We start from the raw sequence: 72,089 nt of genomic DNA on the forward strand, positions 1-72,089 counted from the left end.
TTTGAGTAACTTATTCTCTAACTAAGTATCTTTCCAAAACTTCTTATTTCTCTTTCTAGCTTGAAAGTTAAAGGATTCTCATAAATCCTTGCATGTGCTCGGATTTTCTATAATATGTGCAACCTCTTGACACACAATAGAGCATTCCGTCAAACACCGAAATCGCTCATCGAATTCTACTCGAGAATTCATGACGTTTCTATTGTGGCTTACCAATGAATCATCATGCTCTTATGCATATGATTCACCATTGGACATGTGCATGATTATTCTAATGGCAGAAACATTAGTAACTTTTAATCATGTCATCAACTATATTTAGGTTCAAGGAACGACCATGACTGCTAATGGCAATTCCATTTTCATTTACATGAATAACCTATGTGTATGTTGACACGATGTGTATCTCCCAATACTTATCCAACATCTCATGATGTAGTTGGATTCATCATGGTCCATTTTCATCCAGAATTGAAAACTCAAATGATTCTTTATGAAAGAAGGCATTAGCTCGTCATTCTTCAATGAGTGATGAGTTGTAAACATTCAAAGGATGATAGCTCCCACTAAATTCCATGTCTTCACATGATAATTTCCTAACTCCCACTCAATTCCACATATTTCGAAATTGACTTCTCAATCGAAACTTTTCAAGAATTGAAATATAAATTGCATTGCCAAGTTATTAAGATAAAACCATATATGTTCCCATCATATCCTTTCAAAATTCCTATTTTGCAGTGGTCTCATCTTAATCTTATGGAACGAGATTTTAATCTCTAATTCACACATATTATAATGAAGTGTAGGGATGTCATTGTTGGGAAATGTGTCCTCAACAATAGTGCGATCACATGATTTAAATATCATTATTAAATCTCATTTTAAGAATACATGTGGGATGTAATATTTTACAGTCAACTGGTCCACACATATCGGTAATGATTGGTGACTAGAGTTTGACATTCTTTGTCGTGCGACGGTGGTGATCGATTGATCCCCTTAGGTCATACCTATAGGGAAATACTCTTAATTGATTATTTAATTAATCGTATACCGATACGAGTTAATTAAATTGCTTAAAATTGACGAATGATTTTGTGAGTATAATTTACGTATCTTATTGTAAATATGATTAAATGAGACACGGTCTAAGTAATCGAATTGTTTTATTACTTAGATGAAATTATTGTTTACAAGAAACAATTGAAACGGAATGAATAAATTATTATAAATACAGAATGTTGTAGTTTATAATTCGGGAACATTTTTGGTACGAGTAATTACGAATTACTAGTCGATTTTGTAAATGACATATTTTATGAGTATGTTGATTTTTAATATGTTATAAATACATTACAAATTCACATGTCAAGTAACATATCACATGTGTCACAATTGACAAATGACAAAATAAAATGGACCTTCCATTTTATCTTGTATGTACCGAAAATTAGAAGGAGTATTAGTGGAATAATTATGTTGATTATTTTAATAAGAGAAAACATAATTATTAAAGCCTAATCTCTAGCCATGTAACCCTACAAGTTTTTTAGAAAAGCAAAAACAAAAGGCATTGGGCATACTACCCAATGCTCTTTTTCGGCCATCCCACAACAAAGAGAGAAGAGCTTTTCTCTTTTACATTATTATTCATTCTTTTCACCAATATAATTTTCTAGAGTAAGAAAATGGATAATCTCTACAATATGTGATTTTTCTAGAGAAATAAAATCTCACATATACTCCCTCTTGACCGAGTGATTCAAGAGCCAAAATACAATTTATTTTGTATCTTTTTATAGCAAAACTAATATTATTACTAGATCTAAATAATATTAGTTATTATGAGTATTCCTTGGGTATATGCTTGTGGGAGGGATTCTATACTTGAATCTTGTTCATCCATAAGGAAAGCTCAAGAACTAAGTAAGGTAGGTGACCTTACTAGTGCCCAAAAATCCGAAAATCACATGGTGAGAAATAGATTTTTTCATCTCTTTAATTAATGTTTGCATGCATAAGATCATTAGTTAATTTTATGACAAATTAAATTAAAACATATATGAATATGTTAAGTATATAGATCTACAATTCCTTCAATTGGTATCAGAGCCACGGTTGTTTGCATGCAAATCGGTTAAAAGTTTTTCCGAGTTATAAAGATTAACATATAAAACTTGTAAAATTTGTGTTATTATGAGATATCACGAAATTAATCCATGCATGTTAAAATTTCTGATCCTAAAATGTTTTAGGATATTTTTGGTTAATTTACGGATTTTTATTGTTCATATTATACAATAATGGCATTTAAATATGATTTTATGAGTAAAAATGTCATTTTCGGTCTAAAATTAGCTATACTTCGAATTTTCAAGTGATTTTTGGATATGTTGTCACATATATTATTTTGAGATAAACTGTAAATTTTCATAATTTTTGGACTTGTTATGCTCGAAAAATGGATTTTTCATTATTAAATTCGGTTTTAAGTGAAAAATAGGTTAATATGAGATAAATTTCGAATCTGGTCATAGAAATTTAGTATGATGTCACATGAAATTTTACAAGATGTGTGTAAAATAATGGGCTATAGTGAAGTCTTTTTGCATGATTTATGGATTTTTGAAGAAAAATTGCATGAATAGTGACTTTATTAGTGAAATATTGATAAAACATACTCTATGACTTAGGAAAAACATCATATGTTGCATTTTATTATCTTTTTCAGATCTAAAATTGAAAAGTTGATAAATATAATTTTTCACATGTTTTTATGATTATTTAGTTAAAACCGATAAACCGCAACATTGTTTTTCTCAAAAATTTCGAAATTTTTAACCTAAGTTTTTGAACATTATGAGTGTCATGGTATTTTTCCAGAATGTTCATGAGTTTAAATTTCAAATTTTGAATTTATTTGAAATTTTGTGATTTATTTGAAGTTTATAGCTTATTTTTGGTAATTTTAGTCCATTAATGAACAATTTTATAAATATGAGTTAATTATGGTCAAATTATTAGTGAAGACTAAATTTTGAGTCCTAAGAGGTTAGGGTAATTAACTTATGCATAAATATGAATTTATGTAATTTTTGTGATTATAAAATGTTGAAATCACGCAAATCCGTAAAAACCGAATAATATACGATATTGGCTAATTAAAGGCGATTTAGCATAAAAATTGAGCATGTTCATACATATTTTAATGCTGCATTTTCTTTATGATTGTCATAATTTTAATTTATGTAATTTTGAATTATGTAATTTTACTTAGTATGGCCTTAGTTTTTAATTGGTATTTCCCGAAATGTATGGGAATATCGATTCGGTTGTAATTTTATTGTGATCTCGTATCACCGTTTTGTAATTTAATAGATTTATTTTATTTTAGTTACAAATGTATAATAGGAAATTGTGTAATTTATTGTGTAATTTATTATGTAATTTATTTTATCTCGGAGTTCCCAAAGACGGATTTCTTCAAGATGGCGATACATAAAGACGGTGTTACCTCGAGATACGTGTCACAACCGAAGTTCAAGGGACCAATGGAGTTGGTTTTCGAATATGTAATAGTTAAATAGTTTTTCTATTTTAGGAAAGGCCATACTAGGATTTATTTTATGCTTGCATTTTATTTATATGTCACATGCATCGCTAAATCGCCATAACTAAACATGCATTGTCTTTTTATCGAGTTTATCGACCGTGTCAATTAAAATTATCGTAGTTCACCGCTTTAGTTCACTTAAAACGTGATAGATAATAAATTGACATGACCTCTTGCTAAAACAATCAATTGAGACATAGCCTTACCAAATACTAGAAACCATGAAAACCTATTTCGCGAGGGAGTGCGCTCGGCCCTACCGGGGTACAAACCTTGTTACGTAGGGGAAGTGGGTGATGAATGTTAATCCACCGAATTCATGTTGATAAGGGATGAATCGGCCCTACCGTGCCCAAGTTGATATGGATTTGGATCATGGACACATTTATTCGAAATTTGGATTGAACTCAACAAAAGTTTTTGATAAGGGATGAATCGGCCCTACCGTGCCCTTGTCGAATGTGTTTTGGGCTATAGATAAATATTAGAGTAATTTTATCGACCAAGAGTTCTAAAAGTAGAATCGTTTAAAGAGTTAATCCACCGAGTTATATTGATAAGGGATGAATCGGCCCTACCGTGCCCAAGTTAATATGAATTTGGATCTTGGAATCATTTATCATAGTTGGGTAGAGGTCACTATGTAAATGCTTTACTTGTTATTTACAAGTATTATTAAAACGATAAATGTTAAGTTTTCCAATATTCCGTTATTATATTGTTCTATTTCTTTACCACAATTTATATACGATATCATTTCGATTTTTGATTCAAATCTCCTTAAAACATCGTAACTAAAGACAAATATGAATTTGCTTCTAAAACCTCAAATGAACCATTGATAAGGATCTCTTGTAAAGAGTATAGATTAAAGTTATTCATTATCAAACAGGTTTTTGATTCATGACTAACACTTCTACTTACAATGGATTATGTTTCATATACTTAATTGAATTAAGTACCTTGAAGCGATAAATTGTTTTGGTAATTAGATTTGTAAGAATTCGTAATTGACCAAAATAACGCAACCACTTCAATGAAAGTTTTAAGACTAAAACGAACAAATGAAGAGTAATCTTCATGAATTCAATTTTGCTTCTCAAAGCAAAGACTCATTGAAATGAGTGGGAGCATTCTCTTAAACCGTTAAGATGAAGTCGAGGTTCAAGAAGTAAAGATTATAATGGGATTGATACAAGGTAATGTTAAAAGTAAAGTTGTACTAAACCTATCAATCCCGACCGATAAAGTTTCCATTGTCTTAAATGTTGGACACGAGAAAGGAAACTACCCCAAATTATTGAAGAATCAACAAGTTAGTTGTGGGACATCTAATGGGATCTTCTTCTTTAAATGTTTATATGATTGACATAAATTTTGCTAGTACTACTTCGTCAATATTAGAAACCGGTGGTGGTTCTCATCATTATGTTTGATACATGGGATGATAAGAATATGACGACTAGCAACAATAATGTCGAGAGATAGAGTAATTGTGTACTCAATCTAGTTTTTGGATTTAAAGTTGTACTTAATTATGACTATTAAGTGCATAAACTCTAAATAAGGATATAAACTTGTTAAGATACAAAAGAGGTTTTCACTTTTTGTGACCCTATACACCACGATTTGATGTATGGCTAGCCCATTATCAAGGTGATTATATTCTAAACCAAACTAGAATAATATATCATGTAGATGATGTAAGATTCATATTGGTAACCCAAGATTAAACCTTAAATTTTGGAATGATGAACGCAAAGAGTTATCGAGTACTCTTGAAACCATTAGATTGTTAATGGTATATGCGTATCTTGTATTCAAAGCAAGATGTCTCGTGCTTTTTGGTTGAAAAGGAGATAGAGGTTGTATATCATCGATCCAAAATAGGTTGATCATTTTCTTTTACCAACGATTTAAGTTGACGCTAATATGTTCACTTAATAAGGTAAAAAGAGAAACCTTTGAAGAATTTCAAAGAGTTCAAGGAATCACGATTTAGTCGTGATGGGATTATCAAATTGAAGACTTTGATATAAGCCAAAGGAAATGTGATATAGTATCACAAGTTAATCTCTCTTAGCACGCATTATGGAATAATGTGTGATTAGATAAGAAATCAAACGCTATTCGATATGGTTTGGATTTCAATCAAGTTACATTGAGTTACTTGATTCTTTTGGGGATTTTATCATTTTGTCTAAATTATTTTTCCACTAAAACGAATCATATGAGATATGATATGGTAAGGGACCATGTTTGTAAGTTTTCACAAGAAACAAATGCTCATTTTTCCCTTTCAATTACGAGTACGACGGGTTTGCGGCTCGTGAAGCTGTCTTTCTAAAATACAGGTTTATTTCTAGAAGACAGAGTGGGAGAAATTATTCAAGAGCCACAAAGAATGCCACAAAGAATGTTATGTCGCAAGCCACAAAGAATGTTATGTCGCAAGAAACTGGTCTTTCTTGGCTACATGAGACGTTTTGTGTAAGACGTTGTTTCTTCAAAACCTAGGAGGTTAAATTCGTCACTTGTTAAATTTGATGAATTCATGCTACTTTTAAGAAAGTAAAGAGCTTATAACTTACAAAAGAAATTGTTTGATTCAAGTTGATTACTTCTGGAAAGTAATCGACAAAGAACTTACATAAGAGTGTTTAAGTCACAACTCAATACAAGGCTTAGAGCCATGAACATCCGAAATAAAAGGCTTGATTAGTGACAAAGGGTTTTGCACTAATAAAGAGATATTTCAAAGCAAGATTGGTTGCAAAGGGTTTTGCACTAATTGAAATGCTTAAGTCTATTTGGATCTTCTTAGGGATTGTGTTTCATTATGAGGTTATGAAATACATAGCGAGTGAATCTAAAACCCACTTCTTCAAGGAATGTATTCAATACATGTCTTGAGTTTAGTAGATTCTTGCAACCCTAAGATAGTGTGAAACTTAAGAGAGGGTCTTAAGTAGGACATCAATGAGTTAGAATCAACATTTTGATCATGTGATAAAACATTTCTCGATAAGTCGAGAAGTTGTGTTTATACATGGAGTTTAGTGGGAGTTACGGAAATTTTAATTAGTCCGATATGTGGATGACATATTGATCATTGAGAATGATTTAAGACTTTTTGGAGCATTATAATACATCTTGGATGTCTTGATTTATGAAGATAAATCCACATGATATTAGCGTCAGTAAGAAGTCTTATGTTGATAAGATTCATGACTAGTTCAATTAAATTGAACATATTTGATTGATTCCATTTTGCTTCATTCTTGGGATCAATTAAATAAGTAATGATGTATAACACTTCATATACTTTGAGTATGATGAATTATTTTCAAAATCGAATTTAAGTAATCTTTACCTAGTAAGCCATAAAGATTACCCTTAAGTGCTTGCAGAAGCATTAAGGAAGTAAAGCAAAGTGTTTATAATGCAATTTTGTGTAAGGGTGTTACACAAGTGACAATTGACAATTGAGATTGCGCATGGTTTCCGACAAAACCATAATCAAAACACATCAGGATGGTTAAGATACCATTGTGGCAATGTTAATAAAGAAGTAGATTTTCTAGAATCGTTCTAGGCAATAAAGAACAATGAGAGATATTTATAACGGAAATTGAGTACACTTGCAATCATGAGATGTGCAAGAAGGATGAGTCCCGCACACTGTGAAAACAGTGGGAGCTATTCTTAGGCTAAGAGGGCCTATGTCTTGATTGGATCTCGACACATACTCAGAAAGTTTTGTAATGCAAATGTATACATTACAAAGGAAAACGAGTATGTAGTAGGGTTGAGTAAGGTACAAGAAATTGATAAAACCTACTAACCAAAGCCTTCTCAAAGGCTAAACATGAACAGTCATGTCATTTCAATTGAATTGAAATGAACAACTACGTACAAGATCAAATTAGATTATAGAATATGAAATAGTAATCAGGCATTGACTATTCATATGTGATAATCGCATTTGTCGTTCGAGTTTTACTTTAAAACTCTTTTATTATACTTTGTTACATCCAAACGGGTTGTAGAGACAATTGAACCCCGTTAAAGTGAACACATATTAGCATTGTATTCGCCCATAGTCATTTGTATGAGGTGACGTCTCGAAGTGACTAGAGTGTGATGCGATTGATGGCAAGTTCAAGTGCCATACAGTCATGTGAGATGACTAGTCGATCACATAGGCAGATTGTTAGGAACACCTTGTCGGGCCTTATGACCGCTTATAGAGTTCTGGCAATTTATATAGCCTGGTCATGGCGAGAGCTACTATAGTATTCTAATGAGTCGATTCTTTTGACTAAAGACTATTCACCTAAGATGGCACATTTGGATTAACTTTGATTTGTGTTACTACGACCTTCGTAAATGGGGTCAAATGGGCATATTTTGGGTTATGATGGTTGTGGCTAGTCGAAGGGAATGAGTGCGATAGGAATTGTCCATCCCCTTGTCAGGGTTAAAATAATATCTCAGGGCCACTCGAGGAGTAATGAACTGGAAATGCGTGGCCACGCTCGGAAGGTATCTATGATAGATAAATCCGGTCAATCGGTTATTCTCGGATCGAGGAAACCACTCTCGATATGATCACTTGCAAGTACGACTGAAAGAGACCTTGCATTGAGTGGGAGATAGTAATAGGACAAGAGAATTGGTGACGCACACTTGCCGAGGACAAGTGGGAGATTGTTGGGAAATGTGTCCTCAACAATAGTGCGATCACATGATTTAAATATCATTATTAAATCTCATTTTAAGAATACATGTGGGATGTAATATTTTACAGTCAACTGGTCCACACATATCGGTAATGATTGGCTGACTAGAGTTTGACATTACTGTCGTGCGACGGTGGTGATCAGTTGATCCCCTTAGGTCATACCTATAGGGAAATACTCTTAATTGATTATTTAATTAATCGTATACCGATACGAGTTAATTAAATTACTTAAAATTGACGGATGATTTTGTGAGTATAATTTACGTATCTTATTGTAAATATGATTAAATGAGACACGGTCTAAGTAATCGAATTGTTTTATTACTTAGATGAAATTATTGTTTACAAGAAACAATTGAAACGGAATGAACAAATTATTATAAATACAGAATGTTGTAGTTTATAATTCGGGAACATTTTTGGTACGAGTAATTACGAATTACTAGTCGATTTTGTAAATGACATATTTTATGAGTATGTTGATTTTTAATATGTTATAAATACATTACAAATTCACATGTCAAGTAACATATCACATATGTCACAATTGACAAATGACAAAATAAAATGGACCTTCCATTTTATCTTGTATGTACCGAAAATTAGAAGGAGTATTAGTGGAATAATTATGTTAATTATTTTAATAAGAGAAAACATAATTATTAAAGCCTAATCTCTAGCCATGTAACCCTACAAGCTTTTTAGAAAAGCAAAAACAAAAGGCATTGGGCATACTACCCAATGCTCTTTTTCGGCCATCCCACAACAAAGAGAGAAGAGCTTTTCTCTTTTACATTATTATTCATTCTTTTCACCAATATAATTTTCTAGAGTAAGAAAATGGATAATCTCTACAATATGTGATTTTTCTAGAGAAATAAAATCTCACATATACTCCCTCTTGACCGAGTGATTCAAGAGCCAAAATACAATTTATTTTGTATCTTTTTATAGCAAAACTAATATTATTACTAGATCTAAATAATATTAGTTATTATGAGTATTCCTTGGGTATATGCTTTTGGGAGGGATTCTATACTTGAATCTTGTTCATCCATAAGGAAAGCTCAAGAACTAAGAAAGGTAGGTGACCTTACTAGTGCCCAAAAATCCGAAAATCACATGGTGAGAAATAGATTTTTTCATCTCTTTAATTAATGTTTGCATGCATAAGATCATTAGTTAATTTTATGACAAATTAAATTAAAACACATATGAATATGTTAAGTATATAGATCTACAATTCCTTCAGTCATTATTCAAATATAAATAATATCTAGAACACGTCCTTCGAAATACCCTTTCGGAAGGAGGTTCAACCATTTCATAATTAGGTTAAGAAATGTCATCTGCGTGGTCAAAACTTGGCTATTGAAGATATCGGTATATCAATTCTAGCAACTTGATCATAACTAGTATGTTACTTGATTCATTTAGGCTCTTAATTAAATCTTAAGGTTGAAACTATTGGTCAAAATTTTCATAAACTTAGTCAAAAACTCTTGTTAAGACTTTACATTAGTCATTTTGTTCCAAAACTTTCTTTTGGTCTCCTCGTGTAGTTATCTTAAGAATATGTTCTTTCAATTACTTCACTTGGTCTCTTTTGTCATATAGAACTTACTTGAGACCATAGATCTCATCTATTTGGTATACTATGTAAATAGATATACCTTCATTCAAATCATTCTCACTTGCGTAGATCTTCATTTGCACAAGTACACAATTTTATCTTGTCTTGAGTGTTGTGTCCTCATTTTTCTCCCACTCTATCTTTAGAATAAATACACTAGAGATTCAAAAGATAGCATATGAGACACAAATAATGATTTTTGAAGTATAAGGAGAACTACCTCATAGGTTGACTAATAGTTTTAGATTTCGTAAGTGTACTTGGTGATTGACATTCCTTTAAGAGAGTTCATAGACTCAATATTACTTTATAAGTGATCATACACAAGCCTTAAGCATGTGGACATATAATGAATCCCGTCATTATAATTGTCTATTAGATCACTTTAAGTGAGCAATCATATGTTTCTAAGAGCAAGCATTTAAATACGGATTTTAGAACAAAAGGATAAAATGATAAAACGGGTGACTTGGGTTGCAAACCAAGTCACCATTATCCAAAATACAATCAATTATCCAAAATACCTTTCCATGTCAAACACGGAAACTTAAGGTTCTAAAAATCCAAAACATAATTCAAAATAAGACAATAAAAAGCGAAGCTCCATGAAAGCTATTCCTAGCTCCTTGATGGTTTCTTAAGCTTGCTTTTCCTTTCCTTTGTCTTTGCTTGGTGGAGGCCCTATTTACAATAAAAAGGGAGATACATTATCACAACTTTGTATCACAATACCATAGTTGAATTAGAAACATAAAAGAAAGGATAGTTAATTACCTAATGGAGTGATCTTTCCAGCCTTAATATCACCAAGGTATTTGGAACAATTTCTTTTCCAATGTCCCATACCATTACAATAATGGCATTTATCAAGAGGACCCTTCTTGATCTTTGAAGTGCTAGCATCATTAGGGTTAGCTTTGGTGAAAGTGGGAGCTTGCTTCTTACCCTTCCTCCCATTCTTTTTGAACTTCCCCTTACTCTTAGTGCTTATGTTAAGCACATCCTTTGGAGGGTTCATATTTAACCCCATGTCCCTCTCGGCTTGCACAAGTAACTTCTGCAATTCTTCAAGAGACACATCCTTACCTTGCATGTTAAAATTCACCCGGAATTGAACATACGCTTTGACTTTGGACAAGGAGTGTAGAATCCTATCTACAATGAGTTCTTTGCGGATTTCAACCTTTTGAATTTTCAAGGTCTCGACAAGCTCCATAAGTTTGAGCACATGAGGGCTAACCTTTTGGCCCTCTTTGAAGTCGAGATCAAAGAATGTCGCGGCCGCCTCATATTGGACGATCCGCGGAGTTTGTGAAAACATTGTCACAAGCTTGGAGTAAATCTCATTAGCATTGCCCATTTTAAAGGCTCTCCTTTGGAGATCCGCCTCCATTGCAAATATCAAGACATTTTTCATTGCGGCGGACTCCTTTTGGTAAGCCTCATATGCTTCCCTAGTGGCGGCGGTCGACCTAGTAGTAGGTTCGGGTGGAGAGGCCTCGGTAAGGTAACGAAGCTTGTCGTCACCTTGGGCGGCTAATTTGAGTTGGGCATCCCAATCGGAGAAATTTGACCCATTCTTTTCAAGTTTACATCGATCCATGAAGGATCGGAGCCATGATGTATTAGCGAGAGGTGTGGCGTTAGGGGTTGGTGTTGCCATTTGTTATGAGAAAAAGAAGTGGTCTACAAAACAAAATAGAAGGAGTAAAACAAATGTCGTTTTAATAATAATACTCGTAAAAATGTATAATTTAAACAAGTTTCATGCATTTTTCTAGTGACCTCTACCCAACTAGATAAATGATTCCAAGACCCAAATTCATATTAATTTAGGGCACGGTGTGCCGAAATACCCTTTATTAACATAACTTGGTGGATTAACTTTTTAATCGATTCTACTTTTAGAACTCTTGGTCGATGATATTTACATTAATATTCATCTTTAGCCCGAAACACATCCGGAAATCGTCGTGAATACTTTCGTTGAGTACAACCCAAATTTCGAATAAATGTGTCCATAATCCAAACCCATATCAACTTAAGGCACGGTGTGACGAAATACCCCTTATTAACATGAATTCGGTGGATAGACATTCATCACCCACTTCCCCTACGTAACAAGGTTTGTACCCCGGTGTGGCCGAGTGCACTCCCTCACGAAATAGGTTTTCATGGTTTCTACTATTTGGTAAGGCTATGTCTCAATTGATTGTCTTAGCGAGAGGTCATGTCAATTTATTATCTATCACGTTTTAAGTGAACTAAAGCGGTGAACTACGATAATTTTAATTGACACGGTCGATAAACTCGATGAAAGAAGATGCATGTTTTAGTTATGGCGATTTAGCGATGCATGCGACATATAAATTAAAATGCAAACATGAAAAAAATAAAATAAGTCCTAGTATGGCCTTTCCTAAAATAGAAAAACTATTTAACTATTACATATTCGGAAACCAACTCCATTGGTCCCTTGAACTTCGGTTGTGGCACGCATCTCGAGATAACACCGTCTTTATGTATCACCATCTTGAAGAAATCCGTCTTTGGGAACTCCGAGATAAAATAAATTACATAGCAAATTACATAATTTCCTATTATACATTTGTAACTAAAATAAAATAAATCTATTAAATTACAAAACGGTGATACGAAATCACAATAAAATTACAACCGAATCGATATTCCAATACATTTCGGGAAATACCAATTAAAATCTAAGGCCATACTAAGTAAAATTACATAATTCAAAATTACATAAATTAAATTATGACAATCATAAAGAAAATGCAGCATTATAATATGTATGAACATGCTCAATTTTATGCTAAATCGCCTTTAATTAGCCAATATCGTATATTACTCGGTTTTTACGGATTTGCGTGATTTCAACATTTTACAATCACAAAAATTACATAAATTCATATTTATACATAAGTTAATTACCCTGACCTCTTAGGACTCAAAATTTAGTCTTCACTAATTATTTGACCATAATTAACTCATATTTTTAAAATTGTTCATTAATGGACCAAAAATTACAAAAATAAGCTATAAACTTCAAATAAATCACAAAATTTCAAATAAATTCAAAATTTGAAATTTAAACTCATGAACATTCTGGAAAAATACCATGACACTCATAATGTTCAAAAACTTAGGTTAAAAATTTCGAAATTTTTCCGAAAAAACAATGTTGCGGTTTATCGGTTTTTAACAAAATAATCATAAAAACATGAGAAAAATTATATTCATTAACTTTTCAATTTTAGATCTGAAAAAGATAATAAAATGCAACATATGATGTTTTTATTTAGTCATAGAGTATGTTTTATTAATATTTCACTAATAAAGTCACTATTCATGCCATTTTTCTTCAAAAATCCATAAATCATGCAAAAAGACTTCACTATAGCCCATTATATTACACACATCTTGTAAAATTGCATGTGACAACATACTAAATTTCTATGACCAGATTCAAAATTTATCTCATATTAACCTATTTTACACCTAAAATCGATTTTAATAATGAAAAATCCATTTTTCGAGCATAACATGTCCAAAAATTGTGAAAATTTATAGGTCATCTCAAAATAATATATGTGATAACATATCCAAAAATCACTGGAAAATTCGAAGTTTAGCTAATTTTAGTCCGAAAATGACATTTTTACTCATAAAATCATATTTAAATGCCATTATTGTATAATATGAACAATAAAATCCGTAAATTAACCAAAATATCCTAAAAACATTTTAGGACCAGAAATTTTAACATGCATGAATTAATTTCGTGATATATCATAATAACACAAATTTTTCAAGTTTTATATGTTATTCTTATAACTCGGAAAAACTTTTAACCGATTTGCATGCAAACAACCATGGCTCTTGATACCGATTGAAAAAAAAAGTAGATCTATATACTAACAACATACTCATATATGTTTTAATTTAATTTGTCATAAAATTAACAAATGATCTTATGCATGCAAACATCTAAACAAAATGAAGAAGAAATCATTGTCTTACATTGGATTTTCGGTTTATAGGACACAAGAGAGATCACCTTTCTCTCTTGTTCTTGAGCTTTCCTTTTGGATGAACAAAGACCCAAGTATAGGATCTCTCCCAAAGTTTTATACCCAAAGCACTCTCTTAAAAAAAATTAATATTATAGATACTAGTACAATATTAATCTTGTATGAAAATTGACCCAAAATAATTTTGGTTTTTGTCTCTAAAAACCGGTTTAGAGAGAAGGGGAGAGGAAAGTATTTTATCTTTCTAAAATTCTTATTTTTAGATGAGTTAGAATGAATGAATGATACACACTAATGCATGTAGTGTATATCAAAAATATAAAGCAAAAACCCTTTGTTTTTCCCTTGTGAGAAACCGGGTAGGAGGAGGGTAGGGGAGCCAATGCATGCCTTTGTTTGTATTCACAATGTAAACTAGGTGTGCATGGCTAGATAATTAGGGTAAATGATTGTGTTCTCCACTAATTTAAACAACACAATATTAGCCTAATTCTTCCCCTAATTTCGGCACACATAAATAATATGGACTCCATATTATCTTTGTCAAAATGTCAAATTGTCTTATGTCACATGTCATATGTAACATAAATTTGTTATGTATTTTTAACATATTAAAAATCAACGTATTAATAAAAATACGTCATAAACAAAAATCGACTTAGTAATTCATAATTACTTGTACCAAAATATTTTACCAATTTATAAATCACAATAAATTATATCTATAATAATTCATTCAATTTCAATTGTTTCTTTAAACAATAATTTCATCTGAGTAATGATACAATTCGATTACTCAGACCGTATCTCATTTTAATCAATTTCAATGTGATACGTACCGTCAATTTTCAAGTAATTTAATTAACTCGTAACATTATACGATTAATTAAATGATCAATTAAGAGTGTTGCCTTATAGGTATGACCTAGGGGATCAATCGATCACCACCGCACGACGAAGTAATGTCAAACTCTAGTCAGCCAATCATTACCGATATATGTTGACCAGTTGATAGTAAAAATATTACTTCCCAATTGTATTCTTTATAATGAGACTTAAACATGTGATCATCATGATCAACAGTCGTGATCGCATTATTGTCGGAGGACACATATTCCAACATCAAACCCTTCTCAAACCTCAACGCTAAGTTCTCCTGATTCAGCCCCATGTCCTCAGCATACCTAGACTTCTCATTGAACTTGTGATAATACTCAGCCACTGTCATATCAGAAGTCATCTTGAAGTCATCAAACTCCTCTCTTAACTTACTACGCACATGTTTCGGCACAAACTCTCGACGCATGGCTCTCTTGAACTCACTTCAAGGTATAACAGATAGCCCCTGTTTCACATATAAGTCTAGAGCACTCTCTGTAACCTTGTCCCACCACTCTCCGGCCGCCTCTCTCAAGTAGAACGCAGCTTGTTCCACTCTAAAGTCCTCAGGGCAATGAACCACGTTCAGAATGTTTTCCATCTCTCTATGCCAATTATCAAGTAATATTGGCGCACCCATGCCCATGTACTCTTTTGGGTTAAACCTCGCAATGCTTATACTCATCTTGGCGAAATCCACACCCGCCTCTTTGTCTTTTCCGAACTTCTTTAGAGCCTCAGTGAGAGCATCTTAGTGCTCCAACATCTTAACTATCTCATTGATACTCATGTTTTCAGCTCTAGCATACAACGCGTTCCTCTTTGGCGGGATCTTGAAACTATATAAGAGAAAGGTAAACATAAACACACATCTCATATCTCAAACACGTATACAGCCTGTGCAGAACCTACTCGATTGAGTAACACCGCCCACTCGATCGAGTTGCCCACTTACTCGATCGAGTGCCTCGACTCTAGAATCTGACCAGAATGCATCCAAAAACTTACTCGATCGAGCCACAAACTTACTCGATCGAGCTGACCCCACTCGATCGAGTGCCCCAACCTACTCGATCGAGTGCCCAAAAATAACACACTGTCCAGAAATGAAAAACACCCTACTCGATCAAGTCACACCCACTCGATCGAGTCACTCACCTACTCGATCGAGTGCCCCCCACTCGATCGATTCATGCTGACTCGTATACTACCCTCATGCTCATCTCAACACTTTCCAACCAACTATCCTTATACACAAAACGACAAACATACATACTAACATACTATATATATACACACACACACACACACACACACACACACACACACACACACACACACACACACACACACACACACACACACACACACACACACACACACACACACACACACACACACACACACACACACACACACAACAAACGACAACTTACTTCACATGTTTCTAACAAGCCACGTTATAAACCACTCATCATACGATTTCATTGTTCAATCAACATACATATTCATCATGTACTCATCATCTTTCACCACAACATCTCCTATCCTCCACATGCATTCATCCACCAATTCACACAACACACTTCTATATAGATATGCAACATACGAGATAAACACATAACGATCCCGACACACATCCCATAGTGACCGGTTCAAAGTTGTAGGGCGAGATCGCGACTTTAGGACGTCTCCCAAGTCTTTGTATTAGCTCCTAACAACTCCTAGTCGGGTTCATTTTATTTTGACTCCCTAAGTTCATTGGGTTCATTAGTTACTGGTTCCAAAATCGTCGCTCTGATACCACTTTGTAACACCCCCATACTCCAAGTGCCTTACCAGGACCACGTAAGGCATGGGAATGCTACCATCTCGGTTACCCGAGGCAATGTATATCAAATAGGCAATAAAGAAACATACTTTAATAAACATGTTTAACGTGATACAAATCCAAAACCAAAATTGACAAAGTAAAATACAAATGTTCCTCAAAACTGTCAAACCAACTAAAATAAGAATATAAAAGAACGTTTTGACACATCGGAAGACTTCTAAACAGCTCGTGATGACTGAACCCAGCTATCCCATGCGCATCAACTCATACCTGCTCAACAACTGCTCACCATCTCCGAATGGATCACCACGATTTTTAAAACAATTAAACGGGGTCAGTACTGATTACACAAACAACACAGCTGCAACAAAAGCAATACAACAATCCAACCAAACAACCCAATCTCCAACATACCACCACACACCTGACTACACACTAAAGTGTGTAGTCCTGCCAGAATACTCATCGCAACAAGTATTCCACACCACCAGTGGGGGGGGGCGCAGTCGTTCTAACCTAAGCCCCGCTCATCTCATTCGAGCGATAAACCCAAGTTCCTAAATGTGCACATCCCTTCTGTGGCGTGTTCCATAGAAGGCGAATCAAGGGCGTGAAGCCACTCCCGCAAATGACTCCACTCGGCCGAGGACGCACCTCGCAAACCACAGACAGTTATACAACCAACAATACAATCAACCATTATACAATTCATTACCGATATGATATCCAACAACAACAACAACAACAACAACAACAACAACAACAACAACAACAACAACAAAAACAAAAACAACCAATTACCAACAATGCCATGTAAAAAATACTGAGTAGGAAAACCCTACCTGGAATAGCAATCACACGAGACCGTCACAGCAGCTAATCAAAAATGTTCCTCTACGAATCCTCCTCCCTCGACACAACGATCAGAACGGCATAAAGAACGAGACAATCCGACGACCCTAGCCTTGGGATTTGCTAATAATGCGATAAATGCGAACTACGTAACTTTTTTTCTTTTCTTTTGAAAGGTTTAAGAAGGTAAAAGTGATTAAGAATAGTGACGGAAGTCCTTTTATATTGATCTCGCATTATTAACAAAACCCGGCTAAACAACCCGTAATACGCACTTACTCGATCGAGTAAGTGACTTACTCGATCTAGTGCCCCTTACTCAATCGAGTGCCCCTTACTCGATCGAGTGTCACTCGTACTCGATCGAGTACCCATCAGGTCAGCTACTATTTTGCGTAAAAACATACTTACTCAACAGAGTAAGTCCCACTCGATAGAGTACCCATAGACATAGAAAACCGTAGTATTACATTGTAATCTTTCCTTAATATTAGTGTAATTTCTCTCTAGTTTATCAAAGTTCTTCATTTCTCAATAGTTTACAATTAGTTATCTTGGGTTGTAATTGGAAGACAAAGAAGAAATTCATCTCCTTTATCAATCCAAGTTCATTACTTTACTCTTAGTTGGTATAAGTATAATTCTCATCTTTTATTTACAATTACTTCATTAGTCTACAATTATTGCATTACTTGTTTGTTATTCATTGAAACTAGTAACCTTTATCATATTTACAATGTATGCTTGTGTATTGTTGCACTTTGTTGTTAATTACTATTCTATAATCATGAGTGAGTGAGTAGTCTTATCTAGAGTTTAGGGGAATCTTGGGTTTATAATGGGTGTGATTTTGGGTTAGAATTTTAAGGATTTGGGCGCTTTAATGGTTATCATTTTCATGCACAAAAAGTGTTTGTAGAATTGCTCCTATGAAAGTTTGAGTATTTTCTCACATGTTTGGTTATCTTGGTGTCTATACTAGTGGATGAGTAATCCTGGTGTGTAGACTCTTAGATGATCCTTGTGTATGTTTGTGACGAGTCTTGGTTAATCATATGAAAGTTGGTTAATGAACTCTAGGTGTCCTAAGACATTAGGCATAATCCCTTGACCATTTGCATCACCCATGTTTACCTTGTTTCATGCCCAATTACCCAAGTGAACCAAAAAGCTCTAGTCTTTCTTATATTGATCAACTACACTTCCATTAGCATACTTTCATATATAATTTACATCTTAGCTAATAATCAATCAACTCCTTCTTTGTTTGACTAAACTAAAGGCTTAAACAAACTAAGCATACACCCCACCATCCTCGTGGATATCGACACCCTATTTATACTACTTAAATTGGGTAACTTTACAAATGTTTTTTGATTCGGAATCGACGACAAATCTGTATATCAAAATGGCGCCGTTGCCGGGGATGACGTTATGTTATGCTTAGGTAGTTAAAGTCTTAGCTTTAGTCTTAGTGTAATTATTTGTTTGTTTGCTTAGTTTGTGTGCTTCTTGTAGAGTGTGTGTGATTTTTGCCTTACCCTAGTGTGTAAAAAGCACTAAAAGGCTTATGATTTGTCAAGTTACATGCCTAGGAGGAACCATCACGTTTTGCTCTTTGACTCCAATCCCGAAAGTAAGGCTTTTTAGAGCCTTAAGGAATAGGACCATTGCAAGGGTTATAATCTCTTCTCAAGCAACTTCGGGCCAAGCAAAGTCACCCACCCAACCTTTCATTGAAACCACAACTCAACAACAACCAAACAACCAAACCACAAATGGCGGCTTTACGTAACCACAACCGCCCCAACCATAATGACGCTTGCAATCCGATTAACTTTGGCACCTTGGCCCTAAACAACTTTGAAATGCATCTCGCTCGAGTTGGCCTTATTGAGAAGGATAGTTTCGGTGGGCACATTGACGAAGATGCACATGCCCATCTTAGAAAGTTCAAAAACAAGGTTTCCATGATGAAACAGAATGGAGTGTCCGATGATACATTGAGGCTTATGTTGTTTCCATTTTCTTTGAGCGATAAAGCGGATAGGTGGATAAATGTTCATGCACCAAATACCTTCACAACTTGGGATGACTTGGCCAAAGCATTCCTTGCCAAGTATTATCCTTCTTCAAAGACCGCTATGCTCCGGAATGAGATCCAAACATTCCAACAAGAAGATGGGGAGTCCTTGGGTGAAGCATGGGATAGATACCAAGATTTGATTGCTAGTTGTTCTCACCATGGAATACCGGCTCGGTATATTACTCAAAGATTTTTCCAAACTCTATTGCCAAGAACAAAAGAAATGGTGAATGCCTCGGCGGGGGGAAGTTTTGACCACCTTAGAGATGTTGATGGCACCGTTTTGATTAACAAAATGGACTCCGAGGCAAAATATGGCACAAGAGGGAATGTCTTGAGAAGAAGTAAGCCCCCTTCCGAATTCCTAGTAAATGTGGAGACTAATGCCAAGCTTGACATGCTCAACAAGAAGCTTGAGAAGTTGAGTAAGAAGAAATAAGTGAACCAAGTAAACCAAGCTACCACATCTCATGGGCCACCCATGGAGGAAGTGATGCAAAGACCAACATGTGAGTCATGTGGAGGGATAGGGCACACTTATGAAGTATGTGAAAATAACCATTATAACAACTTTGATGGGAACAATGTGCAAGAGGTGAATGCTTTACAAGCATTTAACAACTTCTCCAACTGTCCACCTAGGCCCTCATTCAACAACCAAGGATCCAACCAAAGTTTTGTCAACCAACCTCAAGCATACCAAGAATATGGGGTTAACCAAGGGAACCAAGGTAATCAAAACTTTTACCAAGGAAACCAAGCTAACCAAGGGTTTGGTCAAGGGTTCAACCAAGGATACAATCAAAGCCAAAATCAATGTTTCAACAACAACTATCAAGGGTAAAACAATAAGCAAAGGTACAACCAAGGGCAAAATCACGGATTTAACCAAGGTTACCAAGGGAACAACCAAACTTCCAACTTTAGAGATCAAGGATATAGCTTTCCTCTTCCAATTGCCAACCAACCCTTCAACCAAAAGCCACCACCCCAATCAAGTAATTCCATGGGAGATGCTAAATATGACAACTTGGTAAAGTTGATAGGGGATTTGGCAAGTAATACCCAACAACAATTGAAGAATCTTGAAGCTAAAGTGGCTTCTCAAACTCTCATAAATTCTCAAAGACCACTTTGTTTTTAATTTCTCTTCTATAATCATGAGTGAGTAGTCTTATCTAGAGCTTAGGGGGATCTTGGGTTTATAATGGGTGTGATTTTGGGTTAGAATTATAAGGATTTGGGTGTTTTAATTGTTGTCATTTCCATACACATGAAGTGTTTGTAGAATTGCTCCTATGAAAGTTTGAGTATTTTCTCATATGTTTGGTTATTTTGGTGTCTATACTAGTGGATGAGTAATCTTGGTGTGTAGACTATTAGATGATCCTTGTGTATGTTTGTGACGAGTCTTGGTTAATCATATGAAAGTTGGTTAATGAACTCTAGGTGTCCTAAGACATTAGGCATAATCCCTTGACCATTTGTATCACCCATTTCCCATGTTTACCTTGTTTCATGCCCAATTACCCAAGTGAACCCAAAAGCTCTAGTCTTTCTCATATTGATCAACTACACTTCCATTTTAACATACTTTCATATCTAGTTTACATATTAGCTTATAATCAACTCCTTCTTTGTTTGACTAAACTAAAGGCTTAAACAAACTAAGCATACACCACACCATCCTCGTGGATATCGACACCCTATTTATACTACTTAAATTGGGTAACTTTATAAATGTTTTTTGATTTGGAATCGACGACAAATCCGTATATAAACTAGCCATCATTTTTCTAAGTAGAGGCCGTCATTGCGACGGGCGAAGTTATGTGTCTTATTAACGGACTTCTTAACACGTACTTACACACATACCTTTTTCTCTAAAACGGTTTCCGAATTTTCCTTAAAACTTAGTGGCGACTCCTTTTCCAAAATCCCCGTGGATTATCAAATTCCCACATCCACAAGATGGTATGTGGGAAGTTTCTAGGAAGCTACCCTTTATTATTATGTTTTATTAATATTTTTACCTCACATTACTATTATTATTATTATTATTATTATTATTATTATTATTATTATTATTATTATTATTAGATATTACCGTCACCACATGACACTCTCTTACACGCCTAACTTGACCAACACCCATTTTATTTTATTTTTTATTATTTCCATCTTATAACATAATTCGTAAAGTATAATTTAAATATAATTTTATAAAACACATTTTCCACATTTTATCGTTGACTAACCTTTGACCAAGCCTTAAAAATACGGGGTATTATAATTTACAAGTATGACCTGAAAGATACCTTTCATTGAGTGGGGGATATAACGAATAAGAGAATCGGTAGCACACACTTATATCGTACAGGTTAGAAGTTGATGGAGTAGGTGTCCTCTACAATAGTGTGTTACAGTCATCGCACAACTTGTCTCGTACAAGTGGGAGATTGTTGGAGTAGTGTCCTCCACAAAAGTGCGTTGGCTTTCAGTAAATCTCATGAAAGGAATATACCTGGGATACATGTTTTATACTCGTCAGCTGATCAACGTAAATCCGTAACGCTCGACTGACTAGAGTTTGACATTACTATCATATGACGACGGTGATCCGCCGATTCCTTAAGGTCAAACCTATAGGATGGAGCAGCAATGGAAAAACTATTTATTTGTATTTAATACAGATAATTAATCCCTTGAATAATATGACTAATGGTTAGTCAAGTGAGTTTTATATTTGATATAAGTCAAATGTATTTATTATTCGATTATACAATAATCGACTAATAAATATAATATTTTATTTAATATGATTAAATAAGATAAAATTCAGCAATTAAATGTTAATTGACTAAATTCGTATTATTTACTAATAGTTGATTAGTTTTAATACGGTGAGTATATATATTGTGAGACGGAGGTAATTAGCCGATTAAACTTACAAAGGGTTGTAAAATTAGTTAATTGAATTTTATAAGACACATTATATATTGATATTATGGTCAAATATCACTTAAAATTTAAGTGTATATTTTTTAGTTAATTGTGAAATTTAAGTGTTAAATGGTCATATTAACACTTAATTAAATAAGATAATTAAGTTTATACTATATAAACATTTGTGGGACAAATGTCAAAAGTCAAAATAAGACCCAAAAGCCTTATAATATAGCCAATATAATGATAGACAATGTGGAGGATTTTGTGGCCTAACTATGTCAAACCATGTGTTGTCCTTCAATTGTTTACATTTGGTTTTGCCTATAAATACTCACACTTTATTACATTTGCTTGTTAGAAATTTTGAAGTAAAAAATCTCCTACAAGTGTTATAGGTGCCATTTTATTTTGATAAGAACACAATTTTGTTCTTGATAAAACTTCATTATTTCTTCATCAAAAACACATCTAAAACTCACAAATAATATTAAATATCAAATATTATTATAATATTAATATTTGTAGTAATATTCAAGGTTTAACACAACCTTTATCTAGTTAATAAACTTAGTGTTTTTGGGGTGAAGTCTTGGGTGCCACCAAGATGAGGTTTTCTACATTGGAGATTAAGGAAGGAGGGTCATCCAAGAGCTTGTAGAAGTTCCATAAGACAACAAAAGGTTGTTTTTATTGCCAAAACTCAATGTGAGGAATTTTACTACTTAATCTTTTATTTATGTCATTAATTTTCATTCATGATAACTAGATCCTAAAACAAATTAAATTATGAGATAATCCCCTATATACTAAATGAATAGGAAAAGCTTCACATTTCCCGCCTAAAAACACCTTTCCTATCTTGATATAATTAACTCTTATTTACTTTCCTATTTTGAAATAATTTTCTATCTACAAAGATTTGTTGTATAGAGGATTTGTTTCTAGGTTTTTGTGATAAAAATTTCATTGACTTTGTAAGATAAGTCATAGTTAAATATATGTTATTAAAAAAATCTCCCCTCCATTTTTAGTCTTCCTATTTATTTTCTCTTTATCTCCTAGATAATGTTTTGACCTCTCTTTTCGACCCACATATATAACTTCAATTCTTTTTTGCTTGAAAATGATATTTTGTGAAAGAAAAGAGATTTTGATAAATGGGAAGATATAAAAAAGTTGGAGTATAAAATAATATCACTAATTTTGCGTAAGAAAATATTTTCATTAAAATACACATCATGTCATTAAGTAAATCTCTTGATTAATTTGTTTGTTTTAATTTATTTTTTCAAATCAAATAAGATAATGAGAAACATTACAAAAGTAATGAATTGTTAATCTATAAATAATATACTAAAAACTAGAACTCTATAAATACCGTGCATGCAATGCACGGGGTCTACACTAGTTTAATTACTAATTAGAGGAGTCTAATTATGGGTTTAGGACTTTCACGATCACCATTTGCAATCATCCCTGACCTCGATTTTGATCGGTTGGAACTGTTCGGACCACCGCTAACCACCACGAGTTAGTTCGCCGCCGTAGTGCTCCTTCTTCGACCACCACCGGAGCCCATTTCAGATCACCATACACCTGCTTACCTCGGAATTGATATCCGTGCATTGCTCTGCCACCCCCGTCACAAGCAGCCTCAATCGATGCACTTTGGCATCTCCGATGACCATCATGGACGCCCACCTGCTCCCTCGCGCAAAACCTAGAGGGTGAAATGGTTTTTCTTTTTTTTTTGGAATTTTTTTTTTCTAACTTAAACTTAGTCACTTTTTCGGTGCCATGTCACCTTTCTCCGGCGAGAAATCGACCTAAAAATCTTGTGTTGGGCTTAATTGCACATAAATTATAACTAACGAGGTGAATTTGCACTAAATAAAACAGATGGACTAAATTGCACATAGTGCCAAACGTACGAGGCTTGTTTTTCCACTTCCCCGGCTGAAAATGAAGTAGAACTGAAAATGTGGATTGAATGTGTGAGGTTCAAAAGAGTGCATAAGGAATATAAAATTGGGTTATTTAATGACAATCATCCAACCTAAGTCTCCCCTTCCTCATTTAATCCAACCTATTGATTATCCCATATTAATCTGATCTTTCCTATCATTTAACTTGAATTGATCTCGTCTCATATTTGACATGCTAGAACCGGTTGCCCAACAAGTCATGATGTAGCCCCACTTCTTTTCTATTTTTTTCCTTCTTCTTTTCTCCATTGTCCACCTTCTTCATTCTCCTGATACATCAACAACAATTCATTTTTTTTTCATTTTACTGCAATTATCTTTCATTTCTTCATCCTAATGAACAAGGGTTTCCCTAAAAAAGGACAGAAATCAATGTATTGAAACAACCATTTACAAGACAAACGCAAATTAAAATTTCCAGAAACACAAATTAATTGAAAATCATTTGGTCCTTCACTCGGGCGGATTTGTGGGACAAGAAAGAAGCAGCAAGAAGATCGTCTGATTTGTGGTTCTTTAATGTTTTACATGAATGGTTGTCGATTGTGACTTGTGAGTTGTGATGTTGATGTTGGCAAATGGTGCGTGAAGCCAGGAGTAGGTGGTCGACTTTGGTGACAAAATTAGTGGATGCGGATGGTGAATATGAGGGCAGCGAGATATGCCAGAGAGGAGGATTTGGTGCTGCTTGCTTCGTGGCCGAAGTTGGTGTTGACGGAGTCCAGGATAGTGGTGATAGTTGGACGAAAGCAGAGGTGAGATCCGCTCGGCTGTCGGGTTTTCGGTTCAGAGGTGATGTCGGGTTGGGCAGAGATGGTTGTAGTGCGTGGTGGACGAAGGTGAGGTGTAGGAGGGTAGCTATGGTGATGTCGGCGGCGACAATAGGTAGATATGGTGGGTGGTGGTGGTGGCGGCAGTTGGATGATGGTGGTTGTGGTGTTGGCAGGTTGGATAGTAAGAAGCTAAGGGACAAAATAAGTTATTTAACAGGTTTAACACACAAAAGGTAACCTGATTAACAGGTTGCACTTCCAAAGTATCAAAATAAGTTAAATGATAAGAAAGATCAGATTAATATGGGATAATCAATAGGTTGGATTAAATGAGGAAGATGAGACTTAAATTGGATTATTGTCATTAAATAACCCTATAAATTAGTCAATTGTTTATTTGAAAATTTGCACCAGAAAGTCAAGATTTTTTATTTTTTTAATTGAAAGCGTCACTTCCAATTTTAGGCTACTATTATCGATGTAACTCCTACACGCAAATTACACATGACTTACTCTCATTACCATTTTGACATATATATTATATATATATATATATATATATATATATATATATATATATATATATATATATATATATATATATGTAATATCCAATGATTCCAATCCATCTTAAACTTAAAACGAATATCACCCTTGTCAAGCAAAATTGATTGATCAAAATAAGACTCGGAAAAGTAATCAATATACTTCTTCCTATAAACGTCCCTACCGCCTACCCCGTAACAAATAACCAACTCACGTCTCACGAGTACACTGATCATTAAAGCATCTACGTATATATGAACATATGAAATGATATGATATTACGCCGAGAAACCTTCAAATTATCGCGAAACAATACCAGTCAAAAAAAGAATGGACGTCAAAAACGAACATTCAACTCCATTTAACCTACTTATTTGGAATCCATAAAATGCTTTCTAACATCACACGCAATGATAACCCAATGTACTTATCTAATCATCTAACCAACTTATCACTATAACCAAACTAACTTATCATTTCCCCTTATATCAACATTATAAAAAGCACACTTGCTTCTCTATCTTTCTTCCTTTGGCATACACACACACCCACCACCTTTATCTTCTTCTACATCTTTTTCTCTCTCTCTCTTTCAAACCCTAGAATTCCTCGTTTTTTGTGCCTCATTTTTCCCCCTTTTTACCCTCTTTTATTCATAAGCCTTACAATTCCTCTTCTTACTCTTTTAGATAAGATTTGTTAATTTATGGCTTGATAAGGGTTTTGTTTTTATTTATTTTAAAGTATATTTTTGGGGGTGATCTGGTGATTTGGAGGGTAATTTAATTGAATTTGATTTGATTTAATATAAATAAAGTTGTGCTGGATTTTATTTGTGGAGGACAGAAAATGTCGTCATTAAGCAGAGAATTGGTGTTTTTGATACTTCAATTCCTTGAAGAAGAGAAGTTTAAGGAGTCTGTTCATAAGTATGTTTGCTTTAATTGCTTATTATTTTGCTCTCTCTGTTTTGATTTGTATTGTTGTTATTAATTAATGTTATTTGTGATTTGATTTGAATGGACGTGTGCGTTTTTATTGATTTGTTACTTGACCCGTCTTAAGCTTAATACGGATAGTACCGTCTTAAATGAGAATTTGTGTTCATTTATGATGACTGCATGAAAGGTTTAGTACCTTGGATGTTCCAAAATAATTTATAGGAGACGGTTTTACAAGTGAGACCAATATCGACCCGTTATAGCTGTAATTGATTAATTATGAGTAGCTCATCAGGATTTGGTTGTTGCACATGTCAGACTATCTTGTACAGTTAGTTATAGATTCTTTATGCTTGGGATTTGTGTTTCATTTTATGCTTAAATTATGTCTTGTGATGGGTTAGCCTTTGATGTCGAAAGTGGTTTTGTGAGCTGTCGTCGGGTGAAATGGTGATTGAGGAACTGTTAAGCATCTTATACTTTTAAATAGAATTAGAGTATGAAGGTGTTTTATAAAGAGGTATTGTGATTTGATTGTGAATATAACAATGTGTAGTTGTAATTTGATTGTGATGTTATCGGTGTTGGGCTGTTGGGTAGGTTGGAGCAAGAATCAGGATTTTTCTTCAACATGAAGTACTTTGAGGAGAAAGTACAAGCTGGAGAATGGGATGAAGTTGAAAAGTATCTAATCGGGTTTACCAAAGTGGACGACAACAGATACTCCATGAAGATATTTTTTGAGATTAGGAAACAGAAGTATCTCGAAGCGCTTGATAAGTATGGTTCACTTCTTTGTCTTTGTTTAATGTGATTTTTGGTTGTAACTGTATGGATATCTGCTGGCATTAGCAGGGGTTTAACGGTTGGTTTACTTGATTTTGTTAGGCAAGATAAGGCCAAGGCTGTTGAGATACTTGTCGGTGACTTGAAAGTATTTTCGACATTCAATGAGGACCTGTACAAAGAGATTACACAGCTGTTAACTCTTACTAATTTCAGGTGTGTTTATCAACCTTACGAATAGGCACTCTATTATTCATTTTCATACTCTAAAGTACAGAGTTAACCATGAGACCATTTAATAGTCCACGTCAATTGGAAATTTGCAGTGCCATACTTGGGAATTGTCTTATATTCATTAAGTCGGTGCAGTAACTGTTTTGTGGTGGTATAATGAGACGTGGCAGCTTTGTCAAAATCAAAATATCTCATTTTTGTCTAAACATTGATCGATATGGAATTATGTTAGATCACGTTGTGACTATTTGATATGTTCCATGGAGTGCACATTTATGTAGGAAGTACTACTTTTGTCCTGTCAACTCACCAAATCAGCGTTCTTCGGAATCAGTGGGTTCATTCACTCTGCTGAACGTATCTTGTCTGAGGCCCTGTAATTTGCTATATATGTATCTTTCGAGATCGCTTGAATATTTCCTCACAGTAAAAGCTGTTTCTTGGATATGCAGGGAAAATGAACAGCTTTCTAAATATGGCGACACTAAAACAGCTCGTAATATCATGTTGGTGGAGCTTAAAAAGCTGATCGAGGCAAACCCACTTTTCCGTGACAAGCTGGTATTTCCTACGTTGAGGTCTTCAAGATTGCGCACACTAATCAATCAAAGGTAAAAGTGATAGATTGTCGCTCCCAAATATTGGTGGAGTAAATTTTTTTCCTTGAGGCCAGCCTCTCCCATCCCCATTTGTTTGTCACAATTGTTTTTGCTAATCAGCCTTTTATCTAGTTTGAATTGGCAGCATCAGCTTTGTAAGAATCCTAGGCCAAACCCAGACATTAAGACATTGTTTACTGATCATTCGTGCACACCGCCAAATGGTGCTGTTGCCCCTGCACCTGTAAATCTTCCAGTTGCTGCTGTTGCTGCAAAGCCTGCAACTTACACTCAGCTTGGAGCTCATGGGGTATGTTGATAGATTCCCCCCTCGAATTTGGGTCTTCTTGATGTGTGTCAAATATATTAGTGTCGTTTAAATCCTCATCGGTATGGTCTTATTCCCTGTGCAGCCTTTTCAACCTGCAGCAGCAGCTGCTGCTAATGCTAATGCTAATGCTAATGCTTTGGCTAGTTGGATGAATGCTGCCGCGTCCACCTCTGTTCAAGCAGCAGTTGTGACTGCGTCATCCATTCCTGTTCCTCCTAATCAAGGTTGGCTTGTGTTTTTCGTTTCTTTCTTTCCTTTATTTTTTACCATGGAAAGTGGTGGCAGTCTGTGTTGCTCGGACTCGTTAGAAGTGTCTGACACGGGAGTGTCGGCTATTTTATGACAAATAATTAAGTTTCGGTTTAAAATGAAATGTCTGAGCATCCTACCCATGTCAGACCGTTGCTGGCACGCGAGGTAATATTGAAGATTCCGAACAACATAAGTGGCAGCCTTAAAGTCTCTGATTGGTTGGAGAGACCGAGAGAGTTGACTAATTTTTTTGAAAATTTTGAGAAATTCTTTCCATACAAAGCTTCCGTGCTTGTTTACTTTTTTCTCTTTTTTAAATAAAAAACCATGTTCCATAGAAAATGGTTGAGATTAATTTTTTTTTTTATTTGGAGAGAATTGGATTTTTGTTTTGTTTTTGGAGAATGTTGGAGAAATCTCTGCACGAATATTGCTAGAATTTCATAGTGCTCCAGAAGCTTTGGCTGTGATAGTATTGTATTTGTGTCTTGTGCTACATGTCAGTTGGCTTGATTTCTGATTTTTGGCTCTTTTCCTGTTGCGTTATTTGTTTGGGTAGTCCCTATCCTGAAACGCCCAAGAACACCTCCTGGAACTCTTGGATTGGTTGACTATCAGAATCCTGATCATGAACAGCTGATGAAACGCCTGCGCCCTGCTCAATCTGTTGAGGAGGTAATAATTGTGTTATTGGTTCAATATTTGGATTGTTCATGTGAGTTTGACCATGCACTTCTTATTGATCTTTGCTCAACTATTGCTGTGTCTAGGTCACATATCCTACTCCCCGCCATCAACCTTCATGGTCGTTAGAGGATCTCCCAAGAACTGTAGCTTTCAGTTTGCATCAAGGATCTGCAGTCACAAGCATGGATTTTCATCCCACTCATCATACACTTCTTATTGGTACGTTAATAGACTATATCCGGCAGTTCCATTATTGTGGCATTTTGGTTTTAGTTGGATCTGATGGTAATCATGATGTTTCATTAGTTGGTTCTGCAAGTGCTGAAATAACCCTTTGGGAGGTTTCAATGCGTGAGAAATTGGTATCAAAGCCATTCAAGATATGGGACATGGCTTCTTGTACTTTACAATTTCAGGTATATATTATTTGCCCTAAAAATCTGTCTGGACTCAGGAAGGTGTGAATAGTTCAACAACGATTAAGCTTTAGTCCAAAAATTGATTTATTTTCATTTGAAACTGTTGAAGAGAGTAATATGATAAAGAAATAAGAGAAAAAAATCAAAAAAAGAAGTCAATATTGTAACACCACATGAGGTTATGAGATTAAGTTGTCCCACATCGGGAAAATAAGTGGCTTGTGATATGTTTATAAAGGATTCCACCCACCACTTACGCCTTGTGCTTTTGGGCTTAAGTGAGGACAAATAATAGGCCCAAAGGTATACATCCCATCTTATTGGGGTTATGTTACGACGGTGGCGGGTCGGGTTGTTATAAATATACTGAAAAATAAGTTATTAAACTGGTTTTGTTTTAATAAGAAGTTCAATAAAAAAATGTAAACAAAAGTAATTGAAAGCAATGGACGAAAAGAAGGTTTTAGGAAGTTGTGTAGAGTATGAAGAGATGTGTATGCTGGTGTCCCTGATTGAAACAGGAACAATTACTTTTTTCAAATCTTATAATTTGAAGTTCTACAGGCTGCTTTTGTCAAAGATGTAGTATCAGTTAGTCGTGTTGCATGGAGTCCAGACGGAGCATACGTGGGTATGTATGTTTGCTATTTGATTAATGTTCCTATTTGGTCTGGTAGCTAGTGAATTACTTAACAGTACTTATTCACTGTTGTAGGAGCTGCATTTACAAAGCACTTGATTCATCTGTATGCTTATTCTGGACCTAATGATCTTCGACAACAGTTGGAGGTGAGCGAATTGAGTGCTGCTTGTGTACTTGGAAGTTGAACATTGAATATCAAATTCTCCTCTAATTTCATATCATGCAGATTGATGCCCATATAGGTGGAGTGAATGATTTAGCTTTTGCTTACCCGAACAAGCAACTATGCATCCTAACATGTGGAGATGATAAGCTTATAAAGGTAACAAGATAGAAACCTCTAGTTGTAAACTCTATCATTCTCTTAGTGGCACATGCTTGATTATATATACTGGGTAGTATGGAAAATCTCCAATTTAATTTCATAGAAAACTGTAGGGATTACATTTTTTGCAACATAAAATTTGGCCAAAATGCACTTTTTTTACTATGCGCCAACACTGTACTGTTGTACACGGATCCACGCTTGCATACTCTGCCATTTTAACCAAGTTTTGTCACGAAACAGGTATGGGATCTATCAGGCAGAAAAATATACAATCTTGAAGGTCATGAAGCACCTGTGTACTCTATATGCCCTCATCACAAGGAGAATATCCAGGTACATACTACACATTATCAACGGTTGTAGTGTCATACTGCTTCTGCTTCTTTAGATTGAAACTAGCGTTTTAAGGACAAAAGTGCATATGTTATGAACATCTGTTGCATTTTGGTCTTCAGCCGTCATTATCGATAAAAAACTGTGTTAATATGGACCTCTGGTACTGGTAGAGGTACTATCCTGGGCAGTGACATCATTTTCTTATGATTTGTTTCTTTGCAGTTCATCTTTTCAACTGCATTTGATGGGAAGATTAAGGCTTGGTTATATGATAATACGGGCTCTAAAGTTGACTATGATGCTCCTGGACACTGGTGTACTACAATGCTTTACAGTGCTGATGGTAGTAGGTATGTTAGTGACTGACTTGCCTTGCAAGAAGGCTTTCATGTTTCATGTCCATTGCTATCTAACTATTATTACCTCCTCCATCCCATTTTTATCCCTATTTGACTTTGATGGGTAAACGATGTCAAATTTGATGGATATTCTCTCACAGTACAATATGTACAACTTTCTTAAAATAGTACTCCGTAATGTAGCCGTCATTTTGGTGAATCAAACATGAATAACCTCCCATTGTATATCTAAATATTTAAAGAAATAAATGATCAATGTTGCAAAACCTATGGAGGTAGTATTTGACACATGACCTTTGTGAATCTAACTAGATTGCATTTACAGATTGTTTTCCTGTGGAACAAGCAAGGAGGGAGAATCTTACTTGGTTGAGTGGAATGAAAGTGAAGGGGCAATAAAGAGAACATATAGTGGATTTAGGAGAAAAACAAACGGAGTTGTGCAATTCGATTCGACACAAAATCATTTTCTGGCCGTAGGGGAGGATCATCAAATTAAGTTTTGGGACATGGATAATGTCAATCTTCTCTCTCATACAGATGCTGATGGAGGGCTTCCGGTAAGTGTATATTTGACATTTTACTTCGCTGATGATACACGAAAGTAATACCTCTCTTAAGGAGTAAGAAGGTTGAAAATCTGTAAGAGATGTTTACTTATTTCTTCCCTGATGCAATGCAATTCAGAGTCATCCCCGTTTGAGGTTCAACAAGGAAGGAAACCTTCTTGCTGTCTCCACCGCTGATAATGGAATCAAAATACTTGCAACGGCTTCTGGTCTCAGATCATTGAGAACAGTAGAAGCCCCGTCATTTGAAGCACTGAGAACACCTATTGAGGCTGCCGCTAATAAGGTGAGATTTCATTTTCTGCCTGTACTTTCGAGTTCTAACTAGCTCCTTTGACCAAATACAAATTCTTATGTAAGTGGGAAACAGCTCTAAACTAACTTATATCCCCAGTTAGCAATGGTATTCACTGATTTTGGAAATATGCAAGTGGTTCATTTTTACATATTCAATGCTTTTAAGAAAGACTTACGGTCGGCCAAATGTTGTCAATTTTTAACCCTGTGAAACTCTTTATGAGTAAAGACTCTCGATTCCTTTGTCCTTTTTTATTTGAATCTAGCATTACACTACCTTTGACAAAAAGTTCATACTTTCCTTTCTAGGTTGACTGCAAACTTACTAGATTTAAATCTTTTCTTTTTGTATGTTATTTACTTATATGTGATCATTGTATTTTGGGACCCACCTAATTCTCCACCTTGCATTTTCCACCTATATTATTGTGCTCCTTAATTCTAGTGGCCAATGAGACGTGGAGTTTAGTTCAATACAGAGGGAGTATGTATTTATTAAAAGAATTCAAAACTCCAGATGACTTTTAAGTGTCAAAATTTCTTTCCCTAAATACACCTTTTCATTACACAGTGGACAATCTTATAGATGTAATCACGTAATATAAGTATCTTCAAAAAAGACTCCTGACTGTAGCTCACGTCCGTTCAGAATGGGGCTGATATGATTCCAAGAAGCGCAGAAAAGGCTAGAGTGGTGGAAGAGGCACCCGAGAATAAAATTAAACCATGGCAGTTGTCCGAGATCACGGAGCCTGTCCAGTGCAGGATGGTGACATTACCAGAAAGTACAGATAGTTTCAGCAAGGTTTGTCGAATGACACTATGCAATCCGGTGTTAGACCATATACATATTTTTTAATTCCCGACTGTCTTGTGGCTCCAGGTTGCCCGACTTCTGTACACTAATAATGGCGTCGGAATTTTGGCCCTTGGTTCCAACGGTATCCAAAAATTATGGAAGTGGAGTCGAAATGAGCAGAATCCTGGTGGAAAGGTAATGAGTTGCAAGGATTTTTACCATAACTCCTAAACCGCAAGTCTTGTATGAGACGGTTTCTCAGATTTTAGACCAACCAAAGTATTACGCGTTATGTATTCCTCATTATATTTTTAATGCCCTTAATGCACTGGTCTCACATGTGAGACCGTCTCATTTAAGGTTTTTTAGTATTTGAAATTTGTTTAATTTTTTTATATTGAACTGTTTCTATTATTGTTGAGTGTCAAAAGGCCACTGCCAGCGTTGTTCCTCAGCATTGGCAGCCAAACAGTGGTCTTCTTATGACCAATGAAGTCTCAGGTGTTAACATGGAAGAAGCTGTACCATGTATTGCACTTTCAAAGAATGACTCCTATGTCATGTCAGCTGCTGGGGGAAAAGTTTCATTGTTTAACATGATGACATTCAAGGTATCAGTACTTGTCGCTTTGTGCAAACTCATCACAAACTTGACTAATTATAAAATACAATAAGTTGAAATTCTTTATTGGTACGTTCATGATTAACAAATGACTGGGTTTGTGTAACCAGGTAATGGCAACATTTATGCCCCCACCGCCTGCCTCAACATTTCTGGCATTCCATCCCCAGGACAACAATATTATCGCCATTGGAATGGAAGACTCAACAATTCACATTTATAATGTTAGAGTAGACGAGGTTTGCACTTGGAGTTCTAGATTTCATTTGACTCTTTTTGTTATATATATATATATATTTTTTTTTTTTTTGATAAGGTAAAGAAACTAGGTCAATCAAAATCAACCTATAACATCCTCGCGGATGTGAGAGGGTAGTGAAAGTAGAAAACTTTCAATATACCATCGAAATCGTAAAACGCCAAAATGGGAGGGCGAAGAGAAAGACTCAAACAAATAATGTCTAAAACAAACAAAGCCCAAAAGAAAGAAAATCCAACAAGAAGAAGAGGGTAGAAAAAAACTAAAGAACCAGAGTTTCCAATCTTACAAAATGCAAGACATAAATCTTCATAGAAAGGGGGATAAGGTTTGTAGACCAAACCAAATTCTCAATTAAGGATAACATAAGGCAGGATTTTCGCAACTTATCTCAAAAATTAGCCATCTAAATATATTCAACAACTGATTTTTGCTAGAAAACACATAAAAACGGTGTATCACAATTAAACAAAAGTCTAAAAACTATGGAAGATATATGGGTTTTTAGATCTTCCCAATCTTCCAAAAATACTAGTGTTCAGCTATAATAAAACTCAAGAAATTTCTTTCTCAAAAAAAAAAAAAAACTCAAGAAATTTCATTTACTTTCTTGATTTCACCTTCATTTCTCAAGAGAGCTCTCCTAGGCTAAAATGGAGAGCAAAAAGAGTCTAATCTTAAAGAAGGTAAAAAATCAAGAACAATAAATGAAGAAATTTCTAAAGTAATGAAGGGCTAGTTGGGTAAAGAAGCCAAGAAATGGATTCGAGACATTCAAAACCCAAAGTTTGCTGAGTTTGTTTTTTCTTTTAGGGAGGTTTCTCCCTCTAAAAAAATTTAGAGATGTTGTCTTTTTGTTATATAAATTTTGAAATTTGTGTCTGAAACTTTTTTATTTTATATTTTGTGTAGGTGAAATCTAAATTGAAAGGTCACGTGAAACGCATAAGCGGGTTAGCCTTTTCAACCAGTCTGAACATCCTAGTGTCTTCTGGTGCTGATGCTCAAGTAAGGCTCCTTTGTCATCACTTGAAATATAATGCATGCTTGCTTATGTGATTTACTTGAATATTTGAATTTGAACTATGGAATTGGCTTATAAATTCTCCCTAGGTTTTGACCTATGTTACTCAAACTTGTTCAGAGTATCCAACATGTGTGTTCAAATGTTGGACTAGGACATATAAATCCACTTGCTTTTGGCTTAAAATGGAGTGACTACTGTTACAAGTTTATAAACCCATGTCAAGTGTCAGGTGTCAAGTGTTGGACATGGCAACATGGGTAGGCCAGATAATATGAAGAGTTGGAGTAGCATAGGTTTTCACAGTTTAGATTTCTTCCTCCCTCTTTAATGTTGTGATCTTCTGTTATTACCTCATTTCTTTACTTTCATATTAGGCAAGTTCTTTCACAATATTTTTTCAATAACCCTTTCACAATTACTAAAAATGCTGTTAAACACTACTTAAAATCTCACAGTACATTATTAATCATTTAACATAACCTAATTAATAATTTAAACCCTATTAAGACCAACTCACACTCGTCTCTCCTATCTACCACTCACAACCCCTCCCACCACCTCCAACCTCCCCAACCCAACTTCCGAGTTCCGGCCATCATACTCACCATCAGGGACGCTCTCTGTCGGTACAAATGTACAATAGTTGACCTTCGTTACCAACATCGTCAAAACCTTCTTCCCCATACCTGACTTTCGAATCCGACGACCTCCCCAGCCCTTACTATGAAAGTCAATCTCCCCTGCCTTGAATCACGTGCAAAACAAAACTGGGAAGATCATAGAATTACTAATGGAGTATAAGTTTCCTTTTTCTCTGTTTTAGCTTTAGAATTTTCTGCCCTTGAGTTTGAAGATGAAAACCAGGAATTTCACGGTTTTATGATAAATAAAATCAGAATTTTGACATAAAAAGCTGAATTTTCTGCCGTACTTTTTTTTTTTTTTTTTTTTGTGCAGTTGTGCGTTTGGAGCATCGACACCTGGGAGAAGAGAAAGTCAATTATGATACAGCTTCCTGCTGGAAAAGCAGCTAGTGGTGATACTCGAGTCCAGTTTCACTCGGATCAAACCCGTTTGTTGGTGATCCATGAAACTCAACTAGCAATATATGATGCTTCTAAGATGGAATGCATTCGACAGGTACAATTTTTATTTTATTTTTTTACTATATTTACTTAGCATTTTCTTAATCCTCATCCTAATCCTTTTGGACTTCTGAAACAGTGGGTTCCACAAGATTTGCTTTCTGCTCCTATATCCTACGCAATATACTCGTGCAACAGTATGATAATTTTTGCTACCTTTTATGATGGCAACATCGGGGTCTTTGACGCCGAAACCTTAAAACTTAGATGCCGTATTGCCCCATCAGCGTACCTGTCTCAAGCTCAGTTAAATGGGTAAGTTGAACATGTAACTGTCTTCCTTGTCGCTGCTTTAGGTATTTGTGTCTCCACTCAAACATGGCTCAGCCAGGCCCATGATGACCTCTACTTAGCGCCGTTGCTTAGTTGACTCTATTGAAGTGTTACATTTCGATCTCATAAAGAAATTCTCCATCAACTATAGAAAAAAGTCGTTAATTGACACGAGTACACTTTTGTGAGACAACTTTACACACACACTATTGTACAAGTAGTCTTATGCTCGACCATTTTATGCACGCAACGAAGTCAATAACTCGTTTATTGGAGATATATCTGACTCAAAAAACGAGGCATATATAAACATGAATTTGCTCCTTGTATGCCTGTGGTGGTCTTGTGAGTTTTTGTTTATTGTAAAAACATGTTATTTGCATGTAGCGTTCTTATATGAGTTTTTGTTTTACTGTAAAACTGTACCATAGTTACTAGAAAGTTCCCTTCTAGAGTTGTGCATTCTATTTTACTCTACCTATTCACAAATTAGACTTCCTTTTTTTCATATATCCTTTCCTGGATTTAGCAACGTTCATTTATCAATCTTTGCTCTATTGTCACAGGAGTCAAGCGGTTTATCCGCTAGTGGCATCGGCCCATCCACAGGAAGCCTTCCAATTTGCAGTCGGGTTGAGTGATGGGACTGTAAAAGTGATAGAGCCGACTGAGGCCGAAGGCAAATGGGGAGTGTCTCCACCCGTTGATAACGGGATGATAAACGGCAGGACAGCCTCGTCATCGGCCACAAGCAGTCACACTCCTGACCAAATACAGAGATAAAACCTTACCTAGGGAAACATGTTTGTATATTACTTTCATATTCTTTATTCTGTGCATTATATCAGTGTAGACTCTTAGGGCTGTGATCCTCAGCAAAGACGGGCTTATTGGCCAAGTGTTAGGAAGATGGATTCTTGTTTCGGGGTCTATAGTCGAAATGGAAGTTGTAACAAAAAAAATATGATCATTTGCAAATGTAGCAAAATCCCAGAATGTGTCGTCTCAAAATGTAGCAAAGCTACTACTACTGTATGTAGCTTATGAAATATGAATGATTAGCTTTTCATAGAAATAATCAATTTTCATTTTTATTTCAATATTTTCTTTGAAATCAAATACTGAGTACCTTGTATTCTCTCTCAAAACAGTGTTGATCATGGACAGCTAGAATTTTTTGCAGTATAATTTTTACTTATTACACTACTTTTTCACCCTTATTTTCCATTTATCTACCCTTAACTAAAAAGCAACAAATTTTCTCTCTACTACATCCATTTTAAACGTAAAACAAGTATTAAAGAGTAAGTCCATTTTAAACGTAAAACAAGTATTAAAGAGTAAGTGAGTTATACATTTGATGTAGTACACCAGATAGTATAGTTTTTGAGCATTAAGAAAAAGTTTTTGAGTTTTAATTTTAAAATTTTGAGTTTTATTATAAAGTTTTTGAGTTCATTTACTTAAATATTAATCGCAAAAAGTTACATTATAACTCAAAAAATTTATATATAAGCTCAGAAAAATTTGATTTTTAACATCCCCCTACTACTAAGAGAATAAAAATTCTCTTAGTTTTCCCGCCTAAAGAGACTTCTTAGTTGGGCCTATTTTTCTGGATACTACTAACACAACAAGATTTGATGGATTGTAAATTGTGGACCTTATACGTAGCCCAGTTTTTCTATCTCATCTATCAAAGTAAAAGTTATTAATAGCCCATAATTTTGGACTCTACATGTGATATTGGTGCTGTTTGGCCTTGCTTATGAAAAATGACTTTTCTTTTTTAAAAGGAGTTTATTTACAAGTTACTTTTCGGAAAAATTTTAGTTGTTTGGCTATACTTTTGTAAAAGCGGTTTCTCACAAAATTTACATGTTTGGCCTAACTACTTTGATACAACTTTTGTTTGCTTATTTGGTTATTTATGTAAAAAGTAGAAGTAGAAGTAGTAAATATCTACTTCTCCTTTTGGGGGTAAATAATGAGTTTTTGACTTTTCAAAAGCACTTTTAAAACTCTCTAATTTACCATGTTTGGCCAAGCTACTACTTTTTCAATTACAAAAGCACTTTTTAAGCTTGGCCAAACAGCACCATTATAAGCTAGAGAAGTGAACTTGATTTCATATGAATTTAAATTATATTATATTTATATGTTACCTCTTTTGTAAGAAATCATCAGTTATTTATTATGAAAATTTTTGTCTTAGTAATATGGACTATTTTTTTAAGGATGTAAAAACACTTATGTATTTTCTACTAGAATTAAAAAGGTGAAAACATTATTTTGATAATTTGTAAATCGTCTTTTTCGACGCGAGGAATAGTTTTTGCCGCTTTTCGTTTTAAGGTCAATACGCGTTTTAATAAAATTATACAACTAACTTAATAATTGTACAATTAATGTCATAAATTAGTTGCATGTAACGGTATAAAATTATTGTGTTAATTTTAATAGTAAAAAAATAACTTAACTTAAAATGTCTTCTTATGGTAGTAAACTTTTTTTTCAACCTCTTATTAATATTATATTTAGTAGATTATAACATTAAATTAAAAGTAAACTTCATTTATGCAAATAATTTAATTGATAATGTCTCTTTATAAAATAAACCTAAAAACTACTGTGCTATAGCACGGGTACTACACTAGTTATAGAACAAAAATGTAATTTATAAACTCTATAAAACTCAAAAAAATACACAAACTCAAAAACTCATTAAGTGTGAGGTAATACATCTAATATACAATCCTTTTTCTTAGTATTAAATATGTTCATTGTTTTATATTGATCAATTTAAAAAGCATCAAATTTTCTCTCTATTACTAACCCAGTAAACTTACATGGCTACATCATTTCAAAATAAATAAATTTCTTCTATGAAACATAATTTATTCATAAAGAAGTATTAAATATGTTAATTGTTTTATATTGATCAATTTAAAGTGTTTCTCTGAGTTTTATGGCTTTTTAAATTTCTCAAATAGATTTAGGGTTTGAGTTAAAATTAATAGTTTGTTCTAATTGGTGGTAGAGAGATAATGGAGGGATTGGTGGCGGGTGATGGCTGCCTAGCACCGCCGGAGAGCACCGACGGCCGACGAGAGGGAGGGTGGCCGTTGGCCAGTGGTGCAGAGGTCATGGGGGTGAGAAGGAGAGGGCGAAAAGGAGAGGGCGAAAAGGAGAGGGAGAAGAGGGTAAGGGACGACACATGGGGTTGCGGCCGATCGCCGACAATGGATTGGATTTTTCGATGGCCGGTTGCTGGTGGTGAACAGGACAGGTGTGGGTGGTGATGGGGTTGGAAGAGGTGGGGGCGATGGTTTTTTACACAGCACACATTATATTAGTTTTTTTTTTTCTACAGTACAGATTATATTAGTTTTTTTTCTTTTTCTTTTTTTCTTTCAATGTAGTACAAGATGGGGAGAAAAAAATTAGAAGGGTAAAACTGTCAAAAGTGTACTGTATTGAGTATAATGCGTATTGCAAAAACCAACACCCTTTTTCTTTTTGGATGGCTAGTTAGATTTTCTGTAATGAGGGGGAAGGAAACTGTTCCTCGATTGCCAAGAGCCCAATGCCCTTCAATTGTTTTATTCTTTTAACATTATGATTAGACCTGTCAAACGGGTCGGGCGGGTCGGATCCCGGGTCGGGTCATATGGGTCGGGTTAGAATGCGGGTCGGGTCAAATACGGGTCGAGTCATACTGGTCACGGGTCGGGTTAGGGTCAGAATACGGGTCAAGAAATAATTTTTAACGTCTTTTTTAAACGATTTTTTTAATTAAAAAATATTTTTTAAAAAAGTAAAACATATTTAAAACTGTTATTTTAATCATATTCAACATTTACATTAATTATATTGACATAATTATTGAAATAAAGTTTTTTTAATAATTATTTTATTATTAAATATTATAAAAGTTATATAAAATTGACTTTTTAGTTGAATTTGCAATTTTAAGTAATAAAAAAATAATTTTTTAGCCATATTTTCAAATATAATAAATAAATATTAATATTTTTAATAAAATTCATGATTTTCCCTTAATCCAACGGGTCGACCCGTTCGGGTCGGGTCTCGACCCTAAAATAACGGGTCATTTCCCGGGTCAAATGGGTCGCGGGTCGAAAAAATCGGGTTTGTAACCCTAAGAAACACGGGTCGGGCGGGTCGGGTTTTCGGGTCGGGTCGAGTTTTGACAGGTCTAATTTATAATGCTATATGATAAACGCAAAAGGAGAAAAGTCCAAACACAAACCCTACTATAGATCTTCATTTTGACATTCTGATACATCATGGTTCACCATCTAAATATGTCGGTTATTACAAAATACCAGATTGTCGACATAAAACTAAAATTTAAATGAAGGTGTACGATCAAAATCCTTGTTAAGCTAGTCTTTACTATGAGAACATTTTATAATCTTCTTACCAAGTACAAACTTTGAATCTTGTTTTCAAACATTTAATATGACAACAGATATAGAAGATGAGAGAGATTTTAGAGAGAGAAAAACCTCAAAAAATCTAAAAAAGGGTTTCTAGGTTTCAGCAATGGCGAAACACAAGAAAAACTTTACCAAAAATCTTCAATCGAACAGTAATTCACCTAATCGTTCTTCTAAATCGCCTCAATTAACAAAAAAACCAAAAACAAGTAGATACTAATGTAGCGAGTAGCAGCAAGGGTACCGCTTCAGGATCAAAAACTCCGAGGAAGATCAATTTACGATATGATCCGGCTGATTTTGAGTCTGAACTGGAAGTTATAGTGGAGGATATCGATGACGAGGAGGAAGCTGTATCACAAGATGAGGATGAATTGCAGACGCCAACACTCCGCCTCTCCTTTGACGATGTGGCAGGTGAGATTCAGTACTGGTCTACTGCGGTTTATTGTTACATTTTGGGTGCGAATCCTCCGAGTTCTGTTATTTCTGGGTTTGTGAAAAGAGTTTGGCAAAGTTATGGGATTGATCGTATATCGTTCATGCCTAATGGATTGTTCCTTGTGAGGTTTAAGACTAAGGAAAAACAGCAAGAGGTTGTTAACAATGGCCACCTTATGTTTGATAATAAGCCTGTTATTGTGAAAGAGTGGAGTCCAAATGCGGAATTGATTAAGCATGACATATCAATTGTTCCCATTTGGATGAAACTTTACGGCTTAGACATCAAATTTTGGGGGAGTGTATGTCTGCAGAAAATTAGTGGGTTGGTAGGGAAGTTCATCAAATGTGATGATGCTACGACTCATAAGGCTTTTCTGGGCTATGCTAGAGTCATGGTTGAGGTCAGGGTTGGACAGTCTTTCCCTTCTGAGTTAGTGTTTCTGGATGAACTAGGAAACACTCAGAGGATTAGGGTTGTTTATGACTGGCTGCCTCTTAGCTGTGTGAAATGTAAAGGAATGGGTCACTTAGTTGATCATTGTAGGAAGGAGAATGGTGCTAAAGTGCAGAAGGTATGGAGGCCTAAGTCCAAACCTAAGGCTCCTACAGGTCCTAAAAAGGCTCCAAAGACTCCTATTCCAGTTACCACCCCAAAACCTGTCTCCCCTGTGGTGCAGCTTGTGACACCTAGTGTGCCTGTCAGGAGAGCAGTGAGTGGTGACAAAGATAATGGAGTTACAACTGGAGGTAAGGAACAAGGGCTTACTGCACAGTCTGCACCTAGGAGGTTTCTTACTAGGATGCTCAGGAATGATGCAGGAGAGGCCAGGATCTTTACACCTAGGGGGATTACTTTTATGGATGCACTCACACTTTCAATTCAGAAAGTCAAAACTGATTGTCAGCAGAAAATGGTTAATCAAAGGAGCCTAACTGATAATGGGTAGTCTGGGCTTCTGGAATGTTAGAGGACTGAATAACATTTCCAAACAAAATGAAATAAGGTGGTTTATGCACCAGAATAATATTGGGCTATTTGGTTTGTTAGAAACTAAAATAAAAGGAGATAAGTGGATTAATACTAGGAATAATATGTGTGGAGATTGGGCTATATGTACTAATAATAGTTTTCACAAAGGTGGGAGAGTTTGGCTTTTGTGGAATCCTAAAATATTTCAGGTGGACATGATTCATACAACTGCTCAATGTATTCATACAAAAGTGAAGGACATGATGCAGGGGTTTGTCTTCTATTTTACTTTAGCGTATGGTTTTAATAAAGCTGCTGAGAGAGAAAGCTTATGGCAGGATTTGAGGAATTATGCCACCACAGCTAATGGTCCTTGGCTTGTGGGTGGTGATTTCAATAGTATAATGAGAGTGGGGGAAAGGATTGGAGGAAGTGATGTTACCTTGGCTGAGATCTTACCTATGAGGAAAGCATTGGATGATTGTCAGTTACAGGAAGGGAAGATGATTGGATCCTATTTTACATGGAACAATAAGCATGAAGATGGGACTAAAGTCTACAGTAATATAGATAGAGTGTTGACTAATGATGCTTGGCTACAAAGGTTTCCTGATTCAGTGGCTCAATTCCTCCCTGAGGGGTTATTTGACCACTGTCCTTGTGTGATCCAGTTCATTAGGACCAGTGCAAGGAAAAGGGCACCTTTCAAGTATTTCAATATGTGGGCACTTGCTGATAATTTTGATGAGGTAGTGCAAACTGGATGGCAGGAAGATATTGGTGGATCTCCTATGTTTAGGGTCACCAAAAAACTCAAAGGTTTGAAGCACAGGTTGCAGAAGTTGAATAGAGAGCAATTTAGTGACATTGAGAATTTAACTCATGTCACTGAAATTGCTCTTCAGAACTATCAGGAACAATTAAGGGATGATCCCCTGAACTCTGAGTTGTGTAAAGCTGAAAGAGCTTGTGCTCAGGATCTGATGGGTTTGAGGAAGGCTAAGGAGATGTATCTAGCTCAGAAAGCCAAAGAAAGTTGGGTAAAAGATGGGGATTCTAACACTTCTTTTTTCACTCAAGTATCAAAAGAAGGAGGTCAATGAATAGGGTGTATCAAATTCATGATGCTAATGGTAAGATGTGCACTACACCTGAAGACATCAAAATGGCTTTTGAACAATTCTATAAGGGTTTATTAGGTACATCTACTGAGGTTAAGCATGTGAAACCTGGAGTTATAAAATCTGGGAAGTGCTTGACTGATGAACAGAGGGATTTGTTGAGTGCTCCAGTGACTGATGAGGAGGTTAAGGCTGCTATGTTTTCAATCCCAGGCACCAAGGCACCAGGGCCTGATGGCTATAGCAGCCAATTTTTCAAGGATAGCTGGCATATAGTTGGTCCTGAAGTGTGTAAGGCAGTAAGGAATGCATATGAGACTGGGAATGTTTTAAAAGAGTCTAACAACACTATCTTGACTCTCATTCCTAAGGTGGAGCTGCCTACCACTGTGCTACAGTTCAGGCCAATTGCCTGTTGTAACACAGTGTACAAATGCCTTGCCAAAGTCATTTGTGTTAGGCTAAGTCAAATTCTTCCTGCTATTATTAATCCTGCCCAAAGTGCTTTTGTTAAGGGAAGAGATATCGTTGGCAACATCCTTATTTGCCAGGATCTGATCAAATTGTATAATAGAAAAGCTTGCTCCCCAAGATTAATGATGAAGATTGATTTGCAGAAGGCGTATGACTCTATTGAGTGGCAATTCCTTCATGAGATGCTCGAGGGATTAAATTTCCCAACCAATTGCATTAAATTGATAATGGAGTGTGTCACCTCTCCTTCTTATTCCTTGGCTTTGAATGGTGAAGCTTTTGTCTTCTTTAAGGGCAGGAGAGGCCTTAGACAGGGGGACCCTCTTTCCCCCCTGCTCTTCACCATCTGTCTGGAGTACCTGAGTAGGCTGATGCAACTCTTACCTCAGTTTAAGGGGTTTAAACATCATTCTCTTTGCTCTAAGATTAATCTCACTCACCTCTGTTTTGCGGATGATCTTCTGATGTTTAGCAGAGGTGACATTCAGTCAGTTAGCATCATGATCAGGGCCTTTGAATTGTTCTCTGCAACCTCTGGTCTGAAGATGAGTGCTGGGAAATCCAACTTTTATTGCAATGGGATACCTGATTCCATTATTCAAGCAATTGTTCAGGCTACAGGTATGAAGAGAGGAGCCTTACCTTTCAGGTATCTTGGGGTTAACATCATCCCTAAGAGACTGGGAGTGCTGGATTGCCAATTCTTGGTTGATAAAATTACTGAGAGGATTGCTAGGTTGGGGACCAGGAAATTGTCGTATGCTGGGAGAGTGGTCCTTGTTAAAGCTGTGTTGAGCACATTACATAATTACTGGGCACGGATTTTTATCTTACCAAAAACTGTGTTGGATAAAATTGATGCTATATGTAGGAAGTTCTTGTGGCATGGCACAGATTGCAAGGAGAGTCTTGCTCTGGTGGCATGGAGTAATATTTGCAAGCCAAAAAAGAAAGGAGGATTGGGTCTGAAAAATTTACATCAATGGAACATAGTTTCCCTTGGGAAGTATGTCTGGTGGATTGAACAGAAGTCTGACCACTTGTGGGTGAAATGGATTCATGCCATTTATATGAAAAATCAGGAATGGCAGCATTATGAACCCTCTAGTGGAGCAAGCTGGGCTTGGCGATGATTATGTGGAGTCAAAAACATTCTCAAACCGTTTCTTTATAATGAGCAGTGGAGGAGTACAGGTATAGAGTACACTGTGTGTAATACCCGGTATTTTAATATGATATTATATTAGGCCGAGTTACCAGCTGGGTCGTGTAGTGTATTTGTGACTCGGGTAATTATGTGACTCGGGTTTTAATTAATCTAACTAGGCTAGGCCCGTATCGTCTTAATAGCACCTATCCTATATGTATAACCAATCTAACCAAACCCTAATCTCCCTATCACCATATTCATTTTAACCATGAGAAAAGAGAGAAAAGAGAGAAGAGGGAGCCGTGTGTGAAGGGAGCCGCGTGGGGAATTGCGAGGCGATTTCTCAGCCTATTCTCATCCTATTTCGTAAGTAGACTATCCTATTACCTCTTTATTCAATTATTAGCATAATTATAGTAGTATTGGGATAATTTTCGTAACCCTAGAATTGGTTTGGGGGTTTTTGATTATAAATTGTATGAGATAAATAAATGGAATAGTTACAACAATTTACAGATTCGTTGGTCTGTGTTATTTGAGTGTTTTACCTGTCTTAAATCCGTGGGATGCAAAAAGTTAAAGAAGAGACTCATGTTTATTCCAAGCCTAGTTTATGCTTGTGAAAATTGGTAGCATTTCACCATGTAGTTTTTCCTGAAGAAATTATTTGTGAACGTCTATCTAAAAAGTCCGCAAATCAGTAGAGGCTGAAAGATTACTTCAAAAACATAATTTAGATATTGAAATGGTGCTGGTTCTTTTTCATATATTTAATTTAAAGAGTTTAGATGAATTAGGCATTGGTTTTACTTAAGAATCATTTGTCAAACTCGTTTTATGAATCAATACTTTTTATGCGATGGTTTCTGTCAGTTTTTGGAAATCAGTCTGAAAACCCTTGATAAGTTTGGAATTTGAGAAAAACACGTTAGATATAAATTGTAGCTAAGACTCACGGGGTTCCAATTCAATTGGCCTTGCATCAATTCGAATTTTCTGGAATTAGTTATTCATTTTATACCGAGTCTGCCATGAGCAGGAAAATCAGGAAAAGTCGTGTTTGTTCTTTAAATTGATATTCCTATTAAGTTATGATGAGTCTAGGTTATGTGCATGATTAATTGACTGAGTAGATGGTAATTATACATAATTATGTTATGTAGGTGATGGATAAGTGAAGGATCATAAGTGATTGCTTGTGTGTGCTTGGATTGCGAAAAGGTAGGGAAATACACTTGACTTATTATCGTTGATGTTGAATTGTGTTGACTTGTTTGTGTTTCGTATGACCAAACTGTGAACGTTGACTTGCTTCGTGGCTGTTGATTTACGTTATGATTCATATCTTTGGAAGGTGATTGATCTGAATTGATCGTATTGAGTATGTTATCACAACATTTGGTAACCGGCATGATTTTATGATTGATCAGTTAAAAGATATATATATTGTGTTGCATTAATTTATTTTGAGCATTCATATGCATTGGAGATGGAGGATGTTGTGGTGATGTGGTGTGGTGAATATGATGTTGTGATAAGGCCCAGGCGGGTTCTGCAGGACTTGCCCTGGTGTCCTCAACAAGGAAATGGGCAGATCGGCTACGGTCGATATATAGTCTAAGGGGATCGGTATGGTGGGTGTTCCGGGTTATGAGATATGAGTTGAGATGGAGATGGAGGTGACGGAGGAGCATGCATATCATATTTTGTTGTTTCATTGTATTCCCTACTCAACCTCGTGGTTGACCTTGTGTATTCGTGAACACCTGTGACGATCCAAATATTGGGGAGCAGGCTTGACAGGTTTATGAGATAGGCTGGGAGCTTGATGGGCGTGAGACACTGGATCAGAAGACTTAGTAGCTAGATCATCATTTAGAAGACTTTCACTTTCATTTATGTTAGTTCCTTGTAATTTGATGTAAAAGAGGTTTTGTAATAATTAAGTTAAAGTAATTATATATTTTGCCTTGGAGTTTAATTTGTTATTCACTACCTCGGGAAACCGAGATGGTATGATCCGGTTTATTAGGGAATGTCTTGCTAAAGGCTCCTTCATAAATCGGGGTGTTACAAAGTGGTATCAGAGCGAACGATCATCAGGCCTAAACCAATGAACCCAATGAACGTAGGATGTGTCTAAATAAAATGAACCCCTGGGAATAAACTGTTAGGAGCTCACAGTGCGGTTAAGAAGGCGCCCTTAATACGTGCTCTTTTGCCCTCTCAGTTTTGAACCAGGTAACCCGAGAGAAAATTGAGTGAATGGGGTAGCTAGAAGGAAAACCTTGGATATAATCGAGTTGATGTATACCTTGAGACCCATATATTCTAACCATTCTGTAGGACAACGTCACGGTAAGTATTTTGTATGAATGATGACGTGATCATATGATGTTGTGGAGATGAGAAATAAATTTTCGTGTTCAGATTGATAATCAATGAAGTGTTGGATTGTGGTAATCGTGAGCGTGAAAATAATTGCGAATTGATGATATTTATCTGGATGGATGTGAATGACGTGTTGATAGTGCTATTATGTCTAGTGATATGCGGTTATGTGATCCCGAAGCCATGCTAGTATAGTATTGTGATAGTAATCAGAAACACTATTGAATTGCTTGTTTCTAGTCATAGCAATCGTGATTTAGATGTAAGGAGTAGATCGAATGCGAAGGGATTCTATGGGATAGATGTTTACGTAAGTACAAAGTGTGAGATTTAAGTTGGGATGGGTTAGTATACATAGTATGTTCATAAGAGCTTGTAACATAGTAAAGAATGACCTAGTGCTGAAACTCGTTTTGTTTGATTTTACTCTTTAATTGACCTTACTGCCATTTATTTTCTGTTTATTTCCTATGGATGAAAATTTTATGAGAGATAGCCTCGTGAGTTAGTGTTCATTTGGCGTTGGTTTCATGCTTATAGGATATATGGATTAGGAGTAATAAATATTTTAGTGGGCTGTGGTCAGGAAGTTCCTGTGCAGTGATGTTTCGACCAACGATTTTGTAAAAATCCTCATTTAAATTGTATTAATAATTTTTGCATAATTCCAACTCCATCGTTCAGAAGATTTGCATATGTTTTCAAATTGATAAGCCACGAAAATTCTTGATGTCTCTATATTAAATGGTAAGTTTTGCAAACTGACCCAAGTTTCGGACCAATTGCTGTCACATACTTGTTTGGACCAACTGAGTTGTAGAATCCTTTAAAAATTGAATTCTTGAGCTTTGGACCTCATTCTTTTTCTCACGAATTATTAACTCTCTGTATGTTATAAAAAGTAATATAACTCAAGTTTTCGTTGAACGGTTATTTATTCGTGATTTTTTTGGAAGTTACAACGTGAATCATAACTTTTAAAATGTGAATGCTATGTTGAGTTTTCATGCAGTTGTTCGATTATTTCATGAGCCTTATCAATGTGAAATTATAGTGTCCTTATATAATGATAGTAGCACACATATTCATTGGTTATGTATCTTAACTAGTGATAAAAAAATTAAAGTTTAGTTTATAACATTGTTGGCATGATAGTATGAGTGAAATTGAATAGCTTAATTTGATTCTTAATCGAAGGTGAAATATTTTATACGAGTCCAGTTGTTTGCATATTTTATGCTTGGCATGTTATAATATCTCTGGTGTGTTCATCATATTTGTATAGTGGTTGGATATATATAAATATAAAACTATATTGTCATATCTTGGTAAAGTTGGTGGCGTTAAATGTTAACTTGATTGTTCTAATATACTCGCATGAATATTTATAATAATTATGTTCAAATGTTTACACATGGATGGTAGTAATGAGTATGTCTAAATGTTCACACATGTAGGATGTCATCTGAGTTCTAATGTCTTTCATGTGAGTCTGTGTGCCTATAGTTATACTTATTACTTTCATTGCATTAATTTATTTCAGTTGAACCTAAACTTATGATATGATAATAAAATAGTGTTGTTGCTCCTTATTGGATATGTTCATAGTTGTATTGTCATGAAATGCTAAGGTGATTATTGCAATTGTCACGATATTTGAAATATAGTTTGATATAGTTACGATATAGTTACGATATTTGAAATATATTCTCGAACCGTCGCTATGAATTATAATGAGATAACCCGTTGATGATTCACATGTTATGCGTATGTTTAAATGATAGTCGTTATAGTTACATTTAATTGAGCCGCGAGTTGCCTATTTGTTCAAACCGTGCAAACCAGAGAACTTGTTCACCTTGCTAATCTTTTGTCATAGATAATGTTTTACAAGTTATATGATGGTATATGTACATGTTTAAGTTGTTTATGCGATATCTTTTATTTTGCTGAAAATGAATTATACTGAGTTGATGGATACAATTGAATGGTATGGTTGCTAAAATGTTAAACATATGTGTGATATGGAAGTAATTTTGTTGTTATTGTGAATCATATAACCATTAATACTCAATTGTAATTTCAGTTGTTTGACTTCTACATCTATATAATACTATTAAAAGGGGAACTTAAAATGCCACGTCATAAATGCCACCTTACACTACCAAAAAGCCATGTCACTTACTACACATGCCATGTCAAATTTTAATATGACATGGCGAGTTAATGTGGTATAAATCATCAACTTATTATTATATGACATTAATTTAAATATATTTTTTTTCCAAAATTTATATATCTCTTTCAAATTTACATCAAAATTTCATAATTTATAATTAAAATTTACACCAAAGTTTACATCATTATTTCTAATTTTAAAAGTAAAAAAGAAAAAAAGAAAGAAATATTAAATGCAAATAGCATTACAAATATTATACTTTGGACTTTTAAGCTTGTAGATAAATTAAACAACAATTAAAATCAAAATTCATATTAAATTTTAAATTTCGACGTTTATTGTTAGAATATTTTAAGCAACAAATAAATATCACATAATTCTAATTTACTCCGTTTATTAAAAAAATAAATATTTTGTTGATATTAAGAGTAAATAATAACATATCTATAAAATATAATTAAAAGGCTACCCTAAAATGACTAATACGCCACGTAGACAAAGCCACGTAGGATCCAAAAATGCCACGTAAATGCCACGTAAACGTGAGAATCAAAACTCATTGCCACGTAATTGTCTTATTTTATAGATTTAATTCATTTTTCTATAAATTAATTTAATTTATGTAACCCTTACAAATTTACATCAAAATTTCATAATTTATAATCAATATTTACACTTTAATTGAACTTTTGTTATAAAAACATGTTAATAAATCTCATAATTTATAATTAAAATTGACATTTTAATTGAAATTTTGGTAATAAAACATGTTAATAAATTAAAACTTTTCATATTACTTAACATGCACCCACCATTTTTATTAACACTTTTTCCTATTTAATTCATTTTTTTAATTAAACATTATAATAAATTGATTAAAACTCTTCATAATACTTAACACCCACCAAATTAATTAAGATTTCTTCCTATCTAATTAATTTTTGTAATATAATATGTTAATAAATTGATTAGATTTCTTTATACTACTTAATACCCATAATTTTCATTAACCTTTTTCCCTATTTAATTCACCTCTTGAGTTGCTCAGCAATCAATTATCTAATTTAATAATACCACAAAATAAATTAAAAATAAAACTAAAATATGGGAGTCTATGGTTGTGTGATGACTATAAAACCTATAATACCTATGATAGTTTATATTCACAATATTTATTTAAAATCTATTGCTCATTTTTCCATGAGTTTCTAAGCTGTGGATTATATTTTATGGTTTAATTTATTTATTTGATTATAGAGAGTATATTGAGTATTATTATTGAGTATTGTTGTTGTTATGTCCAATAAAGTATATTTGAATTTGTTATGATATTGGTTTTATAAATCCTTTGATGTATATTTAAATTCATGTTTTCCATTTGATTTAATTTCAATGATTTATATGTGACAATGTTGTTTCATTTGTGAAGTTTTTGCCATGTTGATGTTTTACCTTTTGGTCAATATATTTTTAGATGAATTTTAAAGCATCGTGAAATGTATGTGAATGCAGATAAGACAAAGCAACACGTAGGTAATCTGAAGAGGGAAGAAATACAAAAGGCACGAAATTGAGGTAAAATCTATCTATACAATATAATTAAAAGACTACTTAAAACATTTAATTTTAATTCACATGGCATTTTTATAGAGGTTAATACTAATTCATCTATATTAATTACTTAATTATTTATTTTTATACAATATTATAAAAACGAAAAACTATGTATTAAAAATTTAATTATCTCCAAAATTGTCACATGCTTATAAGTACAAAAAAAAACAGTAGTTTCAATCACTAAAAAACTAATATAAACTCTTTATTTTCTTCTCATAAATTTGGTTATTAATCTACCTATTTATTTAACTTTAATTCCATAAGATAATTAAAAAGCAAGCGACATTATCTATTATTATTATTCTGCATGTCATATTTTAATTTCGGAAGATAATTTCTAAACCATTCTCATGCAAAGTAGATTGTGTAAAATAATAATAATAATAATAATAATAATAATAATAATAATAATAATAATAATAATAATAATAATAATAATAATAATAATAATAATAATAATAATAATAATAATAATAATAATAATAATAATAATAATATTAATAAAGTAAACCTTTCACATTTCATTTCTCCTTACACCATATTTATGTCTATATTAGACTTCATAATACTGAGAAAAATCTATAACTCTATAATCTAAATAAAAAATCGACAATCTATAAATCTAATTAAAAGGCAAGCCAAACTATCTACCATAATCTACATGTCATATTTAATTACACACGATAATATCTTAAACCACTCTTGTATAAAGTGGATTTTGTAAAAAAAAAAATTATAATTATTAGTAATCAAGCAAACCTTATAAACTCCATTTCTCCTTACTCCTTATTTATGTTTATATTAAATTTCATAATAATGAAAAAAATGATGCTCAAAACTCAAAAGTCATGAACCTTGATTCATATTTATACTTATATTAAATTTGATAATAATGAAAAAATAATGCTCAAAAGTTATAAACGCATCCTCAATTGTTTATATATTTTTGTTGGAAGACAAAATTTATAAACCAAAAATTTTCTCATCCCTATTGTTAATAGAACTAAATGTGTCACTAATCTTCCTATGATTCTATTTCAATTAAGGTAAATGTATTAAGGTTTTAGATTATTAACTAATATTTCTTTTTTAGTGCAAGTTCCATTGATATGAAGTTTGATCACATTTTTCAACTTCATCGTATGTATTTGTTTTGTTCTCATTTAGGGTCTACCAAGATTTGTGGTGTTGACCTATTCAAAGGTTAACATACTTACATCTCTAAAGACTTTATTCCTATTCCCCCTTTCTTTCTCTATTTAAGAGGAAGTTTAAGTTAATAACGATAATATTGTATAAAACAAATTCCACTATTTTGTTGGTTAATTCGCACTAATTACTGAGTTACTTTTTTATAGGGACGATTCATTGGAGAAAGAATACTATGTGGAGAAGTAAAATATTAGGATTGCTTAAAGAATTGTATATTAAAAACTAAATGTAAGATTGACGACTTTAACGTGAATGAGTAATAGTTTTTGAGTTGTTTTTTTCAACTGTATTTTTTATTTTGGTATTTGTTAATTTTTTTCATCATTTTACCTTTGAAAAAATAGCACTCTTTAATTTATCAACTTTGATCTTTATGTTAACATGTCAATGCCCGTATTTTTAGTACACGATCTATCATGAATTATTCATGAGGTAATCTTACTATGTGATTTGATATTTTATAAAGTCTCAATTACTAGAAACACTAAAAACATCACACTAGTCGATGGTTCCGTAAGGAGTTTAACAGGGAATTTTATAATGTGCCTCCGATCTAAACTAATAATCTTCTTATATTGACTATATGGTTAGACTCTTGTCTAGTTCTTATGACGTGATAAATCGTTTTAAAATTTAACATGTGATTGAGTTGGTACTTATACTTTTGTGTGACCATGCAACCCGTGATAAATAGATCTGTAATAAAGAGGTAAAATTTTGATTGAACACAGTTAATTTGTAGTTACTTGCTTTACATCATGGTACGAATCGTATGCTTTCTTTGAGACGTTACCAGGGGAATGTGTACTATCTAAAAGGTCTCCGATTAAATGTTATAGTCGTGTTAGCCGTGAATATAATCGAGTAAAGAAGTGCAACTAAAATCCCGATGTTGAGGTAATAGTCGTTCATTAGTAAAGATAGGACTGAAATGAATAAGATGAACCCGTAAATTACGAAATATGAGTCGACATCTAAGCTTGTATTGTTTGAAGGAATTGAGTTAAGTTTATCAGATTTTGAGTCAAATGGATTCTATGGACGGCTCTGTTATAAGATTTATGTTAAGAAAGTTATTCACCGTCAAAGTATGAAAGTAAAAGTTTTGAAAATGAAGTTAAATTTTGTCGTGTGAGTATAAATTCGGAATGAGATTTCAGCCGATTGTCCGGTTGTATGGTTTCATGATATTTGCTAGTCTGGGGGAATGAAGCTAGAACGGAGTCACAAATAGTGGGTTAATTTAGTCATGTTGTTCGTTCATGTAGTGAATTAGTGGGTTGTTAGTTACGAATGTCAAAACGGGAAATGTAATGTGGTGATTTAAGTGAGTTGTGTGTTAACATGGTATGTTGATATTAGCATGATATGTAATGAATATTTGTAAAATTGGTGTAGTTAAATACATTTAGTCTTTTATGTCATGGTGTTGGGTGCAGTTTAAATATATTTAACACCAAGAATGAAATTTTATGTATGATAGTTTTGTATGTTAACTTTCCAATATCATTGTTTTACTCGCTTGACCGACTCGACCAATAAGCTTGTAAAATTTGCCAATCAATGTGCATTCGTCATTCGTCATTCGACCAATATTTCTTGGAAAATATGCTATTTGACATGAACCATATGTGAGCACCTAAGCATCATCATCTTTGTAACCTGAGTAGTAATGTATAAATTAGATTGACAAGCAGATCCTGTGAATGTTATTGCATGTATTGATTGATATGAAGAGTGTTTAGATTAATCTTTGAAATGTCTTAAGTTATTCAACATGGCTTTTGCTCCGATCCGTGGCGATGTCTTTGAGCTTGAGAAGAATCGTAGCTTCCTTGAGAGAGCTTGTATATTGATTGTCTTTAGTAGGGATTAATTAACTTGAACGTGAGTTGTGAATCTTTTATCTTCTTTCGTTGTTAGCGTAGTTTGAGAACTTTTGTTATAATAATGAAGGTTACGGGGACGTAACCATGTTTAAGGAGGGTAGGATTGTAAAATCTTTATACTTTCATGTGTGATTTCTCAGTTTGGCTATATTGGTTATGCGTTGTGTGGGTTATGTTGGAGTGTTACATGATGTGTTTTTGTTATGGTTAAACTTCGGGGACGAAGTTTATTTTAAGGAGGGTGGAATGTAATATTGCGTTTAATATTCAATTTGGTGGGTGCCTTACATACTTTTGTATATGCGTTTCATAATTCGTTTGCGTTGGTTGGTAGAGAGGGTAAACTTCGGGACGAAGTTTCTTTTAAGGAGGGTAGACTGTAATACCCGGTATTTTAATATGATATTATATTAGGCCGAGTTACACGTGGGCCGTGTAGTGTATTTGTGACTCGGGTAATTATGTGACTCGGGTTTTAATTAATCTAACTAGGCTAGGCCCGTATCGTCTTAATAGCACCTATCCTATATGTATAACCAATCTAACCAAACCCTAATCTCCCTATCACCATATTCATTTTAACCATGAGAAAAGAGAGAAAAGAGAGAAGAGGGAGCCGTGTGTGAAGGGAGCCGCGTGAGGAATTGCGAGGCGATTTCTCAGCCTATTCTCATCCTATTTCGTAAGTAGACTATCCTATTACCTCTTTATTCAATTATTAGCATAATTATAGTAGTATTGGGATAATTTTCGTAACCCTAGAATTGGTTTGGGGGTTTTTGATTATAAATTGTATGAGATAAATGAATGGAATAGTTACAGCAATTTACAGATTCGTTGGTCTGTGTTATTTGAGTGTTTTACCTGTCTTAAATCCGTGGGATGCAAAAAGTTAAAGAAGAGACTCATGTTTATTCCAAGCCTAGTTTATGCTTGTGAAAATTGGTAGCATTTCACCGTGTAGTTTTTCCTGAAGAAATTATTTGTGAACGTCTATCTAAAAAGTCCGCAAATCAGTAGAGGCTGAAAGATTACTTCAAAAACATAATTTAGATATTGAATTGGTACTGGTTCTTTTTCATATATTTAATTTAAAGAGTTTAGATGAATTAGGCATTGGTTTTACTTAAGAATCATTTGTCAAACTCGTTTTATGAATCAATACCTTTTATGCGATGGTTTCTGTCAGTTTTTGGAAATCAGTCTGAAAACCCTTGATAAGTTTGGAATTTGAGAAAAATACGTTAGATATAAATTGTAGCTAAGACTCATGGGGTTCCAATTCAATTGGCCTTGCATCAATTCGAATTTTCTGGAATTAGTTATTCATTTTATACCGAGTCTGCCATGAGCAGGAAAATCAGGAAAAGTCGTGTTTGTTCTTTAAATTGATATTCCTATTAAGTTATGATGAGTCTAGGTTATGTGCATGATTAATTGACTGAGTAGATGGTAATTATACATAATTATGTTATGTAGGTGATGGATAAGTGAAGGATCATAAGTGATTGCTTGTGTGTGCTTGGATTGCGAAAAGGTAGGGAAATACACTTGACTTATTATCGTTGATGTTGAATTGTGTTGACTTGTTTGTGTTTCGTATGACCAAACTGTGAACGTTGACTTGCTTCGTGGCTGTTGATTTACGTTATGATTCATATACTGGAAGGTGATTGACTGAATTGATCGTATTGAGTATGTTATCACAACATTTGGTAACCGGCATGATTTTATGATTGATCAGTTCAAAGATATATATATTGTGTTGCATTAATTTCTTTTGAGCATTCATATGCATTGGAGATGGAGGATGTTGTGGTGATGTGGTGTGGTGAAGATGATGTTGTGATAAGGCCCAGGCGGGTTCTGCAGGACTTGCCCTGGTGTCCTGTTGCGAGTGGCGGATCGGCTACGGTCGATATATAGTCTCAATGGGATCGGTATGGCTGGGTGTTCCGGGTTATGAGATATGAGTTGAGATGGAGATGGAGGTGACGGAGGAGCATGCATATCATATTTTGTTGTTTCATTGTATTCCCTACTCAACCTCGTGGTTGACCTTGTGTATTCGTGAACACCTGTGACGATCCAAATATTGGGGAGCAGGCTTGACAGGTTTATGAGATAGGCTGGGAGCTTGATGAGCGTGAGACACTGGATCAGAAGACTTAGTAGCTAGATCATCATTTAGAAGACTTTCACTTTCATTTATGTTAGTTCCTTGTAATTTGATGTAAAAGAGGTTTTGTAATAATTAAGTTAAAGTAATTATATATTTTGCCTTGGAGTTTAATTTTTTATTCACTACCTCGGGAAACCGAGATGGTAACAGTCCGGTTTATTAGGGAATGTCTTGCTAAAGGCTCCTTCATAAATCGGGGTGTTACACTTTGAGTATGGGCTATCATTGGTTGGAACAGGAAGGAGCAGATGTGCCATGGTATCCTTGGGTTAGTAATAGGATCATGGCTCCTAAGCATGGTTTCTTCATATGGTTAGCTGTGCAGCAGCGTCTACTTACTCAGGACAGGATGATGAAGATGGGATTTCTTCAATGCAACTGTTGCTGGTTATGTGGGCAAGAGGAGGAGTGCCATGATCACTTGTTTTTCTCCTGTGTTTATAACAGGAAATGTCTAGCTCTATTTCAGAGTTGGATGCAGATCTGCATTCCAGTGCAAGGTGTGATGGAGTGGTGGCTCAAGTATAGGAATAGATCTCTGTTGGTTAGGCAAGTGCTTGCTGCAAGTCTGGCTTATCTAATGTATGAGATATGGCATGCCAGGAATAGGAGTCGTGTAGAGAGCGTCTTGTTGTTACCCAATGTACTAGTTAGACAGGTGTAGAGGGGGATAGTAATGAGTTTGAGACTTCGAAATATAATAGGCAGTAATAGCAAAGTCAAAGTGTGGTTAGAACAAATATGTAATGGTGTAAATTAACTAAGGGCTATCTCCCTAGTTAATCAAATATTTGGGTTATGATTAATATAATACTTACATTTTCCCAAAAAAAAAAAACATTTAATATGACCATCCACAATGTTGAAATCTCACCAAATTTCATCTTACACTTTTTCAGCTTTTCTCTCTCCCATATTTAACATCTGCCTTTGCTTCCATTCACCACCAAAAAAACATCAAAAAACATCTACGTCAACAAAATCTCAACTTTCCTTCTCTCTCATACTTTATTAAACCCCATACTATCGACATCAACATTCCACTATGTCTCCCTTATATTATTTTTACTTCATTGTCAATATAATAATTCATATTAATTTTTTTGGATTTATATATCGGAAAATTCACGTGGTACCCCGAACATTGCCACTTTTCACATGGTACCCAATATTTTAAGTTTGTGTACATTGTACCCTCCACATTTCATTTTCATGCACAATATGCCATTTTTGCCGCTATAAATTGTTTTAATCGGGCGTAACCCCTACATCGAAATTCGGAATCGTCAATTTTTTTTGTTCTAAAATGATTAACTTGTCATAATCTACGATTTGAGATTTAAAAATTTGTCCATTTGACATTTTCTAGGGATTTTTTTCCTGAGAATCTTAAATTGACCATAATTTCGATCTTAAATTTTCGAATGACCGTTTTTCGCTTTATAAAATTATAGATGTCAAAGAGATAATTAATTTATTAAAAAAAATTGGTCGATTCAGATTTCTGCTTTACGATTTATGCTCAATTGAAAATATTAACAACGATAAAAAAGGCACGTTCAACTTGAAAATCAAAGTTTAAGGGTACCATGTGCACAAACTTAAAAATTTGGATACCAAGTGCAAAATGCAAAGTTTAGGGGTACCAAGTGAATTTTCCGTTTATAGAGTATTATTTTTACCGCTATTAATATAAAGTTGATTTTTTTTTCCAGTTTTTCTGAATATAAAATTTGGATATTATTAGATATCATTTAAAGGTACTAAACACGTTCTTTTGATATAAATTATTATGAAAGTATTACAAAATAACTAAATTACTTTAAATAAATATAGAAAATAATACAACTAAACATTAAATAAATATAGAAAATATTACAACTAAATAATACAACCAAATTACATTAACTGCAAGCTCATAGGCACGAGCGTCAACACTAAGTTCTTATTCATCATTATGATTATCGATGTACTCTTGTATATTGTCAAAACCAGGGTATGACTCTCGCTCATCTTCGACAATCATATTATGCAATATAATGCAAGTTGTCATTACTTTATGAATAAATTGTTTACTCCAATAGCGCGCTGGGTTGCGTATAACTACAAATCAAGCTTGTAACACACCAAAAGCACGTTCAACATCCTTTCTAACACTTTCTTGTTTAGTTGCAAATAACCTATCTTTGGGTGTTTGCGAAAGTTTTATCGACTAAATGAACGTAGCTCATTTTGGGTAAATACCATCCATTAAATAATAACCACAATCATAGTGATTGACATTTACAATATAATTTACGCGTGACACATACCCATTTAATAAGGCATCAAAAACTGGAGAACGATGTAAAACATTTAAATCATTTGTCAAACCTGGAGTACCGAAGTAGGAATGTCATATCCATAAATCTTGTGAGGCAATAGCTTCCAGAAAAGATATTGACATTAAACTCAATTCTATAGAAGGTAAAAGAATATGAATTATGGTACTTTTTTTAAAAAATATATATATATTAATTATGTCACTTGTAAAATATAGCCATTGTATACATCAATACACTATCATTACAAATCCTAAATTATAGTTATTTGGGATGACATGTGGCGTGTCTCCATTGGACCATGGTCAACCCCACTATATCATTTTTTGGCCCAAATATGACAGAGGACCCTTCCTCTCTCTTCTTCACCAATTTTTGGACATGTGAAAATCTTCACCATTCTTCACCAATTATTTGCCCACTTTTACCGTTGTTTATTCACTTATATTCTCCACTCATTGCTTTTCATCAGTATCATGAGAAGAGCCGAGTATACCGTTGTGGGTGCTCTAACGTGCAAACCCCAACTCGTATATACAATGCTTTAACTTTTTATACAGGTGATCCTCAAAATTTTAAACCGTTATTTATTAATATTTTTTAAATTTCTTTAATAAAATGTCTACTCTTATAAAATAATACATGTGGTGGATTAACTAATATAAGTTTTGGATTTTCTCCCTATTCTTTTTTGTTAACTGAAAATATTGTGAGCACACTCACTAAAAGTTAAACCGTCTTTATATCTCATAATATTTTAATAAGTATGATGATAACTAAACTCATATAAAAACATTTTTCGCAATTAGTTTAACCTTTTAAGTTTCAAATTATTCTGAAAATATTTTTCATAAAAATTACAATTTAGTCATAGTAGTTATTTATTTAATATTATGAATAACACATAGTATAAAATGTAACTAATATAAGATTAATTCATAGTAATAATTCATACTATTAGTCACCTTCTCAAAAATAAGTCAAACTACATTTTAACATAAAATAAAACCAACTTTGGATAGCCTCTTCTCAAAATAGTCTCCTTTAATTTTTGACTTGTTATATACTTCCTCCATTCAACTTCACACTACACATTGCTATTTTGTACACTATTTACAAGTGAACATTTAATTTCAATTTTCTCTGAATACATAAGTGAAGATATATTCATATGAGATCTTGTTTGATTCGTCTTTAGGAGTACATTTAAAATAAGGATAATTTTCTTGGTGCCCATGAGTTTTGACAAAATTCACGTGGTACTCAACTTTTTAGGAATCTGCTCATGGTACTCCTGAACTTTCAAATTAGTGTACGATCTACCTTTATTTTTATTTTTTTGTTATGATGTCGTTAACTCCAACTTCCCCCTCATCCTTGCATTATTTTACCTCTATTTCACTCATAAAGAAAGAAAAAAAAGTACAACTCTTCACTTCCCCTCTCACTTCCACATAACGATAAACGATTTTCCTCCACACCCTCAACAATCAATCACACAAACCTGAGAAAATCACAAATCTTCATCATCTTCATTCTTCCTTTTCATCACAACTTCTTCATTTTCATTCAGCTTCATTATCTTCATTCTTGGTGTTCTATTCCAGGTAATCATCTTCATCTTTTGTTCTTTTTGTTGCTTTATCTTAAAATTAGGTAATTTGTATCTTTTTCATTTTATTTTGTGATTTACTCATACCCAAATGATCTTTTTTATGAGCGGTTTTATTTGCATGTAGATAATTGTTATTTTTTGAATTTTAATTAGGGTATTTGTTGTGGTTTTATGCATTTTTCATTCAATAATTAGGGTATTTGTTAGTTTGATGATCAAGGTTTTTCATTTACTGAAAATTAGGATTTTTAACTGATTTTTGCTTGTATAAGTATAATTATTAAGAAATTATTAGGGTTAGGGTTTTTGTTGTCTGTAACATCATCCATGTGTTTTTTTGTAATGTAATGATTGGTTTAAAAATGGTAGGATGGAAGCTGCATTTTGGTTGCAATGTCACTATAGAGGGAAAGCATTTGATTATGCTATTTATGATGTGGATTTTATACAACTACTTGATGTAATTGTTGATCTTGAGGTTGTTGGGTTGAAACAAGTCTTACTTCCCCCTGCATATGATATGTATTATAAAGGGAGAAATGATAGAGATATATTAAGGATGATGGTAATTTACTGAAAATAATGTTTTGGGATTATGAAAACTCTGATACAATTGAGGTATGGATTGAGGACACAACTAGGCCAATTAAAGAGTTTAGGTTAGTGGCTGAATTACAAAAAGCAAGAATGATGGAAGAACAGAGGGAGGAGAAGATGCAGGAGAAGAAAAGCATTGAGAAAAACAGAGTGGAGACTAAAGCTTTGGAAGTTGAACCTTTAGCCATTGAAATTCATGTGGTGGATGTGGAGACAAATGAGACTGTTTATGTTAGAGTGTATGAGTCTCAGGAGCTAGCCGATCAATCAAACCAAAACTCAACAAATCCAAGTCAATCAAACCAAAAGGAGAGAACTCATGAAACTGCTCAAAGTCAAAGAACACTTATACTTGAATCTCAAAGAAACAACAATCCAAGTCAATCAAAGCAAAAGAAGACAACTCATTAAATTGCTTCTAAAAGTCAGACCACTTCCATACCTGAAACTACCCATAAAATTCAAACAAATCCCATATCTGAAATTGTCCCCGAAACTGAAACAAACTTTATACCAACTCAATTTACACAAAATTGCCCAACTGCTAATAGATTTAGCACACAAGATGAAAGTGGCATTGACTGTACCCCAAACTTGTCTCAACTTTGTAAAAAAAGGCCTCAATCAAAGCAAAAAAGTTCCTAAATCAACTGCTAAGAGAAAAGGGATTTATACTCCACATTCTAAGTTAAGAGCTGATGAAACTGATGTTAAGTCAAGTGAGATAAGGACATGACGGGGTTAGAAATGGTTGAGCTGATAAAGTTGGGCTTGGATGATGATAAAGGTGAAGAGAGCGAAGAATTTGATGAAGACTACTCTGGCGGTGATGAAGAGAGTGAAGGGGATGAAGATGGTACTGAGGATGAGCAGTCATCTGAGTGTAGTATAGAGCAGGATCCTAATCAAGTGCATCCATTTGATAAAAAAGTTAGTGAAGCAGAGGAAGGGGATGACCATCACCAATTAGATAAGACTTATAAGAATAGTAAGATGTATGTACCTCAAAAGTGGGGTGAGATTAAATTGAGTTCTTGGTTATTATTCCAAACCAAGGGTGAATTTGTATCAGTTCTATCTGACTACTGCATTTGTAATACCCCGTATTTTCTAGTAGTGCACTCGGCCGAGTACATCAGAGTACTCGACCAAGTGGCACTCTACTCGACTGAGTAAAATGACCGAGTGCCCTCTGGGCAGTTAACCAACTCCTGCTTGTGAGTTACTCGGCCGAGTGGTTGATGCACTCGACCGAGTGTACCGGCTCAGGTACAGATTTTGACGAGTTGGGCTCCGTGTGTAAGCCCTCTTTTTCAGTTTTTTCCTTCATTTTACAACTCTAAAACATTCCCAGCTCCCTCTCTATCTTTCAAAATCCCTCAAAACCCTCCAAAATCTTATCCTCTCAAGATTCCACCTTATCCTTGAAGATTTACACTCAAGTTCCATCCTTTTTCAATTCTTTACATTTGTAAGTGTTTATTTATCCTTTTTTCTCTATTTATTTTGTTAGTAAACCCCAGTTTTTTGGAATGTTGTCTTATGGGATTTTATTTAGGATTTTGGTTAGTTAAGTGGGTTAATTAAGGGTTAATTAGTATTATAAATGTTGTAGGATGTAATTGTGATATATATTTCATTAATTATTATAGGAGACTTCCTAGAGAAACCCTTCTAGAGTTCTTGCTTTGTTGTTGAAGATTTGCAAGAGGTAAGGTTTTCATACTCGATCTTAATAATATGGTTATTTACATTTGTGTTATTTGTCATGAATTCCACATTACATGTCATGGTTGCATTATAACATGATTGGTTGGGGAATTAATGTTGGTTGTACACTAATATTGGATATTCACCATGCCATGATATTGGGTAAGTAGTATTGGCTTCACATATTCGTTGAATTGCATTATAACATGAATTGGGAGAATTGTTGGTTATTAGATTAGTTTAAATGGTGAACATGTGCATTCATGTCATATTGTGATTCATGGTTATGTGGAAAGGTTTAAATGCTGAACATGTGCATTCATGTCATATTATGGTGAATCATATGATATTTCCAGTTATATGAGGAGCAATGGTCTGACAGGTAGCATGTGCATATGAGATGGTTTGAGGGTTTGGAGCAGTCCTCGCTTTAGTGTGTCGCCACTTTTCTTGTCTTAGCCTTTTGACATTATAACCAGACTCCATTTTATTTACTTCGGTTTGTATGGAACTGTATTTGAATCCCCGAATATGTAATAACTTAATTTAACTATAAACTTATTTATTTTAAACGCTTCCATTTCGATTGTTCGCACTACAACCTTGGGAAACCAAGTTGTGTAGCACCCTCATTGACTAGGATGGCCTTGAGAAAGGTCTCCCAATTAATGGGGGTGTTACAAAGTGGTATCAGAGCGACGATTTTGGAGCCTAAACCAATGAACAAATGAACATAGGTGTGTCAATTAAAATGAACCCGGTTTGAGTCGTTAGGAGCTCGTGGCAAGCTTGGGAAATGTCCCAAGGTAGCACTCTTTCCCTCTCAACTCGAGTCGAACATAATGCGGTGGGGTAAATGGGACGAAAAGCCCTTATACGACACACACACACACACCATCTAAACGCCACCAAAATAGCCATAAGAGCCACCACCGTGAGCCGCCACTACTCCCACCTAGCCACGGTGGTCACGGCCTGCCCAGCCACCCCTATGACACCGAAAGACGAACCCACAAACACCTAAAATACACGACCCAACAACAACTAACAACACACATAAACCCGCATACCCTCCAAACCACCCGATTTATGCACCCTTACCGCTGCCCAAACCACCACCACTCAAGTCTCAACTCTCCCCTCAATCCACGACAAAAGCCACCCAAAACCGCCCCATCCAGTCACGAATGACAAGGTAAAACACAGCCCAAAAATGGTATAAACAACAACACTAATAACCATATATGTCACGGTCAAACTCGTTTTTTGACGGTCAATGGTGCTCACTAGTGGTCAACGATGGTCCTACGGTGGGTCAAGGTCGAGGCGGGTCAACGGTATAAATTAAATAAGATCTAAGTTAGTATAAGACGGTCTTACCTTAAGATCTCGAGGCGGTGAGACAAAATCCTTCTTCACTTCTCTCCCTTTATATATATATATATATATATATATATATATATATATATATATATATATATATATATATATATATATATATAGAGAGAGAGAGAGAGAGAGAGAGAGCAAAGTTCTCCTAAGTCCCTTTTTTTTTTTTTGAGTCCATAAGTCCCTCCCACAACCCTTGGATCATGCATGGTGGAAGGTTGAGATTGAAAGCAAAAAACACACTTAACACTAATTAATTCACTTCTCTCTCTAGTTTTAATAATACATTCACTAATTCATTATCATACACAATTAACACCATATTTTGTCTTATACTTCAAAGTTTATGAAAATTTTGTTAACATTTTTCCTGTTTCGATTTTTTCGTTTTTTTTTTCGAGACAAGTTTTCGACATTTTAGGATTTTACGAGTGTAATTCTAACAGCAAAAAGTGTAATTTTAAGGAATATTTTCGAGAATTTAGCGTTTTACAAATTTAACTTCAATCTTTTCCGAGTGATTTTAACGAATAATATTTTGAATTTTTGTTTTTATCACAAGTTATTGTAATTTAGCATTTTACGAGTGTTATTTTAATGACAAAAAGTGTTATTTTAGTCCAGGTAAGTGTAATTTCAGTCCAATGAGATTGTTATTTTTAGTCAAGGAGAATGTAATTTTAGTCCAGAAAAGTGTAATTTTAGTCCAAAAAAGTATAATTTCAGTCCACTGAGAATGTAATTTTAGTCCGTTGAGAGTGTAACATTAGTCCAATGAGAATATGAGAATATGACCAAGTCCATGGAGAGTGTAACATTAGTCCAATAGTAGTAAGTGTAATTCTAGCCGAAAAAAGTGTTATTCTAGCAGAAAAAAGTATAATTTTAACAGAAAAAAGTGTAATTTTAGCGGAGAAAAGTGTAATTTTAACAGAAAAAATTGTAATTCTAACAATAACAAAAAGTGTAATTTTAGCAGAAAAAGTGTAATTTTAACCGAAAAAAGTGTTATTCTAGCAGAAAAAAGTATAATTTTAACAGAAAAAAGTGTATTTTTAATGAAGAAAAGTGTAATTTTAGCAGAAAAAAGTGTAATTTTAACAACAAAAAGTGTAATTTTAGAAGAAAAAGTGTAATTTTAGCCAAAAAATGTATAATTTTAAGCTAAAAAAGTGTAATTCTAATAACAACAAAAAGTGTAATTTTAGCAGAAAAAGTGTAATTTTAGCCCAAAAAAAGTGTTATTCTAGCAGAAAAAAGTATAATTTTAACAGAAAAAAGTGTAATTTTAATGAAGAAAAGTGTAATTTTAACAGAAAAAAGTGTAATTCTAACAACAAAAAGTGTAACTTTAAGTCTTTAACAAGAATGCGATTTTTTTTATGTATAGATGGTAATAAACAAGAATGCGATTTTTTTTTAAATATACATAAAAACGAGATCTGAAAAAATAGATCTATTACCATCTATACATAAAAATGATATTTAAAAACGAGATTTAAAAAAAAATCAAAACCACATACATAAGAACCATCTATTACCCTTTAAAAGGTAGATCTTAAAAATGGAACTCGAAAAGAAAAAACGATTCAAATTTAGATCTGAAAACGGAAATCAGTAAAGCAACAAAAAAAAACATAAAAACCCGAGATTTGAAGGGAGGAGAAGAGAAAGAAGAATAAAAAAAAAAAAAAAAAAAAACAACCGAGATTTTTTTTAGAAAAAACGACCAGAAGCAAAAAAAACACCATCTTGAACATAGCCCAACCAAAAAAACCAAAAATCTTGTTTATTTTTCTCATAAGGTAAAAAAAAAAAAAAAGGACGAAATGGAAAACTTCGACTGCGATCTACTACCACCACCATTTTTTCGAAACAACCAACACCAAAAAAAAGAAGGAAGGAGATCTAAAAAACGAGACAACGCAACCATCACCAACAAAGGAAAAAAAAAGAGCAGAGGAAACGGCGGCAGGGGGGAGTGTCGGTGGTGGTAAGGTAGGGGAGGAGAGTCGGTAAGATGGCGGTGGTGGATTGTTGTCGGGTAGATCCGTAGTGGTGTTGTTGTCGGGATCCGGTGGCGGTGGAGGAGTTGTTGTTGTTGCTGTCGTGGTGTCGGGTGCGGTGGAAGTGTCGGCTAATGGGTGTGGGCTGGTGGGTTGTTGTCGGGTGGTGGCAGGTGGGTATGGGGGAGGCCGGGTGGTGGTGGGGTCAGATCTGGTGGCGTGGTATGGGATGATGGTGTCGGGTTTAAGGTGATGGTGGCTGGGCTTTGGTGTGGTGGGTGGGTGGTAATTTTTTTTTTTTGGTTTTGATTTATTTGGGTTTTAGAGAGATGAGAGGATGATAATTGTGTGAGATGTGAGAGATGTAGGTGGAAAAATAAATTTTATATAGTGGATTAATTTTTAATTAATATGGATTAGTAAAGTAGAGAGGGAGAGTGTTTAATTATGCATTAATCCTCTCCTTTTTGCTTCCAATCTCAACCCTCCATCTTCCTCATCCAAAGGCTCTAAGGAGGACTTATGGACTCAAATGTAAGAGGTGGACTCACTTGATCTTTACACTATATATATATATGGTCAAGATCCGGTGAGAACCACTAACATAATGAGAACCGTGAGAACCCTTACTAAATCTCCACCAAATCTTGTTCCGAAAGTTTTGATGGATCATTTACCCTTACTTTAGTTCATTCAAATACATTTTTAGTGTAGCTAAACAAAATTTATTGATTTTATGAACAAAATATAAACTTAATGTAGAAATATTCAATTAGGTATACTAAAACGGCTATAGATGCACGAAAACAAATACTAGGTGCATGAAAATTGTTACATGCATGAAAATGTTTACTAGTTGCATGAAAATAACAGGCTCTAGGTACACGAAAACGAGTTCTAGGTGCGTGAAAATTGTCATATATATGAAAATGAGTAGTAGGTGCATGAAAATTAATAAAATGTATCTCCCCTCGATTTCCGTCACTAGTTTATACTTTTTAGACCAAGAAATATGTTATCTTGCCATAAAATCCTTTGCCGAATCCAAATATGTCATTCTTGTTTTAAAAAAAAATACATAAGGTGGAGTTCTCAAGGTTCTCATTATGTTGGTGGTTCTCACCGGATCCCAATTCTATATATATGTGTGTGTGTGTGTGTGTGTGTGTGTGTGTGTGTGTGTGTGTGTGTGTGTGTGTGTGTGTGTGTGTGTGTGTGTGTGTGTGTGTGTGTGTGTGCGCGTGTGTGTACATATCATGTATTGTTATTATTATTATTATTATTATTATTATTATTATTATTATTATTATTATTATTATTATTATTATTATTATTATTATTATTATTATTATTATTATTATTATTATTATTATTATTATTATTATTATTATTATTATTATTATTATTATTATTATTATTATTATTATTATTATTATTATTATTATTATTATTATTATTATTATTTTTGCAAGAAGGTATGTCTCATATATTCCAAAAATAGAGGATTACATGAGTTCTTACAAGAGTATAACCCCTATACAATGTAACAAAAACAAAAGCCCCCTATGTAGTACTATACAAGTATATCAAGTCCTAGAGCAAGTATATGGAGAAGGGAATTCCTAGCTATTAAGTGCAGCAGCTACATCCACAAAGTAACTGTGATCACTAACTTTGTGGAGGAGGAAAGTGCTAGTAGCATACTTAATTTCAGGAAGCAGGGCATGAGAAGGACGCTCCTTTCCTTCAAAAATTCTGTAGTTTCTTTCACACCAAATAGAGTAAACTAGACTTCCTAAGCAGCAGCTTACCCATTTACTTCTACAATGCCGCTTTTTGGTACACAACCTGGGCCATAGGAGAAGAGTTTGCAGATCACAGCAAGGGGAGTTCATTTTAACCCATAGCTTCAGATCTTGCAGCAGCTCTTTTGTGTATCTGCACTGAAAAAAGAGATGCTTAGCATCCTCAGCAGCTTCCTTGCAGAGGTAACATCTGTTAACCCAATGAAAACCTCTATTTACGAGCTGATCCACTGTGGCCAACTTTCCCTGGACAACAAGCATTATGATAATCTGATGCCTGGGAATCATTGTTCCAGTACGGATGGCTTTAAAGACTGGTTGAATAGGATATGTTTTCCTGAACAGCTCATAAGCTTTACTAACTGAGAAAGTGTGTTGAATAACACAGCTATTAAGTAATTGCTGAACCTGAGCTATATCCCCCATCTGCAAAAGGCAAATGTCCCGCACATGAAGTATGCCCCTGAGGCATTCAGAATGCTGCTCCTGGATAGGAAGATCCCAGATTGAGCAAGTGGCAGTGACATAATGTTTCATCCAACTTATCCAGATGGCTCCTTTATTCTGATCCAGGCACCAAAGCCATTTGAGCAAAGTAGCTTTGTTCCATCCTTCCATATCTTTGATGTGAAAGCCACCCTCATCCCAGGGAGCACAAACACTAAGCCAGTTCTTATAAACTAGCCTCCTCTCAGTCCCAACCTGGCCCCAGAAAAATTTTTTGCTCATTTTGGAGATAACTTTGTGCACCTGGCGAGGGAGAAGGAAACTAGTGCACCAAAAATTGCAAAGCCCAAAAAGAGTGGAGTTAATTATAGTCTTCCTGCCAGCATAAGAGAGGAACTTAGCAGAACAAGCAGCAATAACCTTGTGAACTTTGAGAAGCAGGGCATCATACATGTTCCTGGTGAGCCTAGAGGAATTAAGGGGCAAACCAAGGTATCTAAAAGGAAAAGCACCCTCCTGAAACCCAACAGTGGATAAAATAAGGGCTCTTATGTGTTGGTCCACACCCCCAAAGTAGGCTTCAGTTTTGTCCATATTAGCTTTAAGACCATACCAATCAGAGAAAAGCTTTAAAGTGTCCACAGCTTGTTGAACAGATGGCAGGTCCCCTCTTATAAAGATCATAAGGTCATCAGCAAACATTAAATGGGTCAACCCAAGCTTGGAACACTTAGGATGATAAGAAACATTAGGTTGCTTGCACATTACCCTAAGCTTCCTTGAGAGGATCTCCATGCTAAGAACAAAAAGAAATGGAGATAGAGGATCACCCTGCCTTACTCCACTCTTGCCTTTGAAGAAGCCATGATTAGATCCATTAATTTTAAGGGTAAACCAGGATCCAGTGATGCATCCCATCACCCAGGAGATAAATCTGGGAGAAAAATTGAGTCCACTAAGCATATTTTGAATGAACTTCCACTGCAAAGTGTCAAAAGCTTTGCTAATGTCCACCTTGAGCATGCATCTAGGAGTGATGTGCTTCCTAGTGTACCCCTTGACTAAGCTTTGGGTGAGCATAACATTTTCAAAAAGATTCCTGTCCTTGATAAAAGCTGCCTGCTCAGGCCCTACAAGATAGACCATGATGCTTTTCAATCTATTTGTGAGAATCTTACTTACAGTTTTGTAGATAGTGGAGCAGCAAGAAATGGGCCGAAAGTCTTTGACAGTTTGAGGGATGTCCTTTTTAGGGATGAGGGTGACAAGGGTAACATTTGCTTGCTTTGGCATGAACCCAGTGTTGAAGAAATCCTCAATGGCCAGACAAAAGTCATTGCCAACAATGTCCCAGGCAGCCTTGAAAAAACCAGAAGAGAATCCATCAAGTCCTGGACTTTTATTTGCATCAATGTCAAACAGTGCTTGCTTTATTTCCACTCTGCTAATGGGCTTCAACAGAGAAGGATAATCTTCCATTTTTACACAAGCACCATTAGAAATAACATCAGGAGGAATTGAAGCAGTAGGAGTGTCACTCCCCAGCAGCTGCTGATAGTAGTCCACAAAAGCTTCCCCAACAGAATGCAGTCCTTGATGCCTAGTGCCATCAACCCCTTGGATTTCCCCTATCATCTGGCTTTGTTGCCTCTCCTTTATTTTTGCAAAGAAGAATTTAGAACAAGTGTCATTATATTTAATGTTATGAGCCTTAGCCCTTTGAGCAAGGATCTTGAGCTCAATATCTTTGAGTTGCCAGAACTCAGTAGAGAGTTGCTTCTCCCTTTCCAGCAAGACAGGAGAATTAGGAGACTTCTGTAAATCATGGAAGCAAGAAGAAAGGGCTTCTCTCTTCTCTTTAACTCTATTCTCAATATCAGTAAAGTGAGAAGCATGAAGCTGCTTGAGACCCTGCTTGACATGCTTAAGCTTCTGCATTAATCTGAACATAGAATTCCCTTGCTTATGAGCAACCCAGCATTTATCAACAATAGAATGGAAGTCAGGATGCTCCACCCAACAGTTAAGAAACCTAAATTGCTTTTTAGGAGTGTCAGTATCATGAAAAGTTAACACAGCAGGACTATGGTCAGATATGCCAGGAGAAAGAAAGTTGCCAGTGGTTTGGGAAAAATGCTGCAACCAGGCATTGTTAACCAAAATTCTATCCAGTTTGGAGTACACTCTGGTAGTGGTATCCTGCTTGTTAAACCAAGTAAAATCACACCCAGAGCTACTCAAATCATCAAGAGCACAACTACTGAGACAGGAATTAAATTCCAGGAGATCAGAAAGTACAGGAGGAGTATTACTGAGCTTCTCAGCAGGTTGCCTAATCACATTGAAGTCTCCCATAGCTGTCCATTTATCAACATGACCAGCAAAACATTCCATGGAATTCCAAAAACTCTTCCTGGTGTCAGCATTATTACTACCATAGACAATGGAGCAGGAAAATTCCTACCAAGAGTAGCATGATGCAACACTTTACAGTGAACAACCTGAGAGTGTTCTTCTAAAATATCCACTTGAGTAGTGGCAGGATTCCAAAGGATCCAAATCCTACCATTATGGTGTTTAGTATAATTGCAAAAAGCTTTATAGGCTCCAAAACTTCTCTTAAGAATTTTTTGAGCACGATTTTTCTTGACTCTAGTTTCAAGTAAACCAAGCATATCCACTTTATTTTCCCTAAGGAAGTGGCTTACCTCACTATGTTTAATGGCCTTGTTAAACCCACGAATATTCCAAGTGGCAATGATCATTGATGAGTTAGTAAAGAAGAACTTTCTCCCCTAGGAGGCTTGGACCCAAGCAACACTTTAAGTCCCTCAGCATTAGAATCAAGGTGTGATGGAACTTGTGGTGTATCCAATAGAGTATCCTCCGGTAAAGGGTGCACAGCTGCAGAAAGAGATTGTTCAGACAGCTGCACAAAGGAGGAAACAGGAGCATCTGGCATAGAGGAGGAGTCTCTCTTCAAGGCTATTTGAGACTGACTCCCCCTGCCCTTCTTGGTGCATTCTGAGTGCGTTATAACTGCTTCAGCAGAAACTACAGAACCTGAGGCAGTGGGAGGTAAGCCTAGCAAGAGGCATTCTGAGCTTGTCCCCCCTACTTCAGGTGCAGTAGACATTACTGTTGCAGCTAAAGTACCACCTAGCACACAAGGAACCCTCTGAGGGCTTTGGGAAACCAATAAGGCTTCTTCAGAGACATGAGGAGAAACAACACATTGTGGCACAAGAGGAGAGT

At 34.8% G+C, this 72,089-nt stretch overlaps 2 protein-coding genes and 1 non-coding gene across 3 annotated transcripts; 2 read left to right on the forward strand and 1 right to left on the reverse strand.

The window, feature by feature from the left end:
* Window positions 1–19,751: 19,751 nt before the first annotated feature.
* LOC141637756 (small nucleolar RNA R71) lies at window positions 19,752–19,858 on the reverse strand. The gene has a single exon (XR_012541891.1). It is a non-coding gene; the product is annotated as a small nucleolar RNA R71 (small nucleolar RNA).
* A 6,615-nt stretch (window positions 19,859–26,473) lies between these two features.
* LOC141637723 (topless-related protein 3-like) lies at window positions 26,474–37,952 on the forward strand. The gene is made up of 24 exons (XM_074447167.1): window positions 26,474–26,875; window positions 27,488–27,667; window positions 27,776–27,889; window positions 28,360–28,518; window positions 28,639–28,816; window positions 28,920–29,061; window positions 29,649–29,764; window positions 29,860–29,995; window positions 30,083–30,192; window positions 30,760–30,826; window positions 30,911–30,984; window positions 31,065–31,160; window positions 31,407–31,499; window positions 31,725–31,852; window positions 32,187–32,421; window positions 32,549–32,716; window positions 33,377–33,532; window positions 33,611–33,721; window positions 33,958–34,137; window positions 34,259–34,387; window positions 35,320–35,415; window positions 36,392–36,574; window positions 36,659–36,834; window positions 37,419–37,952. Exons 1-24 carry the CDS (start codon window positions 26,796–26,798, stop codon window positions 37,633–37,635), a joined length of 3,324 nt encoding a protein of 1,107 aa, XP_074303268.1. The 5' UTR covers window positions 26,474–26,795; the 3' UTR covers window positions 37,636–37,952.
* A 4,899-nt stretch (window positions 37,953–42,851) lies between these two features.
* Window positions 42,852–43,832, forward strand: LOC141637734 (uncharacterized). Its single transcript, XM_074447175.1, has one exon. The coding sequence runs from the start codon at window positions 42,852–42,854 to the stop codon at window positions 43,830–43,832; it is 981 nt and encodes a 326-aa protein (XP_074303276.1).
* Window positions 43,833–72,089: the final 28,257 nt, after the last annotated feature.

This window comes from Silene latifolia, unplaced genomic scaffold, assembly GCF_048544455.1.
Source record: "Silene latifolia isolate original U9 population unplaced genomic scaffold, ASM4854445v1 scaffold_141, whole genome shotgun sequence".
Lineage (NCBI taxonomy): Eukaryota > Viridiplantae > Streptophyta > Magnoliopsida > Caryophyllales > Caryophyllaceae > Silene > Silene latifolia.

Bases quoted from the DNA above. Each gene is read 5' to 3' on its own strand.
- LOC141637734 (XM_074447175.1), top strand. From the start codon at position 42,852: ATGTGTGGAGATTGGGCTATATGTACTAATAATAGTTTTCACAAAGGT.
- LOC141637723 (XM_074447167.1), top strand. From the start codon at position 26,796: ATGTCGTCATTAAGCAGAGAATTGGTGTTTTTGATACTTCAATTCCTT. The intron at 29,062-29,648 runs GTTGGCTTGTGT...TTGTTTGGGTAG, and splicing joins TCCTGTTCCTCCTAATCAAG to TCCCTATCCTGAAACGCCCA. The intron at 33,722-33,957 runs GTAATGAGTTGC...GAGTGTCAAAAG, and splicing joins AGCAGAATCCTGGTGGAAAG to GCCACTGCCAGCGTTGTTCC.